We start from the raw sequence: 72089 nt of genomic DNA, 5'->3' as shown, positions 1-72089 counted from the left end.
AATTTGATTGTCTGATTATTAATGAGGTTGATCATTTTTCAAGGAATAAAAACTGCCTATATCATTTGAACATTTTCCAGAAATCTCCTTGTAAATAGAATTATTAGTGACTGAATTCTAGCCAGTGTACAGTGTCAGTTTTTCCTTTAATAGGCAAAGAGATAAAACAATACACTTCCCAAAGAATGTTTGACTCAAGATTAGTGATGATACATCAGATTAAAGAGCTCTAAATTTGAAGTGTTGGATCACTCAAGAGAATGAGATGGGGCAAAGTAAGAACCTGCCTGAACTAGAACCAAACATTGTTAGTGCTTTGACTGGCTCTTGGGTAGCTCACCTCATTAAGCTTTTATTAACTCAATATAATAGAACTGATATCTACCTTTGGCAAAAGGGAGTGACTCCAATATATATCCCTCTGTCCCTTTTTGTTCTGCTTTTCTCTGATGCTACAGAGTATCAACTCTAATTCTCACTTCTGGCTTTACTCTTAGACTTAACATATGCTATCATACTACTCTGCAGGCAAAGTAAATGGGAAAAGAAAAACTGACTGAGAATAATGTATCACATATAAGTTCCTCATCCACTTATAATAAATGATATACAACCTTAATTCCTTTTCTATAACATTGCTGACCAATTTTTTAGATATAAATTTGAAAAAGTTTTCTGATTTATATTTATAGATTTATTAAACACTAACCTTCTGTGAACATTTTCAAGTATTGAAAAATGGATCTATCCTAATTTAGTGATTCAATATTTTCCCCCCTCACTATTTTTGTGAGATTTTAAAATTTAGAAGTGCATGAGTCATGTTTATCAACAGTTCAGTGTGTCTGTTAATTTTTATTTGCTTTTCTGCTATAAATGTTATTATAATATTGTGAGTTCAAGAACAATCTCTTGGCATTCTGTAAATATTAAATGAATGATGCAGCAATTTATATAATTTCTGTCATTTTTGCACTGAATGTCCAAATGTTATTTAGATCCTCTTTAACGCTGGTCAATAAAACCTTACACTGACCCTCATTTCAGTTCTGTATATTTACATGTATTTTAGTAACAAAATATTTCATAGTACCTTAAGGCAAAAAGAATCCTTTGTATAATATTTCTTGATATTTATTGCTATGTATTAAAATGATGATTTTTTGTGGATTAAGCTTGGATACTGCAACTTAGGTCTACCCATTTGTTCTTTCCTTTTAATTTTTTATTTGAGGTCATTAGACTTTTTAGAAGATCACTATTTTGGCCTCTTCATGTCCATTAATAATTATACTGATAATTGTTTTTATCTCACTAAATTAGCTAGAATTTGCAGGAAAGTGTGAATTAAAAGTGGTGAAGTTACGTCAGTTTCCTATCAGTTATTAGTGGCAATGTGTCCAATATTTCTCCTAGGCATACTATAAGTTTTAACTCAAAGAAGTCACTTTTTATTTTGTTGGGAAAAAATACTTCCTACTTATTTTTGGCACTTTTACTATTATTACATATTGGACTATATCATTGGCTTCTGTATTTATTTATGTGCTTATTAGTATGTTTCTGCCAAGATAAAATTACATGCATTTTCTGATGTTAATTAATTAATGTGTTTATTTGCTTTTCTTTTTCTTTCTTTCTTTAATTAATTAATTAATTTCTCTTTTTCTCTGTCTCTGCTTTCATTTCTCTGTCTCTCCTGTTATTGTTTTGTTCCTTTTCTAGAGTCTTTAAATGCAAAGCACTTGCAATTCAATGCACTTGTAATTCAATTTATTGTAAAAAAAATTTGGAACGTAATGATACAAAATTGTATCTAATTTGGTCACTTTTCATTGTTTTAATATGTGGTATTATTGTTATTTTCTTTTTATTTCTCTTTAAATATTTAAAGGATTATTTTTGAAGCCCATGTCATTTCATAATTATAGTTCCCATTATTTTTTCTCATTGTTTCATTTTTACTTAAACATACAATATGTATAATTTTTGTCTTTTAAATTTTATTTGTCATATTTCACTCTACAATATGTTCTATTTTTGAAAACATTCCATATTCACTGGAAATAAATGTTTATTCACAGCTTCTCTCAATTCTGTTTTTATATCTATTAATTCACTTTTATCAAGTAAAAGGCTAAGACATGTTTTCTTATCACTTCTGTTAGAGAATGTTGACATGGCATATATTATAATAATTTTGTCAATTTTATCTTTGCTGCTGTTAATCTTTTATGAATGCAAATTTTGATTTTTTGTCAATATAAAATAAGAAAATTACATATTTGTTTTCTTTTAACATTTTTCTTTTGTGCACAACACAGTATAGTAGAGAGTGTGCAGAATCTAAAGTCAGAGGAGTTGGATTTAAATTTCAGTTCTACTATTGACTACTTTGTATTTGAACAAATTACATAACTTCTCTAGGCCTCAGTTTCCTCATTTTTAAAAGAAGTGAGACTTTTTATTAATTGAAGTTCCTTTTAGAACTTAAAAATGAAACAACCAAAAGCTATTTTGAAAGATTTAAGAAACTCTGAACAATTAAATAATCATCCATGATTATAGATTGATGAAGAATATTGCCCATTTAATGATGAATCAAGAAATACAAATAACTGAGAAAACTGATGTAGATAGAAATTAGATGACTTGTCCAGGAAGGATCTCACTTTTGTTAAATGTTTGAAGTTGGATTTGAATTCAGGTTTTCATAACTTCACATTCAATGTTCTATCTACAGTGCCAGTTAGCTGCCATGAGAAGGAAAAAGCATCATTTTCTACTTGAACCTTCAGTATAATTTAAAGGGAGGCAACATACTGCAATATCAGGAATACCAAAATAGAAATCAAATTTTAATTATGTTTAAAATACATAACATACACATATATGCACACATATATACACATATGTATAAATACATATTTATACATGAATATTTTATTTTTAATTAATGAAATAAAGCATATGTTCCATGAGGTAGGGCAATAAAAAATAATATCAAATGAAAATCAAACATTTAATTTGCTATTCCTTTCAGTTATATAATAGAATCATGACATAATGTTCTTCTCTTTCTTATGCAAAAATTGTTACCAGTAGACACAAATATATATATATATATATACATACATATATATGTATATATATATATATGTATATATATAATATGTAAATTTATTCTATTCATCTATTCATCTGTTCTTTCTCTGGATGCTGGAAATATCTTCATATGTTCTTTATAGTTAATTTAGTTATTACTAATACCTTCTTGAGTGATGCTGTTCAAGTTTTATTTTAATATGAGAGGGTTTGAATAGTTGATTCTGGAGATGCCATACAGCATGAGAGCTATTATCCCATGCTAGTGGTAAGTGTTCTTGATATAAACAAGCCTATTTTTTTGTCTCTTTGTCATTTGATCCACAGATTATATCTATTTATAAACATCCAGATATATAATATATACTTATATATGATGTGTAAATATATTTGGAGGTATACTTTAACAGTCTGGTACATGCATATTTGTATGTGAGCACCATTTATTTAATTAATTAATTTATTTAATATGAAGGTTTTGTGTGTCAGCTCTGTAGAGGGAAAGCTGGATTCAAGGTCAGCAAGATGTGACTTAGAGTGTAGACCCTGATACATCCTGGCTTTGTTATCATTTAAGCAGCTTGTCTCTCAGCTTCCCATGACACCATCTAAGTAGCTTCAACAGCCACAGAGCAGGTGCTCTTCTTCATAGCAAATGGTATCTTATGAACCAATGTAATCCAGGTGTGGTCCAATAAAATATTTTATCCTAGATTTTTCTTCCAGTTGTACACTTAAGTTAGAGAGCAATATATTACTTTTGTTAGCAGTACAGTTACTTTAACACATAAGTAAAAGTAATTGTGACAGCTCCCCCAAGAGCAATAATTGTGTAGTAAAAAGAGTGGTCTAAAAATAAAATCCTGACTCTGCTTTTTTCTAAATGTGTGTCTGTGAGCAAGTCACTTAATTTCAATGATTTTTTATTTCCTCATGTGACAAATGATGCAAGCTAGATGGTCTTTGATATTTATGATAGTTGCAAAGTTAAATATGCCTTTTAAAACATATTACTCTTTTTTGAAAGTATATGACATGAAAATTTTATGTTTGCAATGGGCTCTTAATATTGACAAAGAAGAAAAAACACCATTAACAAAGGTCATTCTTACTTACAGATTTTGTTGTAGTAAAACATAGGTAGAAAATTATTGTTTTGCCATTAGCCCTATTAAAAATAATAATAATAATAAGCACATTTAGAGAGTTTGCAGAAAAAAAGCAGAGTACCAAGAGGCACCATTTTTTCCCATTTTTCTTTTCCTAAGTAATCTGCCTCTGGTAAAGAAAGCCAGCTGAAATGGGACTCCATTTTCTTACTGTTAAAACTATTGCAATACTTGGGCCTAATAGGCCCAAGGGACAATAGAAGTACTTTAGGTGAATTTAAAATGACCCAACAGGGAAAAATTACTCAATAGAAATATAGATTCTGCCGGATTGCCTTTAATACATTTATCCATGCTGTGCAGGAAAAAGAAAATGAATATACACAACATCAACAATATGATATAAACAATAGGTAATAAAACATAAAAATGGGAGGTAGAAAAACAGATTTTATATCCATTTTAATTGCTTCACTATATATGTATGTATCCACATATATATATATCCATATACAGTTTAATGTCGACTCATACATATGCATATATATAGCCATCTATTATATAACACACACACATATATAAATATACACATACATAAATGTATATATATATATATACATGTATAGAAGTGATTAGATGCATGCCTGTGGTTTACAGAAATTCTATTTTCTCCCAGTTTTGCAGTTTTAAGCAGTACTTCTGTTTATTTTTTCCTATTTACCATCTCTAATGCTGATGTTTTTAAATGTATTTATCCTGCTCCAAACTTTTTGCTGACCTCCAATGTCACAAAACCAACTGCCTTTCAGACATTTCAAACTTGATGTGCAATAAACATTTTGTTATTTTTTTCTCCTAAACCCTTCACTATCCAATCCCTTATCCCACGCAATTATCATCTCTGTTATTGTAGAAGGCAACGTAATTCCCTGATTCCCTCAGAAGACAGAATTCATCCTGGACTCCTCACTATTTCTCCTCTCATCCCTGACCATATCCTATCTGTTGCCATGATTTGTTGATTTATCTTTGCAACGTTGCTAGAATATACCCATTTCTCTTCTGTGGCACTCACTAGAATGCTAGTGCAGTTTCTCATCCCCTCACACTTATTCCAATAAGCTATTGTTGGGTCATCTTACCTAAAGATTCTCCCCAATCCAATTCCTCCTTTATGCAGATACTAAATTTATTTTCCTTAAATGCAGATCTGATCAAGCCTAGTCAGCAAACTTCAGTGGCTCCCTATTATTCCCAGAATCAGATACAAAATATTCTATTTGGCATTAAAGACCTTCATAAACTGTTATCTTGTATATACTTTTGTATTCCCAGACCTTAGCACAGTGCCTGTTACATTGTAGGTGGTTGATTATTTGTTGAGTGATTGTGTTTCTTACAAGAAATAGTTTTCATTCTGCCTGAGTCATTTGACACTTTAGAAAGTCCATTGATTTTATACTTTTTATGTGTCTTCTGTTCTCATTTTTCACTTTAATAATTGAATCTCATTTTAATGATCACATTTTCTACATTATAGATTTAATATTTTCCCTTCTTTTTGTGACTTGAAGTACTTTGGTGGTTCTTGAGGTATGTTTAGTATCTTTTCTAATAGTGTAGTTATTGGTTTAGTATTGTACTTTTTCTGACTATTTTCCTTTGTTTTAGTTTATCCCATATTTATTAAGACTATTTTTTTTTTGCTTGTTCCTTCCTTAGTCTTTCTGTTATTTGTTGGGATGGACTATTTTCTCTTATCTATTTCTTATCTATTCCATCCATTCCATCTATCTATCTCTCTATCTATCATTTATCTATCTACTTATTTGTCTGTGTGTTTATCAAATCAATTGTGATGCTTCATACTGATGTAGAAATGAAATTATTCCAGTGAAGTGCATGTTCTGGGCAGCTAATATCAACCAATGATGCAAAAACTTTAAATATTCATTCTCAATAGCCCAACCTGAGAACTAGCCTAACTTAATAGGAAGATGTTGATCAATAGTTCCTGTTTCTCACTAGGTAATGGATTCTTTTGCATTGGTAAAGTATGGAACAGAAATAAAAACTTTGAAAAATCCCTTGGTCCTATGCAGTCACTTTCTGATTATGCAGTGAGTATAGCAGAGTGATAGAAAATTGATCAAAGGGTACAAAGAGTCATACTATTTTAAAACAATCTATAGACATTAAATTGAGTGAACATAATACTTGAGAAAATGAATGTTCTTCATCCTGATATTCCTAATATAAATGAAACCAGAAGATAAATGTTATCTAAATAGAAGAATGAATTATAGGTCTTCTTTAGAGTAGAAAATAAAGGGATTGGCAGTATCAATTTTTATCATATATCTCAAAACAACACTATTAATTATATGGAACATTTGCTTATCCTATGATGGGCATGATATGCATTTAGAAAATGGACCACCAAGAAGATAACTATAATTTAGATGTAAATATCCACTTCAGAACATGAGTAGGTGGCAGGATGAAAATGGCTTAGAATTTGAAAGCAAGGACCTGAATCAAATCCCACTTCAGTCCTTATTATATTTTTGAGCCTTATCAAGTGGTCAATTAACTGTTTTGTGCTTCATTTTTGTCATAAGCAAATGTGAATTTGATAACATCTAATGTTTCTTACAGTTGCAAATCAATGATTTTATCAAAGAGCAATTCAATGAATTTGATAAGACTCTAAATCAGATAACATACACATTGCCATGTGTGTATATTTGAATATTTTGTGACATTTTTAAGAAATGACACATAAAAAATTTTACCAGGGAGATATATAGATATAGATATGGATATTGATATACACTGTCTGTATGTATGTATTCCAATAAATTACAAATTACACAGAAAACATGAGTACAGTTTATCATAAAGACTTTTCTTAAGAAGAGAGTCAAGAGGTGACAGTCATGGTGAAAACCAAGCAAAGTAACAAAAAAAGAGAGGAATTGATTGTATTTTAACAGATATTCTTTTTTTTTTCTTTTTTTTTTTTATTTAATAGCCTTTTATTTACAGGTTATATGTATGGGTAACTTTACAGCATTAACAATTGCCAAGCCTCTTGTTCCAATTTTTCACCTCTTACCCCCCCACCCCCTCCCCCAGATGGCAGGATGACCAGTAGATGTTTAACATATATTCTTAACATATTCTTTATCTATATGTTTAGCTATACTCCAGAATGACAGTCTTCAACTTGCAAGATCACATCAGCCCCGGAATTTATACCTCATTATACTTTCTGTCCCTGGGACTCCTTGCACTCTCTAAATGTATGGCAGAGACCTTTCCTCATTAGACTTTAAAGAACAATCTAAACTATAATGAAATGCAATGTTTTGGGCATGATCCAGAGAAGTAAATTTTTATTTGACAGTTTTGAAACTATTTTGTTGTGATATTAGTCTTAGTCATTACAATTTAATTAGCTTGATGGAATTAGCCATTTATTCCTTTAAGGACACTTTATTTTGTCAAGATTCCATTTTTTGGCCAGCTTACTTATCAAATGACAAAAATAATCTTGTCCTACTAAAGACTGTGTTAAGAGGCCTTGGAGTAAATAAATAAACACATATAGTCCAGTATTTGCAAACACAATTTGCATATGCCTACACATGTATTTGTATGCAAAATATGTCCATATACATATATATCCATATCCACATATATCCCCATGTATCCCATATACATATATCTATTTAAAGTTATACAAGTCATATATAGCATATATATGCATATATACATGTATGTATATATTATACAACACACATGTATATATTATGTACAATCTATATGTATGTATGCACCAGATAGATAGGTAGGTAAGTAGGTAGTTGGTGAGTTTTTTCAGTCTTGTCCAAACATTTGTGACACCATTTGGGGTTTTCTTGGCAAAGTTACTGGAGTGGTTTTCCATTACCTTTTCTGATTCATTTTAATTTCAAGAAAACTGAGATAAATAGGACTTATTGATGCCCAGGATCACACAGCTGAGGTCAAATTTTAACTCAGATATTCCTGACTCCAGACCCAGCACTCTAATCATTATGCCAGCTAGATGCTCCCCTGCCACGTATGTACATGTATGTGTATATATGCTTATAAACATGTATTTTATCTATTACAATAATATCAAAGTTACAAGTTACTTAATAGCCACAATAGTGTAAAAGGAACGAAAATTTGAAAGAACTTAAAACATTGAATTAAATACTAAATGATGATGCCTTTTCTCTTCTGAGCAAAAATACTGTGAAATACATTGGACTTGATATATATGTGTATATATAAATATATATATATATATATATATATATATATATGCATGTATGTAATGTGTTGATTTATTTTGCTTAACTACACTACTTTATGATAAGTAATACCAGAGTTGGAAAGCATGGGCTGCATCATGGGGAAAGAAAATAATTCCCCCCAAAAGAAGCATTATTAATAATGTTTTAACAAAACTAAATTTTATTGGAAGGTATTAGATATTTGGGACCTGCTCACTGAATCTCTTACAATTTTATTTAAATTTTGTATTGAAAAGGACTGTTGAAAAAGAATGATTTTTTATATGTAATTTGTTTCTTCCTGTTTGTTTTCAAAAATTTCTCATTGTTGAAGAAACTAGAGTTCATATCAAATTTCTGGGTGAAATGAATTTGTGGTTCTTCTGCTAACATCTCCTCTGTTTATAAGACACATGGCCAATTATATTATGGGAGTTCCTAAAATAAGCAACCAGTGTAATTTGTTTCTTCACATTTTTCTAGGAGATAATCAAAAGTTTTCTTTTCAAGATCAGCTTCTAGTTTTGATATTGTAATTTGTAGTGCTTTCATTTGTAAAATTGTAATTTTTAAAAAATATATTTTATTTTCTCTAAACTCTACCATTTTTTCCTGTAAAAAATACATTTTTTATAGAATATAGTTATAAGAATCTCTACTGAATATTCCAGGTAATATTCCTGGAGTCAGAAGGACCTAAATTCAAATCTGACCTTAAACCCTTACTTGCTACATGACCCTGAGCAATTATTTGATCCTATTTGCCTTAGTTCCAAATCTGTAAAATGAGCTGAAGAAGGAAATGTCAAACCACTACATTAGTTTTGCTAAGAAAACTCCAAATGGAGTCACAGAGAATCAGACAGGATTTAAATGATTCAGCAACTAAACAACTGAATATTCCAAATAAACCTTGTTTTTTTCTTCATCAATTTTAATGCTATCTTTCTATATACCAATTGTCCATTGACTTATTTTGTTAAATATATTGGCTAAAGTATATTTATAATACAATATTACATGTGTTATATATTGTCTGTATATACATATTACATATTTACACACACATATATTCATGACCACACACCACATATATATAATCTTGCAGAGCATCATTTCAGGAGAGTTAGGGATTATAGGCAAGTTGCAAAGGTTTAAGCAATTAATGAGGGATGAGAAAAAAAAGTATATAACACTTGATTTGAAGGCTTGTCACTGAAGGAAAGGAGAGAAATAGAATAATAGCATAAGAGAATAGGACCAAAGGAATTTATTTATTTATTTTTGCTGTGCTAGCTGATGCTGGAGTATATGCATGTGTGTTTATGTGCACACACACACACATATATATATATATATATGTATTACATATATGTATATATGTATACATATAAACACACATGTGCATACATATGTGCATATATATTATAGATATATATCATTAGTCAATGAATCCAGCAGGAGAGGAAGTATTAAAGATATCTGATATGTTCACATGAGTTGTCTGGAAATATTTTCAAGATAATAAATAGAAATGGTTAATTTGGCCAAATGAAAATTGGACTGGATGTATCTACAGAGTGGGATGAAGGAGAAATAGAATTCAGACATTGAGAAATTAAGGATAGAGGAGGAATGTTGAGGAAATTCATGTTAAAGATGGTTAAAATAATTAAATTAAATACAAAAGGTCAAATACTGAGATTGAGTGAAGAAAGGGATGAAATTGAAAGCAAAAGCAAAACTTTAGAAGAGCTGATATAAGGAATATTGGAAGAACAAGAAATTAATACAAATTTCACCAAATAACAATGAAAGATTAGTTGAAGTCAAATTATAAACTGGTAGATGATAGTGTAATGGATCAGCATGATTTTGCAAATATTCCAGAGTGAGAACAGAGGAGAAAGTGCTAGGAGTTAATGAGTTTTAAGATAAAGGAATTCAACTTAGAGTGAGAGGACTTTGGAGGTGATTTTATCTATACCCATTCATTATTTTATAGATGAAGATACTGAAACCCAAAGGAATTAAATGACTTTCCAAATGTTTCACAAGTATTACATGGTACTATTAGGATTTGAACACAGATCTTGTAACTTGAGCACTGCATAATGCTTTTTTAAATTTTTTTTGACTGCTACACACAATCAACAGAGTAGTAGTCAAATTAAGGAAAGGGTGAAAGAAGGCAATAATAAAGAAGACATGATTTTTAGTTGTTATTCATGTCAGCAGGAGATAGAGACCAAAACAGGATTGACAGGATGACAAAATGTGGATGACTTAAGAAACCGAAGGCTACAATCGTGGCCAAAATAAAGTAGAGAAGAAATGAGGAATTCAGAGAGATGGATAAATGTAATGATGGACAGAGAGAGGAATGTTAAGGGTTCTGGATTTTGGAATTTGGAAAAAAAAAGTGAGATCCAAAACTTGACAACCCTGGTGGAAAGTTATGGGAAAAGATATAGATCATAAAAGAGAAAGCATTCAAGAAATTGAAAGAATAAGATGTTAGACAGATCATCCATTTCATCATTGAGATCTCTGAGAATAATAGTAAGAGAGGGAAGGTGAGGAAAGTGCCAAAGTTATGGAGCTATAGAAGTGATCAGGAAATTATTACAAGGAAGTGACAAATTAAGAACATAATTTTGGCATCTATATGAAATAGGAATTGTAGAGGGGAAAGACTAGTGTCAGGGAGATTAGTTAGATAACTAATAATAAAGTGCAGGTAAGAGATGATGAAAGCTAAACTATGATTTCCATGGGTTATAAAAACAAAGCAATTCTTATGAACTTTCATAAAGATGGAATTATATACACACATATACATACATAGAATTTTTTTGGAAAAGAACTAGAATTTCATTGGAAAGGAGAACTCCCAATGTAGAAACTTTCTAGCTCAATGGACACCAGAAAGTTCTTTATAATTTATAGTCTTAGAAAAGTTTTGGATATATAAAGAAATTAAATGATTTACACAGGATCATCGGGTAATATCAATGATATAATTCAAATCTAGTTCTTCTTGACATGAAACCTAGATCTGTGTCTACTATGTCTTATCTTCCTAATGAAATTGAAAGTATTTTAATTCAGAAAGAGATTGGAAATTTAGATGAAGATAACTTGCAAAGACTTTATGGAATAGTTGAATCCTGGAGGTAGTCAGTTTTCCTCTCCCTTTGCTTAGGCATGCTTGCCAACTCTACTTGCAAGACTGTAGTCCTACTCTATGTTTTTTTTTTCCCCTAAATCAGACATGTGTTAGCATCAGCTGTTACCAATGTGTACTCTAACATCTGTGCTCGATCCTTTGGATGGATTCCAAACCTCAGAAATGTTCTTCTTCCCAGAGGGAAATTTATCTACAGGTGTACAAGGAATTGCTTCCATGGAGTGATTCCCTCATATTCATTCACATGACATCCATGAAACTAAAATATTCTTTAAATATGACAAAATCTCATTTATGAATGTTTATCAAATATTCATTTTGACATACAATTTAGCTTGTTGGTATCCTGTTATTGAAAAACTAACTTTGTCCTTAAAGAAAAAAAAAAATTCAACTAGACTTAACTCCTAATTACAACCATTTTCTAATTTGTTCATCAGTTTCACAGCTGGTGTATCTCCCAAGAGGATCTCTAAGAGGGAGACAACAATAGACAAGGCCCTTACTTTATATAGGAAAATAATAATTGATCTCACTGTCAGATAAACAGAAGTTCCCAACATAACCTCAAAGTATGAAAACAATCAGCATGCAGGACAAATTTCATTTGGCTGTGAGTTGCTTCATAACAATGTCAATGAAAATTAATCACAATTACAGATATTTCACTTATTAGTGTCTTTATCTTAAGCTTGAAACACAGAAATATGTGTCCCATTTTTACTCAAGGAAATCAGATTGTACTTGGCACATACGAAGATGAATTACATAAAAGCAAAGGCTTGTGTACAAGTGCCACTTCAAGGCACATCTGCCCACTTTTGTGGGCAAGTTGGCTCTTGTGTGCTTTAATAGACACCAGTTTTGTATCATGGATACAAAAGGCTCAGGTGCAGCACTGATTGTTAAACTCATGCCTGCGGCAGTTTCAGAAGCATAGAAAGACCACAGCTCAGGGTGAAGAAAGCCATTTTTTGAATTGGTTTTGTTTTCAACATAATGGTATTTTATAACATTATATTATTTCAAATCCAACATAACATATAAATATGGTCAGTTGCATGGTTAAATGACTGCAGAATCAAGCATAGTTAATTTTTAAGAAAAGAAAATCATCATCTAGCTTGAAAAATAAATCAATATACTTATATCCAAAGAGGCTTTTCTTGAAAGGTCATACTACAATGACTATGACAGCTGTATGGCAGTTCATCTTTTTCATATCCTTTTACATAAATTATCTCATTCCACCTTCACAAGTAGCAGGAATGTAAAAATATCCTCATTTAAAAGATAAAGAAATTGAGGGCCAGAGGGGTTAATGATATCATAGTTTAACAAGGTATCAACTGATACAGTTAAAAAGAAATTCAGATTCTAGTCCTTGCTCTAACATTTGTTATCTTTGGATTTTAGTGTTATCATTCCCTGGAGCTCTTTGCACCATTTATAAAATGGGAATAATATATTTCATATTGGTCTTATAAAATTCAAATGAATGGATGTCTATTAAAAAAGAATGTAAAGGTTTGTTATCTTAGCACTAGGAAAAAAAACCCTGTATCTCCTGAATCTCAGTTTAAATGATTTACATTATAGAAAGTTTCTTCACTTAATGAAATTGTGAAATTACCCAAAAAATCCAAATCCAAGACGCAATCTAAAAGTGTTTTCTTCTGTAAGGAATTATATTTAGTATTAGAGAAGGTGTTTCATAATCAATCAAGAGCTGACTTAAGACTTAAAATTTGAATTCAAATCAAATATCTCATAGTAATTTAATATTTCTAATGAAGTTGCTTGATAAACCAGACAATTAGTTAACTTTTGAGTTGCATAATTGCAGATTTTGTATTGGTGGTTTCCGCATGCTGAGTTCCCCATATTAAAAAAAAATGCAAGTTTAATTCACTTATGGAATAAATAATGCATATTTTACATACATATGGGTACATATACATTATATATACGTAGATTTATGTGAATACATAACATACATGCATTTTGTATATACTGTTTATATATCTATACACAAATTATCTATTCAATAAGCGTTCTGGAATATAGTAGATACAATAAATGTTAACTGATTGATATGTAATCCATATATATTGAAGCTATATAGGAATCTATATGAACTAGTCAAATTGGATGGTATATATTTAGTTATTAGCTGATAATTTTGACCTATGTTCATAATCAACCATGTAGGCAAAGACAATTTTGAGTGAAATTAACCAAACACTAGTTAAAGTTCTTTTATATATTGTACTGTATCTATATAAATGTTATAAAAATCAGTAAAACTACAAAACTGATTAATTTTACTGACCATAGGTCATTTTGAAAGCACTATGGCCTGAAAACTAAATGTTAGGGCATTGACAATTTTACTACTATTTTGAAAGGTCACTGTGTCCCTTCCTTCTCTCCCTCCCCCTCCCTCCCCCCCCCCCGTAATATCACATTCTGTTTCAGCTGCAAAAGTACTTTTACAGTCATAAAAAGAGTAGAGGGATTTAAAAAAAATATATTAAGAGAAAATACTGGTAGAGAGGGAAATGATAGTGCAGTTAGAGGTAAGTGCCAAGTGCCAAGAGTTTAGAAATAGAAGACCTCAATTTGAATCTTGGTCTTCTGATTTATTACTTGAATGATAAGGAAAAGTCCATGAAGTGCAAGCCTCAGGTTGCTTTTCTAGAAAAAGGGATCATTGTATTATATGTTCATTAAGATCTCTTAGTCTAAATACTAAGATTAAAAAAAATAGAAGCTATCACCATGATATGATCCTGATGTTAATTTTCTTTAAAGGAATTAAAAGATAAAAAGAAAAGCTCTTTATAAAAAGTATTCATAGTATCACTTTTTATGGAATCAAACAAATTGAAACCAAATAACTACCCGTAAATTATGGAATTGCTAAAAATTTTGGTGAATGAATATAATGAAATGTCTTTATAGTTTAAGAACTGGTATATATATATATATATATATATATATATATATATATATATGTGAAATATTCAGAGATACATGAGATAACTTGTATGAACTGATGTGAACAAAATAAGCAGAACCTGAGGAATAATGTGTACAATGACTAGAGCAATTTAAACAAAAAGAATGCCAAAATGAAGGCATAGGGGAAATGATGAGCAGGATGCTTTCGGAAAGAAAAGAAAAACAAAACAAAACTGGAAAATCATCCATGAACTCAAGCAAAGTGAAATGTACTGCGTATTACACAGTAATAGCAATGTTCTGGGATGACCAGCAGTAAATGACTTTGCTATTTTGCTATTTCCAGTAGTACAATCATCCATGACTACTCGAAGGATTTATGATGAAAAATCCTATCCATACTCAGAGAAGGAATTGTTGTAGCTGAATACAGACTGAAGCATTCTCTTTCTCTTTCTCTCTCTCTCTCTCTCTCTCTCTCTCTCTCTCTCTCTCTCTCTCTCTCTCTCTCTCTCTCTCTCTCTATCTCTCTCTCTCTCTCTCCCTTCCTCCCTCTCCCCCCTCCCTCCCTCCCTCTCTCTCTCTCTTTCTCTCTCTCTCTGAATTTAATTTTTTCTTGAGTGTTTTTATTTTCATGAGGGTCAGAGATCTATGTTTTATTTTTGCCACAATTTGACTTTTTTGGAACTGTTTTATGTTATTTCACAAGTGGTAAACATAATTTCTTAATTCTTAATTATGGTTTCTAAATTAAGGGTGAGGATAAGGAGAACTTAGAAATAAAGCATTTGAAAAACAAAGGTAAGAAGTATAGGCTAAATACAGAATTATTGGAATATTTTGAGTTAGTCTCATCTGTTTTAGCTTCTGCTATTGCTATTACTGAGACAAAAACCTTGGAACTATAAACAAACCCTAAATAAAATAAACTAGATGCAAGGAAGAACAGGTATCCTTTACCATTTCCTAGAAATCTGTTCATTCTGAAAGCTAGCTCTGGCCCTAAAATGCACATATTTCAAGTACTCTCCATCCCATTGTTCTTTTCCACTAATAGATAGCTTCTCAAAACCTCCTTTTAACTAAGTTGGTCAGGCCAGGTAAATCCTTTTTCCTCTTCATAATGTATACTTTCTCTACCATATACCTATATGAAGTTCTTTTTTCTTCTCTAGTTGTCCTGAAAACTTTTATATGTTATATTCCTCCATTAGAAGACAAATTCTGTTTTTCTGCTTATATTTGCATTCCTAGAATTTAGCATCGTGTTTAACAAGGTAAAGTCTTAATAAACTGTGAGTATTTGTTGACTATTTACAGATTCTTATTGATGGAAATGTCCTCCCCCATATAACAAATAAAGAATTACAGTAAGTCTCATTTCAATGGAAAGGTGGTAAGTATAGATATAGGATGTTACATATTCTGTCAAAAGGAGTCCTAGTATCAGTTTATTTTATTTTGTAATGAGATAGTAATGAAGAATTTTACTTTGTAATGAGGAATGAGATAATTAGGTGGAGTTATAGACGTATTTGTGAAAATTCTGGGTCAAACACTGACTTATTATTCTAACCTTATAGTTTTCTATGTGGTGCTATAGCTAGATTATTAGCTATATGGAAAATATCTAAAAATGATTTCTAATAACTTAAAAATGGCTGTGTTTTCATTTAACAATTTCCAAAAATAGCCAGAAAAATTCCTTCACCATAGGAAAATCTCTAAAAAGTAAGACTTCTGAAGCTATCAAAAAACAATAGAAACAATGGAATAGCATAAGATAACAAAGATACTTTTGGATAACATAACATTTTTTAAAGTTTTAGTACTATCTATTTCCTCTGATTCTCCTTCTTATTTACTTGCTACAACAATGCCAGATCATTAGCAGATAATTCCATGAATAAGTTAATAAGAATAATTGTTTTTAAATAACAGAGGGAAGTACTACTTTGTGCTGATGTCAAATGAACCATCGAAAGAAGAAAAGAGAATTTTTTGAAAATTCTACTTGCCTGACTTGAATGTGTGATGATTGTATTGACTGAAGTTATTAATTCCAAATATCCTCCACATTCTTTTTACATTTCTATGCACAAATGAGAAGCATTCCTTTATATATTCCTCTATATTTCCCATACTGGAAATCTCAAAAATATTCATGGGTGCATATCATATGTAAAGTCCTGAAAATTTCCATCATATATTTATATTTGGGAGAGATTAAAACAAAATTATGAAGTCAAATCAAAAGTAAAATCTGTTTATGGAATCTCTTCATTCCATTTGAGTATTACCAGCAGCTGAATAGGTCATCCACTGAGATCCACCACATTCACATCAAATCTTGCCAGGCAAAAAATTAAGAACTTTTGCTTGTGTGCTCGTACACACACACACACACTTAATCCCTATAAAATCTGACATTTAGAGATGACAAATGGCTAATTTTCTAAGTTTATCTCTGCTAATATAGTTAGGAGTATTGATGTGTAAATGAAAAGTTAAATAAATTCCTTCAAGTGAAGTGTGGGGTCTGGAGGTCTCAGAATCAGCCAGAATCAGGATAAGCAAAAGTCCTTGGTCTTTAGGGGAAGAAGTAAAGGGGATGGACAAAACTGCCACATGCTTTCCACCAACCTCCCTTATCCTCATCCTCCTCCAAAGTGACTCTGGCTTGTGTCTCTCCACCCCCTAATCCCTCCTACAATTCTTCTGACCCCAAGCATTGAGCTAGCATTAACTGAGAAGAAAAATCCAAACATACTAATAGAGTTATTGTCCAATAGGTAATGAGCCTTAAATTCTGGGTTGTCTGATTCAAGTGCACCTATTCAGAGTTTCAGCCCTCGTATACCTTCCTTAATTTATAATTAGCATGAGTATTTATAAAGAGCCTTATTTATACAATACCTTCTGTCTTTGTTTTTTGTCTAACTCACTAGCATAGTTTGCAGCACATTTGACTTATAACCTAAAGGAGCAAATTTTTGGACAACTAGTATGATATTGGATCATAATATTTAGATGTGGAAGAAACCTCAAAGACTATAAAGACCAGTTTTCTCGTTTTACCTTGTGAAGAAGAGTTAGTTTTAGCAATAGGAAGGTAAGATAGCAAGTAGAGGTAAAGCAGAGGAGTCAGAAGAGATAGGAAATAAGAGATATACACAAACATAATAACAATCAGAAGTAGAACATATTAGGTTAAAAAGAAAGCATGATCTCAGACAACGTTAAAGATAAAATAGATTTTATCCAAAAAGTAGGGAAACATACATATATGTGTTTGTTCATATATATCTTTGACATATTTTTAGGTTCTAAAATAACTAGAAATTATTAAATTGAAATATTGCTATGTTATAGGCAATAATGTAGTGGTGGATTTAGAAAAATATGGAAATACTTGGACTTCTGAAATCCTCCACTTTCAGAGAAACAGGACAAACAAGCACTGTATGACCCTACAAAGATGTATGAATATCTATGTATATATTTCTGTATGATAATAAACATTTTCATATATGTATATACATGCAGATACATGAGCACATGTATATATGCACATATATTGTATATCTATATCTCTATACATTTCCTTCTTGGAGGAGGAAGAGATGAACGGGAAAAAAGAATAAAGTAAAAAGTGCACAGCAGAGAACAAAAATACCTTCAAGGAAACAAAGAAAAGATGGATAGTTCTGGACCTAATATGTAGTATTAATACATATTATAATTATTACATTATACAATATTATAATATGTAATTATTATTATTACATATTATATGTAATGTAATATGTAGACGATTTTTATATCATCTTTCTTGAAATGGAAATGCATCGTTTCATATTTTGAATCCTTTCCTATGCCCTGCTATGCACATGGCAATGTTTTGTTTTCTTTTTCTATTTTACATTTATTATAAATTAACTAATTAATTTAAAAAAATTAAATGGCCAAGTGTTTTGCAATGTCCTAATTGCTAAACTCTGGTATTATGGCAAACTTACTTACTTGTCAGGTAGAGTAGGAGGTTGCAATGAGATGAATTCTCAGGGATCCTGGAATATCTTGATTCTTCCCATCCTCATCCTGGTTTAACAAATACCTTAAGAAAGACATATTATTATTTAACTTGTATTGGTAATCCTGCCATGTAGGGGTGGAGGTGGGGGAAAGGGGAAGTTGGAACAAAAGTTTTGGTAATTGTCAGTGCTGTAAAATTACCCATGCATATAACTTGTAAATAAAAAGCTATTAAAATTTAAAAAAAGAAAGACATATTATGTCTAATTTTGGATATCTCCACTTTGTGGTTGAGAGGTTCTGGCCTATGCTTGTCTATGGAAACAGCTGAGAGTAAAATTAAGAAAAAATACTGGTAGAGAGGGAAATGATAGTGCAGTTAGAGGTAAACTATAAATATCAGTAAGTTTACAAACTTTTATTTTAATGATATTTCTGTATCAGCTTAAAAGTAGATTGTTATTAATAAAAGTTGTTTCTGAATTCTGTTTTAATTTTGTCAAATACACCTTTTACATTTTTATATTAGTATTTTTTTTGCATGAATTACCCTTCCATATGCATTTACATTATAGAGTATGTTTTTTTTTTTTTACTTCATCTCTTTTTAGGGATGCCTTAGATATTAGCCACAATTACAATAATTTCCTGGTGTGTTGGGACAGGAACTATAATTTATTAAAGAAAATGACCCCTAGAAGCAAAATGCATATGTTAGAGGTAAGTGGCCTCCCATATCCCCAGTATAAAACAGTAATTGGCAAATGTCCATATGTAATTTAATTTGATTGTCACAACATCTTTGTGTTATTGGCATCAGTCATTCAATCAATGACAATTTGTTAATCATCTTCTCCGTGCCAGGCATGGTATTGAACACATACAGAGAAAAGCATGTACAGAGAAAGGTAAAAGATGATCCATGACCTTAAGAAGCTTACAATCTAATAGAAAGTGGATGACAACATACAAAACAAAAAAAAATAATGTAGAAATAAAATATATACAGGATAAATTGGACATAATAAAAGAAAGACATTAGCAATATTGAAATCATGAAAGTCTTCTTTTAGAAAATTGAGATTTTTGCTGAGACTTAAGGCAATAATTTAAAGGAAGTCAAAATGAAGAGGGAGAATATTTTAAACAAAGAAAAGAATTAACTTCATAGCCTAAAGATACAGTATTTCATTCAGAAAAGAGGAAGGAGACCAATGTCATTGAATCTCAGAATATGTGCATGTGTAGAGCTGGGTGAAGGTGAGATAACTTAGAGAAATACTGGATTGGATAAAATGATTGAAGAAGAAAGTTACAAATGTTGGAGGGAATGTGGAAAAAAATGGGATCCTAATTCATTGTTGATGGGATTGTGAACTGTCTAAATCATTTTAGAGAACAATCTGGAATTATGTCCAAAGAGTTTGACCAGTCTATTTCCAAAAAATGATTGGATGAACCCACAAGTTCTAACATATTTATGGAAGCTCTTTCTGTAGTGGCAAGTAAGTAGAAATTACAGGAGTGTCTATCAATTGGGGAATCACTGAACAAATTGTGCTATATGATTGTGCTGGAATACTACTGTGCTATAAGAAATGATGAGCTTGATGATCTTAGAAAAACATGGCTAGTCTTGCACAAAATACTAAAGAGAGGAATTATACTTTAGCAACAATACACTTTTAAGAACAACTTTGAGTAACTAAGTAATTCTATTATAAATCTTGAAATTAACTACAAAGGACCTATGGAGGAAGACACCTTCTGCATACAGAAAAAGAAGCAATTCACATCATTCTTTAGTCTCTTTCTTTGTTCTTTTCCTTCAAAAAAATATTCTACAAACATATGTAGATACACATGGATGTCACATTATACTTAGTATAATTCTCTCTCTCTTCTTTTATTCCTTCCCTGACTACACCTACATTATTACAGAGTGGATATTAAGAGTCATGCCTATTTATTTCTATTGTTCTTATTGTTATTTATTTATTTTTTTTACTGGTGGTGCTGCTGCTCTTGTGCAATCAGTTCTGTAATTACTTACACCATTTTTTTTCTATAGAAAAAAAAAAAAACTTTACAACTCTGCTCTGGCTCTCACATTCCTCTCCCTCTCCACTTTAGCTAATACTCTCCTTATATTATTTTACTTCTAATCCTGTTGTCATATTTCCTCTATATATGCATAATAAGAGGGGCCTGAAGTTCATGAGATATCCATGTCATTTGAATGAACTTTGTCTGTGGCATGCTAATTTTATTTTATTTTATTTTTTAAAGCTTTTTTATTTTCAAAACATATGCATGGGGACAGCTAGTTGGTGTGGTGGGTAGAGCACCAGCCCTGAAGTAAGGAGGAACTGAGTAGAAATCTAGCCATAGACATTTAATACTTCCTCCATGAGAGACCCTGGGCAAGTCACTTAACCCCAATTGCCTTAACAAAAACAAACAATCAAACAAACAAACAAATATGCAGACATAATTTTGCAATATTGACCCTTGGGTTACCTTGTTTCAGATTTTCCCTTTCTTCCCTCCCTCCCTTAGATAGCAAGCAATCCAATATATGTTAAACATGTTAAAATATATGTTAAATCTAACATATGTAAACGTAATTATTCAATTACCTTGCTGCACAAGAAAAATCCGATCAAAAAGGAAAGAAAATGAGTAAGAAAACAAAATGCAAGAGAACAGCAACAAAAGGAGCAAGAATGTGGTGTTGTGATCCACATTCAGTTAGTTCCCACAGTCCTCTCTCTATCACAGGATCATCAAAGCTGGCATTATCCATCTCATTGTTGTAAAGTGTCACATTCATCATTCATTACTCGACTTAGGTTTCCAACTTCCTTCCTAGGTTGTTTTTTTTTAATTTTGATTTTATCATCAATTTCTAATTTTATTCTTTATTACAACAATATTTTATTATGAATTCCAAACCATCTTGAGAAAATAAGGAAAGACAACAAAATTTTGGAAATTTATTAGGAATGTTATAGTAAACTTTTTGTACTCAATAATAATGGTGTTTCTTCATATGAAATATAAAATGATGGTTAATAACAAGCAGCATGAGGAAAGTGTAATTGTCCTGTATTAAAATGATCAGCTAGACTAACCCAAATTTACATAATAAAATTATTTTATTCAGACAATATAGCTTTAAGGTCTTAAAGGCATCATTTATCAAGATGTCTAAAAGAGGGACAGATACCAAATGTTCATGAAAATCATTGATTTTACTATATAGAAAAAAGAATTTGAGAAAAAAACAGTAAGCTTATATATACACACACACACACACACACACACACACACACACATATGCATAAGCACATATATAAATATATAAATCTATCCATCTATTTATCTATCTATCCCATCCATACAAAATCCTTATGAGAATCACCTATATCTGTGTACAAAATGCCTTCTTGATAAAGAAGTGAAAGGAAAATTCAGGCTTCCAGAATCTTTATTCTATGAAAGTGGAAAACTAATAGTCAAGTAAAAAATATTGGCTTACAATATAAACTGATTTGAAAAATTTTATGGAAAAATATAGATTGAGATTAAAGGTATATCATCTTATAAAATAGTCATAAACAATTGAGGGGAAGTGAATTACCAGAAATATTGATGATATTTCCAGTTATGTCAGATCCTTCCAAAACATTTAAGAATGAAAGTACCAGAAAGACTACAACAACAAAATTGCAATAAGCACTCAATTGTAAGATGGGGAAAAAAAGAGAAATAGTTTCACTGTTTCAATTATTTGTTGGCAATGAAAACTCATTTGATTCAATAAAAATAGAAGCTCTTTTTCAAATCACTTCTCCATATATCTGTTAAAATCATGTAAGATTTATTAAACATATGAGATCAAAGATAATGTTGCACAGAATAAGAAATCATAAATTGGGTTTTAATCTGTTCCATTGTTGGGAATATTCATTTCCATTATAGCCTCAATTCATCAAAGTATCAAAATACTGAATGACCCTGAAACAAATTTTCATCATTCACAAGTAATGAATTTGGCATTTTCTCTTTTTGGCTCTAAATTTCAACTTAGATTTTAAACTAAATTTCTTTTTATTGCTTCTGAAAGAGAAATGAAAGCCAAGAGGGTAGAAATATGTCTTTAGTTGAGGCCTGACCTGGCAGGTTTGGCTCCTCAGATTTGATATTGGGAAGAAATGAAACACTCCTAAAAAATCTCATAATGAACAAAAGTAAACTTACTTAGCCATAGTAGGAGAATGATATTCAATAGGGATTCCCCATGGATTTAGTAGATTGTAATTTCTTAACTTCTGAGTTGGTCAAGGCTTAGAACCAAAAGAAATTCCTCCTGACTATTTTTAGTTATTCAAGTGACAAGGAAGTCTGAATTTTAATTCCTTTTTTTTTTTTTTTTTTTTTTTTTTTTATACTGAGGCATTTGGGGTTAAGAGGCTTGCCCAGGATTATACAACTAGGAAGTGTTAAGTGTCTGAGACCACATTCGAATTCAGGTCCTCCTGACTTCAGGGCTGGTGCTCTATCCACTGTGCACCTAGCTGTCCCAGACCCTCTTTGTAAGAATGGACAATTTAATACTTAAAAAAAAAAAAAAAAGGTTTTTATTTACAAAACATATGCATATGTAATTTTTCAACATTGACTCTTGCAAAACTTTCTGTTCCATTTTGCCCCCTCCACCATATACCCTCCTCTAGATGACAGGTAGTCCAATAAATGTTAAATATGTTAAAATACATGTTAAATCCAATATATGTATACATATTTATACAGTTATCTTGCTGCACACAAAAAATCGGATCTAGAAAAAAAAGAAAAAAAAAAACCCCGAAAAGGAAAACAAAATGTAAGCAAACATCCATCAACAGAAACCATGAAAATGCTATGTTGTGGTCCACACTCAGTTCCCACAGGCCTCTCTGGGAGTATTTGGCTTTCTTCATCACTGAACAATTGGAACTGGTTTGAATTATCTCATTGTTGAAGAGAGCCATGTTTTAATACCTTTTTAATGGAAAACATAACCAAACTAACAATTAGCCTAAACTGTAGGCTGCAAAATTTGTGTATATTGCACCCATTAAAAGAGATATGTGTGAAAATCTATATGAAATATTTGAATGAAATGAGTGAAAATATTTAAAATAATTCCATCCAAAGATTATAATTTCAATTAAACAGTAACTAAGTACCTACATGATATAAGGTTATTTGTTAGATGCTATAGGTACAAACACAGACTTTACAGAGATAGTACTCTCAAGAAATTTTTAATCTAGTAAGTGCTGGGAGCCAGAATAGGAAAAGTTGTATTAGAATATGGTACAATTGAGAGTGTGACAATGTTGTAGCATTAGGATCTGAAATGGAAGGGACCTTATAGATGACTCAGATCTTTGACTCCCTTTTTTCACAAACAAGCAAAGTGTATAATGTCCATGCTAGCTCTCTGGAGGGACTCAGGATCTGTCAGAATCAGGATCAGTCAAAGTCCTTGGTCTTTAGGAGGAGAAGTGAAGGAGGCAGGCAAGCCCTGCTGAACAAGCTGAGGCAGAGTGACTCTGACTCTCTCCCTTAGCTTTCCAGTTCTTCCTGATTACCTTACCACAACACATTCAGCAAGTGCCAATTGTGAGGAGAGCTATCACATCACCATATCATCTAAGTAAATGTTTTTAGGACCATTATCTCACATTGAGTAGGTAATTAGCCTTAAGTGCTCTGTTGTCTTAGATTCTAGTACACCTTTTCAGAGTCCCAGCCCTCGGAAATAGTTCCAGTTCTTTACAAAAGTGAAAATCAATTAGACTAAGTAATACTAACAAAGAATTAAGCATGAACACACAGTTTACTGGATCTGGGACCTTCAGACTAAGAATGCAAATTCCACTAAAGATAAAGGATAGAAACTTGAACCCAACAGTGACAATATATACAACCAAATATCCTTTGCATATACTGCTTCCTAATCTATTTTAGGGGAAAAAAAACATGAATAAAAACAATTGGACAGATATGTGTTATGTATTTCTCATTAGTTTGACTAATTAAAATATAATTTTTTTTATTTCCAAAATATTTTTTTTTTGGTTTATTTCTGTTTTGCTTAGCCTACATACACAGCTAAACTCTATCAGTAAAAGAATTGGATTGTGAACTAGAAAAAATTGAAAGTTTTATTATTCTTGCCAATAAAGAATTATATAATTCTATTTAAATTGCTTAATCTTTCTAGAACTATTTCCTCATTTATAAAGAAAATGAATTGCCTTTTACAATATCAATCATCTCTTCCAGCTTTAAAATACTTTGATTAAAAAAACTTAACTGCATTATTGAAAAACTTCTAATCCACCTTATTTTGTTTAGCTACAGATACCTTTTAGTGAAAATGGCTATCTATATCTCTATTATACCTCTCTTTAACAATAATTGAAGGATGTTGACTATTAGCAAATGAAACCTTTCATTTCAAATATATATTATACTTTTGCATACAGATTTCAATGTATTTACATTTGTCAGAAATTCAATAAAACTATTTAAAAAGAAATTTTAATAAATTGATATTTTTAGTTTTTAAAAAGCTTCATCAGAAAACAGGGCAAGAAATTTTAGCTATATAGATATATCAAGTATATCTATATTTATCTCCATACAAAATTATAATTTATTCCTAACTAATAACTAAGGAAAATGACACTATTCATTTCTAAAACTCAAAATATTATTTCAAACATGTCTCATTTTAAATATACTTTAGGAGAAACCCATCATGAAATAAGGATTTGGGCAATATCTCTTCAAAACATTCCTCTGTATTAGTATTAATGATATTTCATCAGTTAAATGCATTCATACATTTTCTGTTGCTACCCTTTTGAAAGTTTCCTTTATTCCTTAAGGATTTTTTTTTTTTTTTTTTTTTTTTGCCAAACTTATTATCACAAACTCATTCAGGACTCTGAAGTACATTTACAAGAAGAGAGAAAGTAGTCCTATGGGGTTGTGTTTGTGTTGGTGGTGGAATAGTCAGAGGATGTTTGTAAGTAGCAATGATTAACCTGGTAAAGTAGAAAATATGTTGGATCTGGATCTGGAGGACTTGAATGTGACACTCACCTCTGCTTCTGGGATTTGTGTCCTTTAATGATGGCACTGAAAACAGGTGAAAATATTTCAGGGACATTTTATTTTCTCCATCATAGATTAGTTGGACTGCCTCTTACTGCTCAGAGAAACAATAGCCAAGTGGCTATTTAGGGTTAGGGTGAATTTTTATATATACATATGCGTATGTATAAAGACATATACTGATATACATATATATGCACATTTTATATAAAGACATGTACATGTTGGGAGTTGTGGGAAGGGGTGATGGTTAAGGAAAGATAACATATAAGAACGGGGGACAATTATAATCCCTATAAAATTGTTTTTAAAGGAAAATTAGAGGCAATATAAAAGAATTGCTCAGAATGAAACCCTGCATTATTTCCCAAGGGAAAAATAAACAAACAAAAAACTTCAACAAAAACAGCAACACATGTCTCTACCTAAAAAGACCATTTTAATATTCCTTACATTGTTATGGTTGTTCTTCATGAAAATGGTCATTGAAATACTACAATGAAATAAATTCTAGATTCCACATAGTATGAAATAAACCAGAAACTAAAGTCACCCATCAAATTGAACAATCTGCTTTAATGATTATAGTGAAACCATACATCCTACTTCTTATACCTGTTGGCACGGATTTCCTAATTCATATATGTTAAGAGACTTTGAAATCCCCTTTCTACTTAAAACTCCAAAGATTGGAACAGTAAATGAAGGCAATTAAAATGCAGTCAGGTATAGGGCAAGCTTTCTCCTGCTCTATTCTTGCTCTGTACAGCTGTCCCATCACACACTGTTATTCATATATGGTATGATTGTCATGAGCAAATGGGAAATTGGATGAAGGGTTTGGGGAGCATCAAGAATTTAGATTTAACATTGTTCTGAATTGGAATTGAGGTTAGCTGAAACACTTTCCTCTCCTATATCAATCAAACAATAATAATTATATGTCTGATATGCAGCATGGCATAGTAGAAAGCCATCCTTGATGACAAAAAGTCCTGGGTTCAAGTGTTGTATCTGACTTATACTAACTGTTACTTTGGATAATTAAAAATGGACATTTTCTAATATACCTTTAGCCCTATACTGATTTTCATTTCTTATCTAATATTTGATAAGCATTCTATTTATATAAATCACTATACGAGGCACTTCAGTAGAGACAAAATTGCGGGACTTTTCAACAACTTATCCAACATTTATTAGTCTAAAATTCTTATGAAGGAAACAAGATTTGTGCTTATGACATTAAAGAACAAATCCTTCATTTATAGTTATTTAATTTTTTATGGTTACCAAAATAATATTTTTGTAAAAGGTAAAAAAATTTCTATTTATATATTGCTATACCTAGGATCATGAATTGAAAGCTGAAAGAGATCTTAGAGATTATTTAGTCTAACATCCTCAATTTGTGGTTGAGGGAACTTTGATACCGAACATTAAGTGACTTGCCTAGTGTCTCAAAGTTAGAATTTGAGTCCTGGTTCTCTGATATTAGTAATAACATTATTTCCACAGTATTTAACAAAATTAATATTATTTAGTTCAAAGATGCTGAATCCCTTTAAAATGTCCTATTTTTAACCTAAATTTTTTATGGTGAACTCATATAACCCCAGTTAGTGAGCATCAGAATCCTAGACCTCCATTAACCTTTTAAAAATAAGAATTTCTTGTCTTAAATTCTTAGTATTAGTAGTAGAGACTATTTATATTTTCCCCTCAACTATGAAACCTGTTGTAGGAACATCTTATCAACATTATTTGTGTAATCACTATTGCCCTACATTGAATTTAATATCCTCCCCAATTCTATTTTTTTTTAATGTCCAACCTGCTGCTATCTAAGAAAAGGGATCTGGGGAAAAGGATATAAAAAAGAGGAGAAGAACCTTTTAGTTGCTTTTATACTCTTGTGAAGAAATTGAAGAGACAGATGAATTGGACAATTCCCCAGAGTCCCATGTGTTGGAACAGCAAAGAAAACAGTCTCTTTAGGTAATTTATATTTCCTCCAGAATAATCTGATATCATTTCCTCATCTGGAAAACAAATGATAATTCACATAAATATTTTGTATCTTTGAACAATACACTGCATAATGTAATTCCCTCTGTTTTTTTTCTATATTGCTATCTTACAAAATAAGAAGTTGTATTAAAAATATTAACTGAAAACACTTGATAAAAACCATACATTTATAAAGTGTTGTGTATTGGCTTTTATTCCAAATTCAAAAAAGCCTGGATTATGGAAAATCATGGCAGCTAGTTTTACATAAACATATAAAAGCAATGGGAAATTGTAAAATGGGCATACATCATTTTTATAGGGGGCTGACAGGTAGTTAACTGTGCCATACCTGGTTAATTCACACCAATGAAATATCCTAAAATGTTATTATTAAATCCAATTTTAAAGGTTTATTTATAAAGTTATAATTCTCACCCTGATAAGAAATCCTTTTCTCTGTTAGTTCCAATTCAGTGTATCACTTCTTTGTATAACTAGTGTATCTTCTTCATCTATGAATTAACAAGAATCTTAAAAAGAGTAAGGAATGGTTTGAGCTGGAGTTTCTTGGACTTTCATTTATTATATTAGGAAGAAAAATAGTTATTCTACAAGGATACAAATTATTTTCACCATCAGAAAGATTCATATTCCTAATTTAGGTGTCAGTTCAGTTGTGCATGATGATTATGATCTGTGGAAAAGAAGAAGATAATTGAAGTTTCAGGTCTCTTTTGGTTTGTTGTTTTTAGAATACAAAGATAAGTTTTAGCTACTACATTTCTTTGTTGCAGGGAGCTCCTTTCAGTGCTTCATATCACTGTGCTAGTGTCTTTGAGTTTTTCTACCTCCTTCCCCTCTTGTTGTTTCTCTGCTTTTAAAAACAGTCTTTTAATTGAATGTAGTTTGAGGCATGGATAATGAGAACAAAATTTGAAGAATTCTTTTTTGAAGGATCTGGAAAAAGCAAATAAAATACAGTTTTAATAGGCAGAATTTCACAGTAGAGAATGAGAAGAGTAGAAGTTATGGATAGGAATGGATCCAGTAATGTATGGTACATGATAAAAAGCATGTTTTGCTCTACTTTTGCAGTCTGTTAAAAGTGAGACTGTAATTGCTCAGTTTTTCACAACTAAGAAAGCAAAATTCTTGTATATTGCATAATCACACTTTTTGGTGATACGCAATTCAATTCTTTGTATTTGTTTTGTCTCTTGCCATGGGAACACCCAGGATTTTGTCTCCTTCTTGAAATCTAAAGGGTATTTCTGTAGTCTCAGTGCTTCGCTTTAATTCATTAGAGAGGATATTCACAGATTAGAAACAGTTTCTTACAGACATATATTCTTATAGACATAATCAGTGATTCACAACCATTTACAATTGGCCCCAAGTGAATGAGTTATTTTTATAATAAATATATCATATTGGTACATTATATCTCAAGCAAATAAATTTCTGAAATATTAGTTAGAAATAAAAAATGTAAAATATGGGAATACCACATAGAATCTCTTTAAATAGAATAGAAATTTTTTCACTATGTGACAAGAGTTCTGGGTTCACAATTGTTTTGTGAATTTGAAGCTAACTAGCATATGATGCTTTCCTTATTTAATCACCTTTATTTTTTCTCTGTTTAATTATAATAGTTTTTTAATACATGCAAATATAGTTTTTCAACATTCCCCCTTGAAAAATGTTGTGTTTCAAATTTTTCTCCCTCTCTCCTTGTCCAGACCTGCTTATTAGAGGATTTCAGTACCTGCCCACATCCTGATCATAGGTGAGGAGTGAAGGTGTGGAACTCCCAAAGATAGTCAAACAGGAGTCTGTTTATTCAAAATTTTCTCAGCCTCATATACCCTAATACGCTTATATAGCTATAGCACACTGCACATGCATTAAATATAGAATACTACCCATGCAGGACCAGATAAACAGCTTGCTATTGTGTACAGATATTTCCTTGCCACTTTAGTATAACTCTGCTTTAATTACAACTCAAGTTGTCATGCCCTTGATTTCTCAGGAAGGCCAAGATGCCCCTAGTGTGGGTAGGGAGCCAAACCAAAAATGTCAGCAAGGTTTCTTTTACTGGACCCTATACCTCACCCGCAGTTCCCTACTATCTGTGGCCTACTACACCTCCTCACCTCCTACCTTTCCTGTACAGCAAGTAATCCAATATAGGTTAAATGTATGCAATTCTTCTAAATATATTTCTACATTTATCATGCTGCACAAGAAATATCAGATCAAAGGGGGAAAATAAGGAAAAAACAAACAAACAACAACAGCAATAAAAAAGATGAACATATTATACTCAGTCCCCATGTTCTTCTTTCTGGGTACAGATGGCTCTCTCCATCACAAGTCAATTGGAAGTGGCCTGAATCACCTTATGTTGAAAAGAGTCCATCACAGTTGATCATCACATATTCTTGTTGTTACTATCTATTATGTTCTCTTGGTTCTATTCACTTTACTCAGCATCAGTTGATGTAAATCTCTCTAGGCCTTTCTGAAATCATCCTGCTGATAGTTTCTTATAGAACAATAATATTTCATTATATTCATATACTGTAACTTACTTAGCCATTTCCAAAATGATGGGCATCCACTCAGTTTCCAGTTGTTTGCCTCTACAAAAAGGGTTGCTACGAACATTTTGTGCCTATGGGTTTTCTCCCCTTTTTAATGATCTCTTTGTAATACTGACCCAGTGGAGACACTGCTGGATCAAAGGGCATGCACAATTTGATAGCTTTTTGGGCATAGTTCCAAATTGCTCTCCACAAATGTTGGGTCAGTTCACAACTCCTTCAACAATATATTAGTATTTCATTTTCCCCACACTCCCTCCAATATTTATCATTATCTTTTCCTCTCATTTTAGCCATCTCAGAGATGTAAAATGGTACCTCAGAGTTATCTTAATTTGCATTTTCTGATCAATAGTGATTTAGAGCATTTTTTTCATATCACTAGAAATGGTTTTAATTTTCTTGGTCTAAAAATTGTCTGTTCATATCCTTTGATCATTTATCAATTGGAGAATGGCTTGTATTCTTATAAATTTGACTTAATTCTCTCTATATTTTAGAAATGACATCTTCATTAGAACTCTTGAGTGTATCTCAGTTTTCTGTTTCCTTTCGAATCTTGACTGCATTAATTTTGTATGTAGAAAACTTTTTAAATTTAACATAATCCAATTTATTCATATTGTATATCATAATGTTTTCTAGTTCTTCTTTGGCCACAAATTCCTTTCCTCTCCATAGATCTGAGAAGCAGACTGTCCCTTGTTCTCCTAATTTGCTTATATAGCATCACTCTTTATGTCTAAGTCATGTACCCATTTTAACCTTAGTTAACACTTGGTATAGAGTGTTAGGTGTTGTAATGACCTTTCTTTGTGTGCCTCAAGGACTTATTTTTCTAAATTTGTAGTAAGAGTATTAATTATTCAACAAATGATTTTTATTAGTTGAGTGCAATATCTGAATTGCTCACTAGTTGACCATCTATATGAACCACAAGCCAAGGCCTTGTCAGATACTCTCTGGTATATGCAAGTAAGATTCAAAGGAACTGCTATAATTCTTTTGACCATTAGAAAGTAAAAGCTTACCAAGAGCAAGAAGTCCCCTAGCCCAACCCCACTTTCTATTACTATAAGTCAATTGCATAGAAAACAACACTGAAATATCTCTGATGAACTTTCTTTACATTAATTTAATGTAGGTGTTGAAATGTACTTCCTTTGGTCTGGAACTGTGATTTAATGAATTTCTGCTAGGGAGCTTCCTTTAGTGGAGGATGATTATGAAGATTAAAATGAGCAGATGTTCAGGCTTTCATTGATCTGAATACTGCTGCATTACTAACACATTTTTTAAATACTTAACTACAATTGGGGTCATTTTTATCACAAAAGAGAAAATTAATAGAATTTTTAGCATTTTTTGAAACTAATAATGATCAATATAATAATAAACATGATTAAATGAGTCTCACTGTGCCTAGATCATTATGTTAGGTACTGTGGGTGTTAATTATTCTTATCCATATTCCCCAAAACTTGGTTGCAAATAAATTTTTGCAGTCTGTTACATAAAGACTTACTGTTATGGGCCAGAACTTGAAACAAGGTGCTAAGTCAGTGGAATTGATAGAGATAATAGTTATCTAATTTAGCATGGTGCTTAACAGTTTTCTAGTTCAGTACATGTATTTAGTACTTACTATAATTCTACAAGATTCACACCTTTGATAAGAGAGCATATATAAGTTAGGAGACTCAGCTAGGATTCAGTAATGGAGATTCGGAAGCCAGAGAAGGCAGGCCAGAGCTGAAGCTCTTGGAACCAAGGCCAGACTGAAAGGCTCTCCAGAAAGCTGTCCAATCCAGGAAGGAGATGATAATAAAGGATCTGGACTATAAGAAAGCTAACTGGGCCCCAGGAAAGGAGACAAGGCTTGGAAAGAGACAATAAAGGATTTGGACTTTAACACCTGGCTGTAGTCTTGTGATTACTTGTTGGAATCCTAGTGTTAACTCAACTTGAAACAAGGGGATAACTCAAGAGAGATGTTAGAATCCTAGTGTTAACTCAATGGAATTGATACAATGCTTGTATTCACACCTTTAGAGAGCTCATATAATCAAGAAATATTTAAGTACTCATTGGAGTTCACAAGTACGGGAGATTCACAAAGTTAATTTTGTAATATTGTGAATTCACACCTCCCTTAATCCCTGCCTCCAGAAGGAGGAGTCAACTTTTGGGAGATCATATATATAGAAGCTTTTAGAGCTTCAAGTTACTTAGTTCGGACATTGCCAAGAGTTGGAGAGGAGCACTCTGGAAGGAAGCCCACAAGCCCACTCTCAGAAGTGGAGTCAGATCCATTCCAACTTTCACCTTGGTGCTGGCTGGAGGCTGAAGAAAGCAGAGGCAAAGAACAACTGCAAGAGCTCTTGGAACCAAGCAGAAAGATAGGCCTCTAAGAAAAACTAACCAGGCTATTTTGGAAGGAGAAAATAAACATTTGCATTTTAATCAGCTGGCTGCATTTGGAGTGATTATTACTTTTAACTGAAACTAAGGCTGCCTCCAGAAAACCTCCCCAAGAAAACTGCTCCCAGAGAACCATTATTTTAAAGAAAAGAACACTCAATTTGAAACAATTACTGAACTTAAAAGAAAGGCTGCTTCCAGAGACCCCAAGAAAACCTCAACAGAGAATATTATATTTTAGAGAGAATATTACAACTTGCTACAGAAATCACAGCCTATTTGTCAAGGAAGAGTCTAAAATTTCTTCTTCTATGGAAGAGAGGACCAGACCAGTAGTAACTTTTTTTTTGTTTTGTTTTTTTGTTTTGTTTTATTTTTATTGTATGAGAGGGAGAAAATGGTGAGCTTAGTTATTGGACATTTTTCTCTTAGCAAAGCAGCTTTAAAAACAAAGCTTTTCAGAAACAAAACAGTATAGAAATGCTTTATAAACCTGTGGAGTTCTTCACAATTTTTATCAGTAATACTGTTTTTTCTGTATTTTACAAGGTGCTGTGTCCAGAATATGTGTAATATCCTGATGGGCATGCAGACAAGGGCATCAATTCAGTGTTTCTATCTGATAATATATTTGAATTCAGTTCTTCTTGACTCCAGGCCCACTGAGCAACTAGCTGCCTCATAGTTCATTTATCAGTGGTTATATTACTGTTCTAGAATGGATAACTAGTAACTCCTCATCTCATTCAGATTCACATAAGGATCCTTGGCAACAAAAGCCATAGATAAAAATCAATGTATTATTATTATTATTACTGAGTAAATTGAAGTTAAGTGACTTGCCCAGGGTCACACAGTCAGGAAGTGTTAAATGTCTGAGATCAAATTTGAACTCAGGTCCTCCTGATTTCAAGGCTGGTGTTCTATCCACTGCACCACCTAGCTGCCCCAATATATTATGTTTCGATAGAGTAATAGTAAGCCAAGGACATTATTTGTATTTCCTCTTATAATGGAAAAACAAAAACAATCTTTCCCACCCCAATGTTATAATTATCATTGAGGTTATGATAGCATAGAACCAAGAAATACTGGCCACGAATGGCCTTCCCCCTGCCAATAAACAGCTATTGAGATACAGCATAGCATTCCATTATGTATTACCCAATGATTGGAGTTGATTATAGAAACAATATTTTTATTTCCTCATCATTTCTAAATATCTTGCCAACTGTTCAAAATATGCTTACTGTTTTAAAATGTATATAGTAAGTGAGAATTGATTCAGTCCATCTGGTAAGTCAGGTTTAAGTCTGAAATGAAATGAGACATTTGTAGAACATCTGATAGTTAACAAAAATGAGTGTATTTAACCATAATAACTGAAGGATATTTAGAGCAGGAAGAGTATATTCAGTGAGGATACAGCATTAATTCAGTTGAGTATAGCTTCTTTGTGTTCCATGATGCTCTTATATTAAGAATCCTGATACAGCAACTTAAAACTGCTCATTTCCTGATGAATTTTTTGATGTTTTGCTTTTGTACCTATACTACTAGGGAGCTACATCTATAGTCTGAGTCTTTTTCCCCTTAGTCAACTGAATCTAAAGGACAGCTTCAAAACATTTAAAAAAAAAAAAACAAAGAACAAAAAAGAAACAAATAAGTCCTAGTCTAGCCTGTGTTGGATCAGATTTAGGATAATACTGCCATCATATGCCATATAGTGCACTGAGATAGCCAAATAGTATCAATGGAAATATATTCAGGATCCTGTAACTATAAGTGGATCAATTCGTGTGGACTATATGGCATATGATAGCAGTATTATCCTATCATCCCTTACTAATACATCTTGAGCTCATGTCCCTACTCTGTAAAGCAGAACTCTACCTTATCTCACTAATCTCACTTAATACCAAATCTGTAATGGAATGGAATATTTGGTATTTATAAATAAATATATTCATGTAGGTCAGTATGAACTCATTTATTTATAAATCTCTAATAAATTTCATCCAGCATCCACTTAAAACCTCCTGGTAAAGAAAAACTCATTATTCCTCAAAGAAGACTATTCCATATACCCATAATTTTTACTGGTAACAATGATTTGAAATCTCTTTCTCTGCATTTTTCATCTATTGCTTTGAGTTCTGCCCTCCAGAGTCAAGCAGAATAAGCCTAGTCCTTCATCTACAGTGTAGAACTTTATGTAGTTAAGGAAAACTATTATTTCCCCTTGCTTTCAAATAGTTCATTCTATTACAGATGATCAAAATGAAAAGCCAGATTAAGTGATTTTCATAAGAAAACAGACATTACAGTCATGGTTAAAAAAAAAAGAGTAGAATTCAGGATTCTGGTCCTAGATCCAGTTTTTTCACTATGTCATGCTTCTTCTTACAGAGCAATAATCCTTTTGGTAACAATACAATTAATGACAATACCATAATTTCTAATCTGCATTGTCAAGAATATGAACAATATCTGGATGACTCCTACTTCTTTAGGAATTACAGATTATGCTTGGTCACAGCTAATTTGTATATTATTCTATCTCATATGTCCATTCTTTTTTTTTTTTTTTTTCATGTGTTGAACAAGACTTACTTTATATCTCCATTCAATTTCTATCTCAATTAACCACTATTAGATTTCTTGGTATTTTACACTGTTTTTTCCCCCCAAGAAATAGAAATTATGGTAATTATGTAGTTCTATTTGTGTTTGTAAAATAAGCATTTTTTTATTTTTTTTATTTAATAGCCTTTTATTTACACATTATATGTATTGGTAACTTTATAGCATTGACAATTGCCAAACCTCTTGTTCCAATTTTTCCCCTCTTACCCCCCCCCCAGATGGCAGGATGATCAGTAGGTGTTAAATATATTAAAATATAAATTAGATACACAATAAGTATACATGACCAAACCATTAAAATAAGCATTTTTAAAGGAAAGAAACTTTTTAAAAGTTCCTCTTATTCCTCCAAAATTCATATACAAACATACACAGAACTGAAATATGTGTGTGTATAAAGGCAGCAGGTTTTAATAATTAAATGTCACCTGCTTTGTATATCTAGAGTAAAAATATTCTGAAGAATCCATCTATGCATGGAAGAAAATAGAATTGTGCCTACATTTGCTTCAAATAAGCCTATATTGTATGCAAACGTGGCTTTATTAGACCACTGATTTTATCTGATCATACAATAGTGATCACAATCAATTATCTAGGATTTTTCAACTACTTTCACTTCAAAATTGAATGCTATTTTCTGTATTTGTTCCCTGACAGTGATCTTTACCAATAATGGGTTTGCTTCTATGGAAACCCAGGGAGTAAAAGATCATTATGGATTTGAAGTATTTTCTATGAACTGTTGAAGGGTGCCAGCTATAGGAATCCACCTTATGTGGTATTGTATAAAAACACTGGATTTGCAGTCAGCCCTAGATTTGAATTCTGGCTACTCTATTTATTATCAGAGAGACTTTTCTAATGAATTGAGAAAAACAAAAGGATTTTTAAAAGCCTGCTTTATGGCAACTACCATAAGAGTTTCAGGGATACAAAGGCAAAGACAGAACAGATTCTGTCCTCAAGGAAATTACTTTTTATTCAGTGAAACATGTACACATATACATAATAAAAACCAAGTAAAGAAAAGGTAAATTTGAAGATATTGTTGGAGGTTGGCGAGAACTCTACATTAGCAGTTAATATTATAATTGAGATATGAGAAAAAACCTCATGTAGGAAATTCCCCTTGAGCAAAACTTTGAATAAAGTGAAGAATTCTCATGAAGAAAATGAGTAGGTATGGTGGGAAAGATGAGTAAAGTCATGAAGATGGAAGATAGAAAGCTAGAAAGCCAGTTTAGATGAAACATTGAATGTGTGAAGGGAAGTAATATGCAATAAGATTTGAAAAGTAGATTGGAGTCGCATTGTAAGGGGCTACAAATAAGAGAAATTTTTTTGAGTATAGGAATGACATTATCAGATCATCTTTTAGTGATATCAGCATTGCTATTATAGATTGTTATATATTATTATAGATTAGAACAGGGAATGATGAGAAACTGAGAGACCAATTAGGATACTACTAATAAGAGCTTGAACTGATAGTTTTTGTGAGAGGGGAAAAGGTGAAATGGGAAAGATGTTATAAAGGTAAAATTGACAAGATTTTGTAACTGATTGGTTTTTGGAGAAATAAATGGAGAAGAATTGATTGTATTTCTGAGGTTGTAAACCTGGAGATTAGAAGGATGATGATAGCTCACCAAATAAGGAAGTATAGAAAATGGGCAAGATTAATGAGAAAGTTCTATTTTGAACAAATTGATTCTGTGATTCTTATAGTCATGAAGTTAAAGGTTTTAAGAGGCAGATCGAGATGCAAAACTAGACCAACAATATGGCTGGATAATTTTGGCCATATTCTATACCGACAGAAAAATGATGTCATACATAAAATCATAAGATCATATATTAAAAACTATATGAGATATCAGAGTTGTTTAGGATCATAGAAACAAATACCTACACTTGAAAAGCATGTCAGATGTTAATGAGTTCAATCACCTTCCCTCCACCCATTTTACAAAAAAGAAAAATGAAGTCCTGTATGGATGAGTGATTTATTCAAGGTTGCATAAGTAGTAAGTATTAGGAGCTGGATTTAAACCCAGACTTCTCAATCCAAACATTATAGAAAACTTCTCTATTTAATCCAAGCTTCTCTTTTGGGATCCCAAGAAGTTATAAAATTGCCTTTCACATAGGTTCACATGTGTGAATATTAGCTAATAATACACTTGTGAATACTATGTGTCCCACTGATATTCACATAGGTAATAATGGTCAAGGTCAAAATTTTGGCTGAGGCATCCTGACTGCAAATTGAGTATCATGGAGTTAAAAAAAAATGTGTTACTGCACAGTACAATATGAATCTGAGTTAGTTTGATTCCCAACTACATTTACCACTTAATATAGGTCACAAAGAGTAAGTTCAGAGAAGTTCCACCCCAGCTTTGACATCTTCTTGTTACACTTTTATGTTCAAATCTTCATGACCCATTTTTGGGTTTTCTTGGCAACAATACTGAAGTGATTTGAGATTTCCTTATCTAGCTCATTTTATACACAGGGAAACTGAAGCAAACAGGTTTAAGTGACTTTCCCATCACACTGGTAGCAAGTGTGTGAGGCTGGATAGGAATTCATGATTGGGAGTCTCCTGATTTCAAGCCTAGTGTTCTATCTACCAAAGCACCTAGCTGCCTGCAGCTTTGCCTATGAGCAGAAAATCTTTTGTTTTGTTATTAAGTTCAAATTAGGTATTAGGTCTAGGCATTAGGTTTCCTATGATATAACACAATTGTGGTTTATTTTCTGGAACAGACTTTATAGAAGGAAGCTTGGGGATAGAAAGATGGTCTAGATGGCCCTTTGTACTCGTAGCTACCTTCCCATAGTCTCCAAATCTAATTGATCCCAAATACTTAAAAGTGGAAACTCCAAACCATAGCTACTGGCATAGATACAGTAAGATCTATGCCAGGAGTATGTTTAGAATCCAACAGACATCAAAGGTACAAAGTGAAATGCAGCATGCACACTATTTCCATGAGGTGGTAGTGTGTTGGGTATATGTCACTGTTGCTGCTAATTGACTCACTTTCCTTCACTTTCCACCCCTCTAATGATATCAGTGGGACACATAGTATTCACAAGTGCATTATTAGCTAAACCAGGTCATTGATTGCAGTGGGAATTGGTTAAGCTCCTATCCAGAAGTAAATGCCCTAGTATTCACTCCATATTAATAATTATAATTATTACTGAGCACATTAGGGGGAAGGTTGATGTCTTTCTTACTTTGTTCTATGTAACTAGACAGGTACATAGACCAATATGTTTTATTATTAATTTTCATTCAGCAAGCATTTATTAAGTAACTAAAATGTGTCAGGCACTGTGCTAAGTACTACTATTTAAAAACCAATCATTAAAGAGTACCTTCCTTCCTGAAGCTTATATTCTACTAAAGGAGAGAATGAGATAAGTTTGTGTACACAACTATTTACATTTCATAGTATAATATAATATATCTATATCACATATATAACAAAATAATTTCACTGTGAAATATTGCACCTTATAGTAATCAGGAAGAATATCTTATAGATCTTACCTGAATCAAGACTTGGAGAACCTTAAGTATAAGAGAAGGAGGAGGAGGAGGAAGACATAATAAGGGGATGCATTCAGGCAAGGGAAGGTCAGTATGTGTAAAGATACAGGATATGGGATATCAAGGAAATCAGTTAGACTGAAATAGGCAGTAAGTGAGTGAGTGAGTGAAAGTATGTTTAATTATGCTTGACAGATATTGAAATAATGAATTGCTTTATTTGCTAAAAACAAGAATTTGGAGTCACTGAAGTTTATTAAGCAACTAAGTAACTGACTGTCACTTTTTCAGTATTACTTCTGTAACTATAGGCAGGATAACACCCCCAAATAGAGATCAGTTATAAAACAAACAAACAAGAGGATTTATGAAATGTGAAAATTACATTTAATCACACGATATTGATGGTGAATAGTTTCATTTTTCTATCCATTAATGAAGGCCATCTCAAGGTGATGCGCTCCAGCTACCACTAGCTATGATAACAACAAAGTTCTTTCAGACTCAAAGATCTGACTGCCTCTTTTTTGTAAAAGAACTCCTTGCCTTTCTAGGTGACATGAATAACTGTGATAGCTTAATGGTTTAGTTGCATATATCCAATCAAACTTTTAACTCATGGTACCCCTGTGAGGAGAAAGAGGATCTCCACTCCTCATCCTGAGTCATATTGATGGGTATTTTTTAAACTAAAAACATACTGCATACATATTTGTTTCCATTACAAAAGAAATGTATAAAGTTTAAAGTCAAATGCAGTAGAACAACCAGAATAGGCATTTCTTTGTAAACTACAAATCATCTCCAGAATTCAATAAGCCACTTAAGATCTTATGATAAGGACGAATTTTGTCTGAATCTTATCCTTCTGCACTTTCCTCATTTACTTTTTGAAGGCATGGTTACTAACTTCATTCTTGGCCAGATATGCTTATTGTATCTGAAAATAAAACAAAACCAAATGGATACAATCAACTAAACAACTACCATCACCACCACCATCATCATCATTATCAACAACAACAACAACAGATTTCTCACTCCATGTACTATTTGAAACAGGTTTGCTGATATCTTCATATCTGAGCATGAAGGCCATAAACCCATTTTTCTCCTGGGTATATGATATACCTTTCTTTAGATGGTTTTCCAGGGTATCTCTAAGGGGAAGTGACAAGGCAGGAGCTTGGGGAAAGTACTGTGTGCCAGGTTTATTTCAGAAGAGAGATTGAGAGTCTATAGGAGGCTAGTTCCAAAGAAATACAAAACCTGACCATTTTGTCAAGCTATACAATAAGCCACATAGAAGATAAACAGAATTATGTAGGATTTGGGCCTTTTGAGTTGTTAATAAAGCTTCTGTGCTCTGCAGCAACTTCAACTAATTTATTCACATAATTTTAATAAGAATTATGTTAAAGGCTTGGATTCATTCAATTGACATCAGGATTAGATCAACTACCTAGTACCAGAGAACCAATCCTTGCATGCTATAGGAACAGCATGGTTTTATTTCCTTCTGTCTCCCATCTCCTTTTCTTTCCCTGGAATTACATGCCAATGCATGTAATAGCTTTCTTTTTAAAAGTTAAGGAGAAAATCTATGAAAACCGTCTGTAGATGATTGCTGCAGTTCAATCCACCCATAATAGGCCCTGCTTGCACTTCTTCCTTTAATGTCATTTTCTCTCAAGGACTTGGCTTTTTATTTTATTGGAGATTTATGAAACCTCTTGCATGTAGTCATTAAAGCTGTGGCCACCTTGCACAGCAGTCTTATCATTTAGCTTTCCTGGATTATTAACTGGGCAAGACTCTGTATATGGTAATTATATTCTCAATAATGGGACCCACTCAGCACACGTTTAGGTTCCATTTATAGCCCTCCCTCCCTTTACATTTCAACGTAAAAGAGTTTGCAAATAGGCGTTCACTGTGATTTGAACCTGGAAAATGAAGCTTTTATTGTGCTACCAGATGTTCAAAATATCTGAAAAAAACATTGTGCAGTTAAGTAATACAATCTTTCATAAGCCTCTCCCTGTGGTACACGTGTCTTTGTTCTTCAGCATTCTAAGCAGGAGCAACTTCTAGACAGGAGATATTTTATTCTCTGACCCAACTCCCTGATGATTTGGGTATTTCACATTGTAGAATTCCCTCTTTAACCCTCTTTCTTTTATTGAATTGTTTATTTTGTCTGCCAAATACTGGACTAGATTATAGCAGAGGGTATTCCTGGGCTTTCTTGGGCCTCCACAAATAAGCAGGCAAGGATTGCTCTTTTAATTTTCCTTCCTAAAGCTTGACCCTAAAAAGGGAAAGTCTCTTTGTTTTCCAAATCACTGTTGGAATTTGAAACTCAAGAGACCACATCACTCATTATTTGAACTCCTGTGTTTGACTCTGACAATAATTCTCATTGTGAGAATTTATAAAAACATAATCTGGTAACCCATAATGCTTCTAAATTATTTTCTGAGCATTTCTCTATGAGGCTAAGAACCTTTTATTATTATTTATAGTCATCAGAATTTGAGAAGCAGTAACTAGTTTCCTGATACTGGACTTTATATTCAGTCTCAGATATGAGATGTGTCACTTTGGCCAAGTCATTTAGCCTGTGTCAGAACTTAGTTTCCTCTATTTTAAAATTTGGCTATAAAATAGTACATACTTTCCAGGATTGTTGTGAGAATAAAATGAAATAAAGCATAGCACAATCCTAGAAAATAATAAGGGCTATGTAAAGACTAACTATGATAATGATAAAAAGAAGAGGAAGAAGAAAAAGAGGAAGCAAAGATTGGTGTAGTGTTTGCTGTTGGACATAATTACAGTGATAGAGCAAAGGAAAAATTATGATTGGTTGTGTATTAAAATAATAGATAAAAATAAATCATCCTTATTTGTATAACATACAGCTAATAATTGTTTGAGATACTAGTTTGCATTCAGATTTCCTAGACACTAGAAAGTGAAAAAGGCTTCCATAATATTCAGAGAGTGCTCTGTGACCAAGATTTGGAAAACTATGGCCGAGAATTGGACAGGATGGTAAAGTATGTAATGAAGTTTTTATCTTTTCTGGATATTTCAGCATCTTCAAAACAGAGTATTGAGTATTGAACCAATCCAACTAGACATAATTTTCAATCTTCTCCTGTGTTTTTATATAATAGGCTCTTAGAATAAAAAACATTTCAGTTAGAGAAAGCAAAAAGTATTTCCAATGGATGAATTCTAGGGCTAAAATGAGCTTCCAGGATATACTTCTAGAGCATGGTAAAGTACAACTTCAAGAGGAAATCATTCTTTTTATATTATGTGTTGTTTCATAATATTAATCATTACTACATATGTGTAAATATGTCTTGCTTCCCCAAGCAAGTAGCAGCACTTTGAGAGCAGGGTGAGTATTCTGTTATTCTTTTTTGTATCCTCTATATCTATTAGCACAATGATTTATACAGGCGCTCCTCAATATGTTTGTGGATTGGTTTGCTAATTTAAGAGTTTCCTAGAAAGGGGAAAAGTATGCTGATAAATGTTTAACAACTATCCATGTCAAAAAAAATAGAATATACTGTTAATTTTAGTCTGCATATCAATATTTTCTTCATCATTTTCTTAATACAACAATAAATCAAGTCCTGATTTGTTTTTATTTATTTATACTTATTTCCAAAGTATAGCTGCTCAGACTGAAAATTTAACATTCAATTCTCAAAACTGCAAATTGACTTAACATACCCCTGGAAGGAATAGTGTGAATGATGACACAGAAATGGAATGAGCAAGTCTTGTTTGTGGTTTCACATATACATTATTTTGATTATAACTGAAGGAGGATGTTATAGAGTAATGGTTATCCTGGATCAGGGAACTAATGGTCCTGGGTCAGGGAACTTGTGGTCATGCCATGAAGGACTGGTTAAAATATCAAATATTCAATGACAAGGAAGAATAGACTCAAGTCAAAAGCAAAGTGCTATAGTTCTGGATAAATAGCAAGGGATGGAGAAAGGCAAAGTCAGGCAGTCTAAGGCCAACACAGTCAAACATGTAAGATAACCTGAGGAAGATCTCTCCTTGTGATTTGGTATGATGGAGGGAGGTATATATCTGTGTGTATATGAATATGTGTGTAAACACATGTGTATATATGAATATATTCTGTGTACACATATATAGCTGCACATATATTTTATATATTCATATTAAAAAGAAAAAGAGAAACAGAGACAGAGATGGAAGGAGGTAGGGAAAGAAAGAGATGGAATAGCATGTCTGAATATATTTTATACGAAAAATTTATGAAAGATAGAAATAAGAATAAGATGGTATAGAGGGAGTATTGACACTAATTAAATTTGGAATTTGGAATTTATAGAAGTATGAGTATGTGGACCATTGTATCATCTTCCTCTTTCCAGACATAGACAGCCTCACTGTCAAAGTGTTTTGTAAATTTAAAGTTAGAACCTTAGATTCCTTAGAATCCAACTCCCTAATTTTACAGATGAGAAAATTTAAGACTTTAAAGTCTCATCTAAGTTCCTAACTTTCTAGATGAGAAGATTCAGACCAGAGAGAGTGTTATTTCCCTGAGATCATTCAACTGGAAGTTTTGCGATTAAATGGTAAACATGACTTCTAGTTTGTTTGTAATTTCCAATATTCTGTGCTTCTTCTTATACAATCAGTTAGAAGTCTTTTTTTTTTTTTTTAACATGAGTACAATTCCTATTACTTTTACAAATTATCTGAATATGAAGTACTCACAGAATTCCTCAGGGTATGATAACAGTTTTCCCTGTTTTGTAACAGGAGCATAAGAAAGTGATAGCTTAATTGACTTTCCTGAAGTCACATAAGTCTGTCACATATTTGGAAATTGAATTTAAAATGTCACATGTTCCTTTTTAGTTTTGACAATTGTGTTACATTAGACTTTGATCAAATTCTAACATACCTTTATATTAAACTAATACCAAGCACATTTTTTAGCTTTTACGTGTTAGGATAAATAATAGCTGACATTTATAGTGTTTTAAGTTTTGCAAAGTGCTTTTCATGTTCTATTTTATTTTATCCTCATAACAACCTTATTGGTAAGTAATGTAGTTATGATTTTCCTCACTTTCAGGTAAGAACTTAAGCATTAGAAATTAAATGACTAGCCATGGTGACAATTATTAAGTTTCAAAAATAGGATTTGAACTTAGAGCTTTTCTGACTCTCAAATCCAGCTCCTTTCCCATTGTACTCCCTCCTGATCCTCAGCATATTTCAATCCAATAATTAGATGCCCTCACCATCACTCAGCAAAACTCCCTGCTTTCAAGCTATACTCTCATGAAACTGTCAAAATAATCTTCCTGAAGTCTAACCATGTCATCGCCTCTCCTTTCTTAGGTATCTTCAGTGGCTTGTTACTTATTGAATAATAAAATGCTTAGCATTTAAAACGCTTCATAGTCCAGCTCTTTTCACTTTTTCCTACTTTATTTCACATTATTTCCTTTTAATGTTTCTAGAAAACTGAAATAAAATAGGTATAACCCAAATTAGACATTCCATCTTCTTTCTCTATATTTTCCTACAGAAATATCTGAAATGCTTTTCATTCTTACCTCTTGTTAGAATCCATGATGATTTTAAGGCTCAAATTGGAGGAACTTGTTGTGTGAACTATTTCCTGATCCTCCTAATTGTTACCTTTCTCTCCTTCATCATTTTTTTGGGATATTTGCCTATGGAAGTATATGTATGTCTACTTAATGTCAGACTACAATAATATATATCAAACATCCTGACAGACTTCATCTTGACCATTATGAATTTTGTAGGTATCAATTCAGCATCTAGTTTGGCAATCATCCATTCTTTTATCATGTGATATTATGTATCATTATGGACTTTAGACAGCTTGCTAGATAATCTCACAAATATTAGCGTGTATTTTCAGAGTTCTCATCTCTCCATCTTGTCTACAAGTCGATTACAAGGGACCTATTCAATGGTTTGCTATGGGCATTATACTATGTTACATTATATCTTTTCCATTCTCTGTCTTGTATTTATTGCTTTCTCCTGATTTATAAGCTCACGTAAACCTTTCAATAAAAGAAGCAACTTTTATATGAAATTTATTCTTTTTTAGGGAACTTTTACTGGCTCCTTGTGAAGATCAAGTATTTTAAAATCATCAGGAGTCCGGAGTTCAGGTTAGGGGAAAATCGTCAGTCTTTATTCTCAGTGAAGAAGGATCAGAGGTGGAAGAGAATCGGCGATAGCAATGTGTGCAGCTGAGTCAAGAAGCTAGCTAGACCCGCAGCCACACAACCAGCAGCTAGGAGAATGAACCCAGGCCCCATCTCTCCCAACTTCTCTTCCTGTTCTTCTCTCTGCCTCCACCCACCAAAATCGTCATTTCCTGTACAACACATCAGGACTTGCACAGAGAGTGGGCAGGGACCATTCTTTATCCAATCATGTATAGAGTATAGTCCAATTACTATTTAGCCTCATGTACTTGGGACCTCAGTGCATCAACTCAAACTTCAGCCCATTACAACTCCTCATGATTATACTTTTGCCCTCAAAATATCATCAAACAATCAATGTCACAATTCATTCTAAAACTTTGCTGTTGGATATCACTGAGTTCACTTGTCTATAATTTCCAAAATTCAACACATTTCCCTTTCTGAAAGAAAATAAAAATCAAAAAGAACTTAACTTTGATACTTGGTTTAAGAGAATGGAACAATCTGCCAGGAAATATCGCTCTGTTGAAAATTGGTTTAAGGAATTCTCTTTTCAGAGATTAAACAAACAAACAAACAAACAAACCCAGAAAAACAGAAAAAAATGAGTCCAATGTTTTTCTTATATTTTCCTTTTCCCTGGTGTTTTCTCTCTTCAAGATTCTGCTGCTTTTGGATTATTTAATAAAAGTGCATTTATATTTGAAGAGCTCTCCCAAAGGTTCATTAATGTCCTAGAGGATTTGAGATGCCTAACAATCTTTGCATCTGTCCTCCTTTATTCAAAAGTAGGCAACCTGAATAGAATTCATGAATCACATTTTCACTTGGTTATGAGCTGTTAATTTATAGCTAAGGAGAGAAAACAGAAAACAATTTCAGTCAATAATCAAAACATGTAACATTATTACATTAGCATCAAGATAGATTGATGGGAATAGAATAGGATAGTGAAGTTGAAATTTTTTTCTTTGTATTATGACTCAATAAATTTATTACTACTGGCCTAAAATCATAAAGTATGCAAACTACTGTGTTGAAAATACCTCAGCTATTGTATTAGGCAAGTAGACAAATCCAAAGAGTAAACCCCCCTTTTCTGATATTTCTAACAATTAATATTTATCATATTTATTCCTTGCTGTGATCTCTCAAGCCTTTTTAAATTCTATCAGTGATCATATTACTTAGAAATCCTTGTTTTATCATTCATGAATTTACAAATATATCATCTTTGAAAATACTGAAGTCATTGACTATTGGAAGAAGACAGGAAAAAGAGAGTCCCACAGCAAGTTTAGACTTCCTCCCTCTAGATTGACATTGATCAGCAATTTCTACAATCTCCCTTAGAATACCCCAGTGATTGAGAACTCACTGCTTGTTAAAAAAAAAAAAAAAATCCTATTGTTATAAAGTACCTCCCTTAGTCCATTGTAAATTCTATCTATCCTTCTAATTTCTCTGGTTCTATGTTCTATGTATATGTATATATATAAAATACCCATATATCTGTATATCAACATATATGCAATAGGGCATAATAAGAATGTCATAACAATTCAGGTTTTGCAAAGTGTTTTAAATATGTTAATCCATTGTATACATGTATAGAAAATTCAAAACGCATTACAATGCATATACACATATACAAACATATGTATATATGTATATATATATATATATATATAATTTTCTTGAATACACACACACACACATACACACACACACACTCTTAACTTTGCCCCCACCCTTCAGCTGCCTTTTCCCCTCTGCTTCTATTGTTTTTTCTTCTCCCTTTAGTTAATTCTCTCAAAACCATAATTCTTAGGGAAGGATTCAAACTTGCTATTCTTCATTCATTAAATTCTTAGCTCCTTCTCTTGTTTTGATGAATTGTATCCCTCCATTAGCAATCTCTGCTTCTTCTCCTCTCCTAACCCATGTGCAATATGACTTCATACCTCATCATTTCATTATTATAACTGTCTTTAAAATGGCTAATGGTCTTTTAATTGTCAAATAGTAGTCTTTTTCTCAGTCCTTACCCTTTTTGACTTCTCTGAAGCATTTGACACTTTTGATCATTTTCTTCTCCTAGATAATTTTGGTTTCTATGGCACTACTTTTTACTGGTTTTCCTTTCTGATTATTTCTTTTGTCTCCTTTACTGGTTGTTAATCTATGCTCCACTCACTAATCAGAAGTTTCTCCCAGATCTCAGTTTAGGCTTATTTTTTTATATCTTTGTTTCTTTTCTTTTTATACTCTTTATTGGTGTTCTTACTAACTTTCCTAAATTCAGTGATCATATCTGTGCAGATTATTGTCAGATTATTTTGCATTCAACCTTTATCTCTCTCCTTACCTATATTCCCACATCTCCATCTGCCTCTTCCAAATATTACACAGGATGTCTCATGAGCATTTCAAACTTAGTACATTCAAAATAGAACTTAGTATATTTTCTTTCCTCTCTCCTCTCCCCAATTTTTATACTCCCCTGTTATTTTTGAGGTCATTATTATCTTTCCAGTTAACCAGTTTCATAATTTAAGGGCCATCCTTGACTCCTTGAGTTCTTACTCTATGTATCCAATCCATTGCCAAATTGTTGTTGTCTCTACCTCTATAGCCCTGATTGTGCAGATCCCCTTCTCTTCAATCACAAAGACCCCCTTCTCATCTGGATTATTTCAATAGACTCCTTATGGGTTTCTATGAATCAAATCTCTCCGCATTCCAATCTGTCCTCTACTATACTTCCAAGGTGATCTCCCAGAAGCATGGGTGTGATCATTTAACCCCATCCATAAACTCCAGTGGCTCATCATTACCTCCAAGTTCATATATAATATCTCTTGCTTGATATTTCATAATCTTAATAAATTGATTCTTTTTTATCTTCCTACTTTTCTTGTGCTTTACTCTTAGCTTATTCTATAACCCAGTAATACTTACCTATTCCATACAAGGAATATGTATGTCCCACTATGTCATCTGTTTCTGTAATTGTTTAATGATGGTCTGCCATTTCTGAAATGCTCTCCATTCTAACTTCCACCTCTTATTTTCTTTGGATTTTTGAAGTCTCAACTAGAATCTGACTTTCTCTAATATGTCTTTCCTGGCCACCTTAGTGGCTATTTCCTTTCCCTCTTCAATAATTTTCAATCTACTATGTCTAATTTTATATGTATTTTACATACTGATTCTCTTGTTATAATGTAAGCTTCTTGAGGGAATGATGTTTCCTTTTTCTTTTGCCTTTCTTTGTATCCACACATTGTTTTAGTCATAGTAAATAATTGATAAGTATTTGTTTTTAATTTTTGAAAGATCATCCTATAAATTATATCTATTTTCCCCTTCCATAAGCAGGTTTCTAAGAGAATGTGAATATTCTTAAGATTTTAAAAGCACTTGAATGGTCTCTGCTTTACTGAATTCTACAAAATCAGGCTTTTTATGCCTATTTTTTTACTCTGTATGTAATATAGCAAAAAGTTATCTCATGGTGAAATGTTACTAAAAATAAATTTGGAAAAAAGATATGACAGTATGTTTTGCATTAAATCTTTTACCTATCACATCTAAAAAAAAGGAATGTCAGAAAATGCTTTTCTATATTAATTTAGTTATTTTTCTCAGCAACATTTAAAGAATAATTTAAGTGCTAAAAGGATAGACCATCTATAATTATTTTTATTGTCTTTATAGTATCCTTTATAACATCAAATACCTCCAGTGGTTATATTCTCTTGTATTTCTACACTGTGTTTCCTTTTGATGAGCTCAGCCCTTTGCACATATTATCTCATTAGCCCTCACAAAATTCCAAAGGTAGGTGACACATGCTATGTTATTATCTATAATTTACTTTTAATGGAAATTAAACGGTTCAGTGACTTGCCCAAGGTCACAGAATAACTCATTATTACAGCTAGGACTAAAAAGGAAGGTTTCCTCATTTCTGTGTGCAGGGTATCTATTGTAATTCTGCATCTCATGCAACTTAAGAGAAAGGAAGAAAGTCAAAGTTGGTAACTGGATAACAAGATTAAATGAAATAAATATCTATGTTATATGGGGAATACCCTATGTTATGGGGAAATTTCAAGAATTGCAAGGGAATTAATGGGGAAAAAAAGCCAATGAAGGTGATCTAGCTGTGGAAGACCTAAAACTATATTATAAAAGAGGGCTCATCAAAACAATTTGGTACTGATTAAAAAATAGAGTAGTTGTTTAGTGTAATAGTTTAGATTTACAGGACAAGATAGTCAATAACTATAGCAATCTACTGTTTGATAAAACCAAAGATCCCAGCTCAGTATTTTATAAGAACTCAGTATTTGACAAAAAACTGCCAGGAAAATTGGAACACAGGGTTTTGCAAGGGCTAATGTTGAAGAATTGCCCATGCATATGTTTTGAAAAATTAAAAAAAAGCTTTAATTAAAAAAAAAGAAATAAATGAAATTTACCTATGTCATAGAATGCCCATCTTTTTCCCTGAAAGATAATGCTAAATTTTTCTGGGTAGTTGATTCTTGCTGCAATCCACATTTATTTTCCTTTCAGAATATCAGATATTGAGAATACAAAATATCAGAATTTTAATCCTTTAAGGTGGAAACTGCTAGGTCCTGGGTAATCCTGATCATGGCTCCTAAATATTTGAATTGTTTCCTTCTAGCTGCTCACAGTATTTTCTCCTTAATTTCATAATTCTGAAATTAATTCTGAAAATACAATATTCCTTGAGTTTTCATTTTGGGATCTCTTCAGAAGGTGATTGGTGAATTCTTGCAATGGCTATTTTATGTTCTGATTCTAGGACATCAGGGCAATTTTCCTTACTGTTTTCCTGACAGAAGATATCTAGGCTCTTTTTTTCATCACTGTTTACAGAAAGTCCAATAATTCTTATATTGTCTTGCACAGATCTATTTTCCAGGTCAATTGTTTTTCCAATGAGATATTTTACATTTTCTTCTATTTTTTCATTACTTTTTGGGTTTGTTTGACTGATTCTTGAAATCTCAGAGTCTTTCACTTCCATTTGTTTAATTCCAATTTTTAGTGACTTATTTTCTTGTTACCTTTTTTTTTATCTCCTTTTGCATTGCAATTGAACAAATTGAACTGTTAAATGAAGTTTTGTTCATTCCATTTTTTCCATTTCACAAATTCTGTTTTTCAATGAATTGATTTATTCTTCATATCTATTTTGTAAGGAATTATGTTTTTTTCCATTTCATCAAATCTATTTTAAGCAGTTTTTTCCAGATAATTTCTATTTTTTCCCTTTTCCAAACTCTCTTGCAAAGTTCTCATTTCCTTTCCCCATTTATCTTCTAACTCTTTTTTAAGATCCTTTTTGAATTCTTCCAAGAAAGCCTGTGAAATAGCCACCAACTCATATCACTCTTTGGCATTTCATTTGGAGATGATTTGTTTCTAGGATCCTTAGGGTTTGAGGTCTGTTCTTCTCTTTCCCCATAAAAACTGTCTATGGTTGAAGTTCTTTTTGCTTTTTTTTTTTTTTTTTTTTTTTTTTACTATTTTCTTAAAGGTTGATATCTGCTTTTAAGGTAAAGGGGTGACAATTCCTTTAGGTTGCTCTGAGGCAGGTGGTGCTGATAGACTTTTGGTTCTGGTTAGGTATGGCCAAGTTCTGTGGTTTTCTGGGGTTCAGAGACTCACTATTTGCTTTTTGTATTTACTTTGGATATCTCACAGCTAATCTGCTGAACCACTGGCTTCTAACCAGGATAGAGATTCCAACACTACAGTATTTTGGATAAGCATCTCCTGGTAGATTCTCTGGCATGAGGATGCCACACCACCCTGGTTCCCTACACTGTGCCTGTACTTGGCAGCCTTCCTCTTGCCCAATTGAGACAGTTCTTTCCTCTTTCCTGAAGTCCTTCCAAAATATCTTCTGGAAATTTTGTTATGCTTATTACACTCAAAATTCATCACACTCAAAATATTTATAGGTTCTGTCACTCCAAAACCAGTTCAGAGGCTTGATCTGGTATTGATCTGAAGGATGCTAAGAGGAGCTCAGAAAAAAAAAAAATGTGTCTACTCTTCATCACCTTGCCTCAACCCTGATTTAGGTATTTTTCTCAGTAACATTTAAAGAAGTATTTAGGTACTAAAGGGACCATATATATATATATATATATATATATATATATACACACACACACAAATATATTTGATATAATTTCTGATCTCCTTTAGTTTAGTTGGAGTGTATTACATTTAGTTGTATGTATTACATACATGTGTATGTAATAAGAAAAATAACAATATAAAGCCTTTTCTTAGTTGAAAATGAATAGTTCATAGAATGATATACAAATGCAGAAGAAGGCAATATCCCTCCAATATTGTCTAAGTGAAAGATTTCATGAAGATGGTGGCATATAGAATGACTATGGAGAAAAGATATAAACTATAAAAATGGAGAGAAGGGGAGTCCATTAAAGGTAGTGAAAATCAAAGTAGGTGAATATCTGTGTTAAAGGGAGATAAGTTATAACTTGGTATGCAGGGCCTAGAATTTAAAAAAAAAAGAATAGCAGAAGATAAATTTGGAAAATTATGCCAGAGCCAAAGTATAGACAGTTTTGATAGCCAGCCTAAGGATTTAAGACATTAGTCTATCAAAAACCAGGAGCCATTGAGAGTTTTTGAAGAATGAGGTAAATAAAGAGTAAAATAAATGAACTAGTATTTAGAAAACTGTATTTTTAAAAGTGTTTAGAATGCTTCCATGGTAGTTTGAGGAGACCAGAAGCCAAGAAAAAATAGGAAATTATGACCCCTTGGTGGGGAGAACAAAAGAAGACCTGGGTTGAAGTGATTTCAGGGATGATAAAAAGAACTAGATAGATTAAAAATATAAAATGACATTTAAGAGACTTTATGACTAACTGAATGTGAGAGAGAAAAGGGAGAAGGAAAAAACAAGATGAACAAAGTGTTGGCTGAGTCAATTAAATCTGCCATATGTTAAGTTAAAGTAAGAAATTAAATTCCTTTATGTTTATGCTGAGGACTGATCGTGAACAGAAGATTCTCACCTCTGCCTTTTGAAAAACAAAATCCTGATTTAATGGTATGTTAGATAGCAAGAACTCAATTTTTTCATGACATCTTGTGCAAAGGATGTAGGCATTGATTGGGAGAGAATGAAGTAGAAAAAAATAAAATAAATAACTTGGCAGGTCATTAAGTCAGTCAAAGAAATAGGAATGGTAAGAATAATGAAGCTAGAGTGGTTAGTATCCAAAGCTTTAGCTAACTACTAAGAGTAGAGAAATGAAAAGAGAAAAGTTATACTGGTTTCTGAAAGCTACAGAGATCACCACTCACTTTGAGTGATGATACAGGGCTGACCATGTAGAAATTTCCATCCCCTCATTCTGACTACAGAAATACTTAGTCAACTCTTTGTTTATTGAAGTTATGTGTCTATAAAAGAAGTGAAACTTTTCCTCAGAAATGTGGGCTAAAATTATTGGTTGTTATCGTATGACACTATTCTTTTTGATTATGGATAAATAATCTGTTTTAAGTTTGTTATTCTAAGTTTGAATTGCTAGTAAACATGAAACTCAGTATGCTAGACTGCATAAACTTAGTTTTTAATTCATCATATTTTTTTTCATTACCAAAAATGATTTTTCCTCCTTCCTATTTCTCCTCTGGTTAAACAAGAAAAGAAAGAAAAGGAAAAAGAAAGCCCATGTAATAAACATACATATTTTATTACAACAAATTTGGTCATTGACCATGTTCAAAAATTATCTCTTTTTGTGCATTGAATTCATTACTTCTCTGTCAAGTAATAGGTGATATGCTTTATTTTCAGTTATCTGGAATCATTATTTAGAGAGTAGCTAATTTTCTAAGTTCCCAATTTGTTTAGATAAGGGAAAAGTAAACCACAGAGATGATTAATTACTGAAAATCTGACCCAGTATACAACTAACCCATCATATTAGAAGAAGAGAGTGACAAATTAAATAATAATTAGGAGATAGCTTGGCACAGTGGAAAGTTAACTTAAGAATAAAGACCAGAGTTTGAGTCTTACCTCAGATAATTATGTGTCAAGCTTAACAAGTTAATTTACTCTTCTCAGTTTCTCCATTAGTTTTATTGCAAGGATCAAATGAGGTATTATTATATGTTAAGTGATTCTAAAACTTTAATATTCTCTATAAATGTTTTCATTATGATATTTATATTAAGCTTTTATCTTATTGTTGACATTATTTGTGTGGATAACAACCATCATATCCCATTGCCATTTAAAGTAAAACCTAAATCATTTCAGCTTTTCCCAAGAATCCCTGGGGAAAAATATTCCAAGTTTTATTCTTTGCTTCCAGAACTGTTTAAGAAAACTTGTCATTCTCTGATCATAAGTCTGAGGAAGTAGGGGAATGTACCTGGAAAAAAAATACCAGAGCTATTCTGGGGACATGTTTATGAGTTGAATCTTGCAGATGATTCCAAAGACTTCATGTCTTAAATTAGAACTCGAGTTTTAAATGTTATACAGTTCTTTGAATGGCCATTATAGGTGCTGGTGATTTTTTGGATTGCACATAATAATTCAAGTGATGGGCAGGTGAAGGTGAAAACTTATATTCATTAAATCCTGTGATTATCTCAGTAAACACTTGCAGGAACACTTCTGCTAGAAAGACTTTTTTTCTAACAAGCAGCTGAAAACTAGCTTGAGTTCTCTTAGCAGCCAGCCACCAAAGAGCTACACTCCTATCATAATTGATTTGACCAATATAAATTACCTGCCATTTATTAAATTTCATATTAAGCAAGCTACTAGGTAGATATTTGATTGTAGAAGCTGTTCTAATAATGATACTTCAGTAGGATTTTTTGTGTGTGATGGTAGTAGCACAGATTTATTTTTGAAATTTCAGATATAATTTAAATGTTGTTAAAATTATCCAGAGCCTCCCCATAAACTAGTATTGCCTGTTTGAAACAATGAAGCTCTGTTCTTTTAATGAAAGTTTTTTAAGACAAACTTTATGTTAGAAAAAGATGCACTTTTTAAAAAAATCATCTATTTTGGTATAACAAGAAGCTATTTAAATTTCATTTATACCCAGAGGCTAAATGTGTCACCTTATCTGGATTCCTGGAAAAACACACACAATGAAGTTCCCCAATTCTTGAAGTATGTACTATTTGAGTTAATCTCCAAAGGCTTCAGGGCTCAAATTACTACTCTTCTCTCCACTAAAAATATAGAATCACCCTTATCTTAATTGAGCAAAACGTTATTAGTACAGGAGACTGAAAAAAAAGGGCTTTCTCTATTTTTAAGCATGATCATAACATGATTTATAATTGTGGTCATTCTTTTTATCTTAAGAGTCCAAAATAAATTTGTGGAATCCCATAATTTCCTATAGTCATTCTTTAACGTGAATACAAAGTAGTGCCCACTACTTGCTGAACAACTTGAGACAAAAGAGAATTGACAAAAAGTAGATATCCTAAATCCCTTTCTTCTCATTTTGTTCCTGGGGAGTAAATCCTAAGTGTCTGTGATCTTAATCTGTAACATAGGGAGTAGGCTGAACTTTTTCTATAGACCATATTTTCTCTCAGCAATCCTTACAGCAAATAAGTTCTGTTCCTTAGAGAACTCTCTCAATATACTAAAGGTGTGTTTATTTTCTAGAAGATATTAAAGAAAATATTGCTAAGCTGAAAAGAGTAATCAGTAAATGAGTTCACTCAAACAATAAATTGCTTATTTGCAATCAGAGCAAATTCATGGTTTAAGTAACTACTTTGGAATATAAACTAAATGGAACTCATATAATTGTCTGTTTCCTATAAAATAGAGCACTATAATGTTATCTGAGCTTAAAGAATAAACTAGATAGGAAACTTAGTTCCAAGTGTATTATGTATGCATCTATTCATGGACCTCAAGGTTGTACATAAATTTAGCAAAAGCTAGGGAAAGTAGTTCCAGCATTCTATTTCTCTGAGAAACTGGGAAAAGTTAAAAACATTCCGGAAGAAATTGAAAGTTGGAGAGAATGAGGTAATTATAGAAACAAGAAACAGTAAATCAAAATACAGGAGTAGAAACTGAGGGATGAGGAAATAGAGTGTGAATGAATAATTAGTTTGCAAATTGAATTACCTTAAATTTTTTCCCAATACACTTTATTTTTTAATTTTTAAAAATTTATTTACTCATTTAATATTTTCCCCAGCTACATTCAAAACATTTTTAAATATTTCTTTATGGCTCTATCTCTTATTCCTATCCACAATTAAGAAACCACATGTGAAGTTATGCAAGTCATTTCCATAGAAGTCAAGTTGTGAAAGAAAACATAGCTCTCCTACTCCAATGAAAATAATAATCCTCAAGAAAAAAATAAATTAAAAATAAAGAGAGGGAGACAGAGAGTGTAATAAAGAATACCTCCATTTATATTAAGATTCATTCAGTTCCTTCTCTAGGGATAGATAGGAGTTTTCATCATAAGTCCTTGAGTAGATGTGGATAATTATACCACTAAGAATACCAAAGCCATTTACATCTAGTGATCCCAAAATATTGCTATTACTTTATATACAGTATATTTTACTTTGTTCAAGGAGTATTTTCCAGGTTTTTTTTTTTCCTTCTAAGAGCATCCTGCTCATCATTTTTCAAGAACAATAATATTCATCATAAACACATACTATAGTTTATTGAGCCAGTCTTCAATTGATGAACATACCTTTAATTTCTTTTTTTTTTGTCTTGAGAAGAAAGGTGCTATGAATATTTTTGTATATATAGTTCATTTCCCTTTTTTCTGTTTTTTTTTTTTTTTCCTGAATCTCTTTTGTTATTCATACCTAGTAGTGGTATGGCTAAGTCAAAGGATATGCATGAATTTGAAGCTCTTTGGGCACACATTAGATATTTTGATAATTCATCAGTTGGGGCATGGTTATTATTTTATATAAATTTAACCCAGTACCCTCTATGTTTGAGAAATGTTTGAGATTTTATCACAGAAAGTTGGTTTGAAAATGTTTTGTCCTTTTTTTGCAATTACTATTGCCAATTGTATTTCCTCCCATTTATTCTCTCTCTCCTTTCACCCTTCTTAAAAGTTGCTACTGATCATTCCTTCCCCCAAAATGCCATCTTTTTATCATGCTCTCACCTTCCTATATTCTATTCCCCTCCAATTTTCCTGAGGGTAATATAGATTTCTAGATCCATATTGAGTATGTATGTTATTTCCAATTTGAGCCAATCCTGATGAGAGTAAGGTTCACTCTCTTACTTCTCCTTGCCTTCTTCCCCTCCACTATAAAAGCTTTTTTCTTGCCTCTTTTTATGACAGATAATTTGCAAAATTCCACTTCTCCCCTTATCTTTCTCCCAGGACCTTCCTCTCTCACTCCTCAATTTCATGATTAAAAGAAGATATTATACCTTCATATTTGATTCACACCCACATCCTTTGTCTATATATGCTCTTTATAACTGTCCTAATAATGAGAATGCTCTAGGGAGTTACAAGTATCATTCTCAAATGTAGGGATATAAACAGATATTGTGCCCTATGATATTACTTTTCTAATGACCTCCTTATATTTCCCCAAAATCCTGTATTTAAAATGCAAATTTTCAATTCAGTTCTGGTCTTGTCATCATAAATGTTGAAAAATTCTTTGTTTCTTTGAATGATCACCTTTTCCTCTGAAGGATCATACTCAGTTTTGCTGAGTAGATGATTGTTGGTTGCAGTGCTAGCTCTATTGCTTTATGAAATATTATATTCTGAGGCTTCCATTTCTTTAATGTAAAAACTGCTAGATCTTGTATAAGATTTGTGACTCCACTATACTTGAATTGTTTCCTTCTGGATAATTGTAATATTTTCTTCTTGATCTGTGAGTTCAGGAATTTGATATTCCTGATATTCCTATAATATTCCTGGGAATTTTTATTTTTTGATCTCTTTCAGAAGGTGATAAGTGGATTCTTTCATTTTCTATTTTACCATCTGATTCTAGAATATCAGGACAGATTTCCTTGATAATGTCTTGAAAGATGATGTCCAAGCTTTTTATTTTTAATTATGACTTTCAGGTAGAACATAATTCTTAAATTATCTCTCCTGGATCTATTTTCCAGATCAGTTGTTATTGAAATGAGATATTTCACATTTTCCTATTTTTTCATTTTTTTTGGTTTTGCTTTATTGTATCTTGATTTCTCATAGAAGCTTTAGCTTCCATTTTTTCAATTCTATTTTTTAACAATTTATTTTTCTCAGTTTTGTACCTCCTTTTCCAATTGGCTTATTCATCCATCAGCATATATGATGCTGCTATAAATAATCCTACTTTTTAGGACTTAAATTTGGACTCACTTTTTCAGGGATCAAGGTTGTATAAGATATTAAGCTCCTGATTTAGAAAGTGATTAAATTTTGCTTTGTGTTATGTTTTCTTCATAAATATCTCTTTGTTGAAATTATTTGGTTTTAATTAGTTAATTGCTATTGATAGGAAACAAACTTGTTAAAATGATGTTAAGAAAATATAACCTGTAAATTTTTATTGGGAGAGAGCATACTTGATGGACACGTGAACAATATTACTGGAAAGAAAACCTCAGGAATGTCAGAAGTTCCATTATAAGATCCGTATTCCAAAGACATCAAAGAAAAAATAAAATCATATATATATATATATATATATATATATATATATATATATATATACATGTACATATACATGGATATGTGTATATGCATATCTGTATGTCTTATAAACACATGCATATTATGTGTATGTCTGTTTAATTTCTTTGACTATTTTTACCACATAGTTTATATAGTATTGAAATCAATCATTCTTCATATTTGGTAGAATTCTCTTGTGAAGCCACCTTGTCCTGTAAGTTTCTTTTTTCTTAGGGACTTAATATTTGTCATATTCAATTTATTTTTGTAAGATTGAGTTATTTAAGTATTATTTTCCTTATTTGATTAATCTGGGAAATATATATATATATATATATATATATATATATATATATATATATATATATATATATAAATATTCACTTATTTCACTTTGTTAGATTTGTTGGCATATAATTGGACAAAATAGGTCCTATTAATTAAAATAATTTCTTTTTTATAGGTGGTGACTTTACCTTTTTCATTCTGATACTAGTAATTTGGCTTACTAACTTTGTAAAAAATCAAAATAATTAATAATTTATCCAATTTCTTTTTTACCCCTCTTACAACTAGCACCAAGTTTTATGATTGATTCAATGTTTTCTTGCATTCAGTTTTATTAATCTGTCATTTGGTTTTCAGGATTTCTAATTTTAGGTTTAATTGGGAATTTTTAATTTGTTCTTTTTTCTAATATATATATATATATATATATATATATATATATATATATATATAGCTGTATGCCCAATCAATTCATTGTTCTGCTCTTTTCTTTTCCTATTTTATTGCCCTAAACATTTAGAGATATAAAATTTCTCCTAAGTACTGTTTTGGCTTCATGCCATAAACTTTGGTATGCTGTCTCTTGGTTGTCATACTCCTTATTGCAATTATTGATTGCTTCTATGATATGTTCTTTGACTCACATGTGATTTAGAGTCAGATTATTTATTTTCCAATTAATTTTTAATTTATATCCCTATGGAACTTTATTGAAAGTAATTTTATTGCATTATGATCTATAATGGATGCATTTAATATTAATACTGTATACTCTGATACATGGTCAATTTTTATGAAGGTGCCCTATGTAACTGAAATAAAGACATATTTCTTTCTATTCCCATTCAGTTTTCTCCAGATGTCTATCCATATAACTTTCTAAAATTCTATCAAACTCCTTAACTTCTTTTGTTTTTAGTTTTGGGTTAGATTTGTCTGGTTGTTAAAGCAAAAACTTGATGATTCCCACTGTATAGTTTTATTTATTCTTCTTATAATTCATTAAGCTTTTCCTTTTAGAATTTGGAATTTATATAATTTGCTACATTCGTGTTTGTTATTAATATACCTCCATTGTATATGATATCTCTTAGCCAAATTAGTTTTTTTTTTTGCTTATTTTTTTAAATCAGGCATATATTAGTTTTCGCTTTGTCTTAGATTATGATTACTATGTTGTGTTTTATTTTTTCTTTCACCGCAGTAAAATAGATTCTGCTCTAAGACTTAATTTTTACCTTCTGTGTGCCATTCTGTTTCAGATATAATTCTTATAAATAACATATTGCCTAATTCTGACTTTTTATCAATTTGGCTATCTGTTTCCATTTTGTGAGGGAGTTCAATCGATTCATATTTGTAGTTATTCTCCTATCTTTCATCCTATTCCCCCCTTCACATTTATTCTTTTTTTTTCCCTTCTGTCTTTTTAACCTGTTTCTTTTGCTTCTACCATTGCTTCCTTTAAACCTTCTACCTTGACATTTTTTGGTTCTGTTGTTCTAGATTTTTGCCTTACAGCATTATTTTAAAATTGTTTGGAGAAGCATTTGGAAACTCAATTGATTTCCTGCCTTTATTTTGCTATTTTAACTCCTCTCCAAAAGTAACATTTCTTTATACAAAAAAGTAATTTTTTGTAGAACTCAATGTCATGACTTGCTTTTTGGTAATGCATTTCCCTTTCATAAATGCATACATATTAATATAAAATAAGTCCATGCTCTCAGATGATCATTAGAACATTAAGTGATTTAGTAGTATCAAAGAAAGTATGAAAGTTATATCTCCTGAATCTCCTGAATCCCAGATATTTTCTTCAATTAAAGCAAATAAAGTGACCATTTAAGCACTATCTTTTTTAAAAAAAGAATTTACATTTTATATTGCTTCAACTTAGCTGATATTGTGTATTTATTTCTACAAAAAATAAACATCTTTGCAAAGAGAATTTTGAGGGAACAAATATTTCCATAGGAAGTGTTTAAAATGACAAACATTCACATGCAAATCACTACAATTTCACAATGGAATGGGAAGATTATAATGTATTAACAGAATTATTGGTCAAGGAAATGATCCTGAGTGCTGATAAATTCTTTTTTTTTTTCTTCTTTCTTCTTTCTCCTTTTAAAGCAAGTTGTGGTCAGAAGATTTATGCTCAATTCTTGAATGTTGAATCAATTGGCTTTTTATAATCAAAGTCATTTCTCTTCCTTTAAGGTTTTATAATTTCTTTTTTTTTTTTTTCTTTTCCTCTGTTTTTTATAAACTTGACATTCTGGGTGTACTTAGAAGACAGAATGTGTGAATGAGAACCCTAATCCTGCATGAACTCAGCTATTTTTTTTTCAAAATGGAGTGCTACACACATTGACAATGATACAATGCCATCTCCCAAAACTTTGCATTGCTCAGGGAAAGTTGATCTTTTTTGCAGACATTTTATTTTATCAGAAGTTTCAGCATGTTCTATTTATTTTTTTATACTACCTTCACTAAAACCATTCTGTCCCAGTTATTTACTGTGTTGGAGTTGCACAAGTTATTTGATAACATCTTCTTTGGAGACGTCAGCTAAATCTGAATAATTATGTCCAATAAAAGTAGTCCTTGAAATTGACACTTTACCATCAGTCATTGCAATAAAGATTAATGTCAGGAATTCATTTAATCTCATGGCAACCCTGTCATTTCATTTAATTGACTTCTGTTCCCAGTATTTGATGATTTAGTGAAGATGTAGCCATGCATTTGCATTTACTTCTTCTAATATATTTGAAAATCATTGATATCTTTGAGTTATTTATGCTTACTGTTGTCTCCTTGCTGAATCAATTCCCATTTCAAAATATAATTTTCACTCCCCAATTGGGGAAAATATTCAAGATAATATTTTTACTTTGGAAATATGATTTTTTTTTGTTTGTTTCTCAAGAAATTGAGATAAAGCTGATAAATGATTTACCCAAGCTTACCTTGGCAGTAGGTGGTAAAGGGTTCAAACTTCAGTCCCTTGTTTCCACATTATTATTTTCAATTATTATTCTCAAAATTCCGTAGTAACCAAGGAGGGAAAGTCCTTGTTGTAGTAGGTGTTTGTAATTAAGTGATCCAAGTCCCATCCAAATCTAAATAGAGTAGTACATGGTACATAGTTTTGGCATTGTTCTTTAACGCTGTGGACTTCTTTAACCCTGATACCATTGTACATTTCCCACTAAATTCCTGGGCCCCACAAATGACCTTATGTTTGTGGAAATAGCCTATATGGCTGTAGGTATTGTGAAGGCAAAAATCCTCAAGAAGAAAGCAGATCCAACATGCATTATGACTCTTCAATGACCTCAAGGTAGCTCAAGGAATCTATCATCATTATGGGGAAACAACTCCTGTTTAGATATATACACTTGTCTAGAAATTGAAATGTATTATTTTTGTTTTCTCTTTCAAAGATATTCTTGAACTGACAGTCAAATATGAGCAACAGGCACGGATCATAATTCATGGAAGCCAAAAAAAATTAATCTAAATTATCTATTTAATGAATTTGACTGGCATGATGCAGACTATGCTATGCTGGTTTTGTCTGCTCAGCAAGGGGAGTCAGACATAGGCAGAGATTGAATCAAACGTAATAAGTAACTAAAGTAAGGTAGAAGTGACAATTGGGAAGCCTTACATTAATATAGTGTTGGTGAAGCTTTAAACTGGTCCCATGATCCTAGAAAACATTTTTGACTTAGGCAAGAAAAAAATGACTAAATAGATCAAGCCCATCAATACACAACTAAGCATATTTCCCAAATACAGAAATTAAAGTCAACCATATCCTAAACTATTCATAGGGGATCTTCAATGAAAGGTAAAGACTGGAAAAGAAAATAGATTTGGAGAGTGACTCAACAATTTGTGGTATATCCTTTTAATGGGATCCAATCATATTTTGAGGTATTAGGGATATGGGGAATTCAAGGAAACACTGAAATACAGGTTATGAGCCGATACAAAGCATAGAAAGCAAAAACAAGAGCAGCATTATTACATAGTTACTATGTCAAAACACAAAAAGGCCGCTGAGATCAGGATAAAGACAATGCATAATGTCCAGAGGCAGTTAGTGGCTTACTGTACCAAGTGCTAGGACTGGAGTCAAGAAGACCTGAGTTCACTTCTAGCCTTAGACACCTACCAGTTGTATGACTGTGGGCAAGTCACTTCAGCTCTATTTGCCTTAATCCACTGGAGAAGAAAATGGCAAACCACTCTAGTATCTTTTCCAAGAAAACTCTATGGACAGAATTAACCAAAAGGGTTACAACGAGTCTAAGAATACTGAGTCCCCCCAAAATGGGCTAACCACTTCAGTAATAATACCTTTTTTTTGGCAGACAGGTGGTAAAGTGGACAGAGTTCTGGGCCTACAGTAAGGAAGACTTGTCTTCAAAAATGGACTCAGACACTTCCTAGGTTTGTGATTGTGGGCAAGACATTCAAACCTGTTTGCCTCTGGTACATCTGTATAATAAGTTGGAAAAGGAAATGGCAGACCACTCCAATATCTTTGGTAAGAAAACTCCAAATGAGGTCATAAAGATTAAGACTTGACTGAACTACCGGGAATAGGTGAAAACATATTTTCAAACTTTTGTTAGAAAAGTAGAGGAGTGTGAATACTTAATATTGCACAAAATGTAAAATTCTTTTTTTTTTTTTTATTTAATAGCCTTTTATTTACAGGATATATAAATGGATAACTTTACAGCATTAACAATTGCCAAACCTCTTGTTCCAATTTTTCACCTCTTACCCCCCCCACCCCCTCCCCTAGATGGCAGGATGACCAGTAGATGTTAAATATATTAAAATATAAATTAGATACACAATAAGTATACCTGACCAAAACGTTATTTTGCTGTAGAAAAAGAATCAGACTCTGAAATATTGTACAATTAGCTTGTGAAGGAAATCAAAAATGCAGGTGTGCATAAATATAGGGATTGGGAATTCAATGTAATGGTTTTAGTCATCTCCCAGAGTTCTTTTTCTGGGCAAAGCTTGTTCAGTTCATTACTGCTCCATTAGAAATGATTTGGTTGATCTCGTTGCTGAGGATGGCCTGGTCCATCAGAACTGGTCATCATATAGTATTGTTGTTGAAGTATATAATGATCTCCTGGTCCTGCTCATTTCACTCAGCATCAGTTCGTGTAAGTCTCTCCAGGCCTTTCTGAAATCATCCTGTTGGTCATTTCGTACAGAACAGTAATATTCCATAATATTCATATACCACAATTTATTCAACCATTCTCCAACTGATGGACATCCATTGTTTCCAGTTTTTAGCCACTACAAAAAGGGCTGCCACAAACATTCGTGCACATACAGGTCCCTTTCCCTTCTTTATAATCTCTTTGGGATATAATCCCAGTAGTAACACTGCTGGATCAAAGGGTATGCACAGTTTGATAACTTTTTGAGCATAGTTCCAAACTACTCTCCAAAATGGATGGATTAGTTCACAATTCCACCAACAATGCATTATTGTCCCAGTTTTCCCGCATCCCCTCCAACAATCATCATTATTTTTTCCTGTCATCTTAGCCAATCTGACAGGTGTGTAGTGGTATCTTAGAGTTGTCTTAATTTGCATTTCTCTGATTAATAATGACTTGGAGCATCTTTTCATATGACTAGAAATAGTTTCAATTTCTTCATCTGAGAATTGTCTGTTCATATTCTTTGACCATTTTTCAATTGGAGAATGGCTTGATTTTTTATAAATTAGAGTTAATTCTCTATATATTTTGGAAATGAGGCCTTTATCAGAACCTTTGACTGTAAAACTATTTTCCCAGTTTATTGCTTCCCTTCTAATCTTGTCTGCATTAGTTTTGTTTGTACAAAAACTTTTCAGTTTGGTATAGTCGAAATTTTCTATTTTGTGATCAGTAATGATCTCTAGTTCTGCTTTGGTCATAAAGACCTTCCCCTTCCACAGGTCTGAGAGGTAAACTATCCTATGTTCCTCTAATTTATTAATAATTTCATTCTTTATGCCTAGGTCATGAACCCATTTTGACCTTATCTTGGTGTACGGCATTAAGTATGGATCAATGCCTAGTTTCTGCCATATTAGTTTCCAATTTTCCCAGCAATTTTTATCAAACAGTAAGTTCTTATCCCAAAAGCTGGGATCTTTGGGTTTGTCAAAGACTAGGTTGCTATATTTGTTGACTGTTTTATCCCTTGAACCTAATCTATTCCACTGATCAACTAATCTATTCCTTAGCCAATACCAAATAGTTTTGGTAACTGCTGCTCTATAATATAATTTTAGATCTGGTACAGCTAAGCCACCATCATTTGATTTTTTTTCATTAATTCCTTGAAATTCTTGACCTTTTGTTTTCCATATGAACTTTGTTGTTATTTTTCTAGGTCATTAAAATAGTTTTTGGGAGTCTGATTGGTATAGCGCTAAATAAATAGATTAGTTTAGGTAATATTGTCATCTTTATTATATTTGCTCGCCCTATCCAAGAGCATTTAATATTTTTCCAATTGGTTAGATCAGACTTAATTTGTGTGAAAAGTGGTCTGTAAATTTGCTCATAAAGTTTCTGATTTTCCCTTAGCAGATAGATTCCTAAATATTTTATATTATCAGTAGTTACTTTAAATGGAATTTCTCTTTGTAACTCTGACTGTTGGATTTTGTTAGTGATATATAAGAATGCTGATGACTTATGTGGGTTTATTTTATAACCAGCAACTTTGCTAAAGTTGTGGATTATTTCTAATAACTTTTTAGCAGAATCTCTGGGGTTCCCTAAGTATACCATCATGTCATTGGCAAAGAGTGATAATTTGGCTTCCTCATTGCCTATTCTTATTCCTTTAATCTCTTTCTCAGCTCTTATTGCTATAGCTAGCGTTTCTAATACAATATTCAATAGTAACGGTGATAGTGGGCAACCTTGTTTCACTCCAGATCTTATTAGGAATGGTTGCAGTTTGTCTCCATTACATATGATGCTTACTGATAGTTTTAAATAGATGCTGCTGATTATTTTAAGGAAAAGTCCATTTATTCCTATACTCTCAAGTGTTTTTAATAGGAATGGATGTTGGATTTTATCAAATGCTTTTTCTGCATCTATTGAGATGATCATATTGTTTTTGTTAATTTGGTTATTAACATGGCCAATCATATTGATAGTTTTCCTAATATTGAACCAGCCCTGCATTCCTGGTATAAATCCTACTTGATCATAGTGTATTATCTTGGAGATGATTTTCTGTAGTCTTTTTGCTAATATCTTATTTAAGATTTTAGCATCAAATTCATTAGGGAGATTGGTCTATAATTTTCTTTCTCTGTTTTCAGCCTACCTGGTTTAGGTATCAGTACCATGTCTGTGTCATAGAAGGAATTTGGTAGGACTCCTTCATTCCCTATTTTATCAAATATTTTATATAGCATTGGGGCCAATTGTTCTTTTAAATGTTTGGTAAAATTCACATGTAAATCCATCTGGTCCTGGGGATTTTTCTTAGGGAGTTGCTTAATTGCCTGTTCTATTTTTTTTCTGAAATGGGACTATTCAAGCAATTTACTTCCTCCTCTGTTAGTCTGGGAAGTCTATATTTTTGGAGGTAGTCATCCATTTCACTTAGGTTATCAAATTTATTGGCATAAAGTTGAGCAAAATAAGTCCTTATTATTTCTCTAATTTCCTCTTCATTAGTGGAAAGTTCTCCCTTTTCATTTTTAAGACTACTAATTTCATTTTCCTCCCTCCTTTTTCTAATCAGATTTACCAAAGGCTTATCTATTTTATTGGCTTTTTCATAGAACCAACTCTTAGTTTTATTAATTAGTTCAATAGTTTTTTTACTTTCAATATTTTTAATTTCTCCTTTTAATTTTAGAATTTCAATTTAGTATTTGATTGGGGTTTTAATTTGGTCTTTTTTTAGTTTTTTTAGTTGCAAGCCCAATTCATTAATCTTCTCTTTCTCTGTTTTATTCAAGTAAGCCTCTAAGGATATAAAATTCCCTCTTATTACCGCTTTGGCTGCATCCCAGGAATTTTGGTATGATGTCTCATCATTGTCATTATCTTGAGTGAAATTATTAATTGTATCTATAATTTGCTGCTTCACCCAATCATTCTTTAAGATGAGATTGTTTAGTTTCCAATTACTTTTTGGTCTATTTCCCCCTAACTTTTTGTTGAATGTAGTTTTTATTGCATCATGATCTGAAAGAAAGCATTTACTATTTCTGCTTTCTTGCATTTAATTTTGAGGTCTTTATGTCCTAATATATGGTCAATTTTTGAATAGGTTCCATGAACTGCTGAAAAGAAAGTATATTCCCTTCTATCTCCATTCAATTTTCTCCAAAGATCCAACATACCTAATTTTTCTAATATTCTATTTACTTCTGTAATTTCTTTCTTATTTGTTTTGTGGTTTGATTTGTCTAATTCTGAGAGTGCAAGGTTGAGATCTCCTACTATTACAGTTTTGTTGTCTATTTCTTCTTGCAACTCTCTTAACTTCTCCTTTAGGAAGTTGAGTGCCATACCACTTGGTGCATATATGTTTAATATTGATATTGCTTCGTTGTTTATGCTACCCTTTAGCAGGATGTAGTTTCCTTCCTTATCTCTTTTAATTAGATCAGTTTTTACTTTTGCTTGATCTGACATAAGGATGGCTACCCCTGCTTTTTTGACTTCACTTGAAGCATAATAGATTTTGCTCCAGCCTTTTACCTTTACTCTGTATGTATCCCCCTGCTTTAAATGTGTTTCTTGTAAACAACATATTGTAGGGTTCTGACTTTTGATCCAGTCTGCTATCTGCCTCCTCTTTATGGGGGAGTTCATCCCATTCACATTTATGGTTAGAATTACTAAATCTGTATTTCCTGCCATCCTAATAACCCCAGATTGTGCTTTACTTATTCTTGCCTCCCCCAACCCTCTTTCCCCTTTTAAACTTATGTACCCCTCTTGTATCATGATACTTATCCTCTTTATAATCCCTCCCTCCCCCCTTTGAGTCTTCCCCTTCCTTCCCTTATTACTCTTTCTTTTCCTTTTCCTCTCCCCGTTTTTAATGAGGCGAGAGAATTTTCTCTAAAACAAATGTCAATTATTTTTTCTTTGAGCCAACTCTGATGAGAGTAAGATTCACACAATGTTCCTCCCCCTCTCTAAATTCCCTCAGATATGATAAGTTTCCTTAGCCTCTTTGTGGGATGTGGTTTCCCTCTTTTTATCCCTCCTTCCCACCTTATTCTGCCATCATCCCTTTTCCATATCTACTTCCCTTTTTTATGTTATATCAGTACAATCAAATTATACATGTATTCTTTTTGTATATCCACAACAGAAATACAATTCTCAAGAGTTATTTTTACCTTTTCTGCATCTCTTGAGTTCTATGCTTGGAGATCAAATTTTTTGTTTAGTTCTGGTTTTTTCTTCAGAAACAAATGGAATTCATTTGTTTCATTAAATGTCCATCTTCTTCCCTGGAAGAAAATGCTCAGCTTAGCTGGGTAGTTTATTCTTGGCTGCATCCCAAGTTCTTGTGCCTTTCGGAATATCATATTCCAGGCCCTTCTTTCCTTTAATGTAGAGGCAGCCAGATCTTGGGTGATCCTTATTGTGGCACCTCGGTATTTAAATGGTTTTTTTTTGGCTGCTTGTAAAATTTTTTCCTTAATCTGATAGTTCTGAAATTTTGCCACAATATTCCTTGGGGTTTTTATTTTAGGGTTTCTTTCAGAAGGTGTTCGATGAATTCTTTCAATGCCTATTTTACCTTCTGATTCTATTACATCTGGGCAGTTCTCTTTGATGATTTCTTGTAAAATAGTATCTAGGCTCTTTTTTTCATCATAGTTTTCAGAAAGTCCAATAATCCTCAGATTATCTCTCCTAGATCTATTTTCCAAGTCTGTCGTTTTTGCAAGTAGATAATTCATGGTTTTTTCCAGTTTGTCATTTTTTTGTTTTTGCTTGACTGATTCTTGCTGTCTCAATGAATCATTAGTTTCTATTTGTTCAGTTCTAATTTTTAAAGAATTATTTTCTTCATTAGCTTTTTTTACTTCTTTCTGTATATGTCCAATTGAGTTTTTGAATGTATTGTTTTGGTCTGTGGAATTTTTTTCCATTTCACTAATTTTTTTTTTTAGTGAATTATTTTCTTTTTCCAATTCACAGATCCTACTTTCTTGCGTGTTCTTTGTCTTTTCCAATTCACGGATCCTACTTTCTTGCGAGTTCTTTGTCTTTTCCAATTCACAAATCCTACTTTCTAGTGAATTCTTTATTTTTTCCAATTCACAATTCTTACTTTCCTGAGATTTTTTTATTTTTTCCAATTCACCAATTTTGTTTCCCTGCACTTCCTGGGAATTTTTTAACTTTTCCAATTCGTATTTCAGGAAGTTGTTGCTCTCTTGTAAGGCTTCTCTTTCCTTTCCCCATTTATCTTCTAACTCTCTTTTGAGACTTTTAATGGTCTCTTCTATGAGAGCATCATGTAAAGGAGGACAGTCTGATGCATTTTTGCTGTTTGAGGTCTCTTCAGGTTTGCTGACCTGCTCTTTTTCTGCATAGAAGCTGTCGATCGTTCTTTTCATCTTTTTATTCATGTTTTAAAGCCTTTAGGGTAGGTCTCCTAGGCAAGGGGGTTACCAGCTTCCTCTGCAGAGCAGGGAGAGATGTAAACCGATTTCCGGCTCCGAGGTATGGGAGTGCTCTGAGTGAGAGTTTTCCCTTCCCCCAACAGGAAGTGGATTCAGCACTGGCCGAGCTATCAAACTGCTTAGTAGGGCTGAGTGGGTTAGCGATTGCCCTCGGCTAGAGACTAAGGGGTGAAAGTGTCACTGCCCCAGGCCGGAGCCTCTTGTGGGACTGTGAGTATTAGCAGCTGACCGCAGACCGCAGACTGCAGACCGCAGACCGCAGACCGCCCGGAACTCTGCCCCAGTGTCTCTGCCCAATGCAAATCGGCCCTGGAAAAGCTCTATGGCCCCAAGCCGAGCTCCCCACTGCACAGATTGGAGGCTAACCCGGGCTGCGTCCTCCTGCCGTGCAGGATCACAACTGCCCCAAGGAAAAGCCCCGTACTGCGGGTTGGGGCTGTGCGCTTGTGCTGAGATCTGTGCCTTCACCCTTGGTTTGAGACTCTCCTCGGAACCTAATTTCTCTCCCCGTCTGCGCCGATCTCCCCCCTGGCCCCGGAACCAACCTTTTTTGGCGAGACTGCAGATTTTCTTTGGCTGGTGAGTTGTTCTACTTCTTATCTTTACGAATTGTAGCAGTCAAGACTATTTTTGAGGCTCGATATAATATTGATAAAGAGGGTAAGAGAAGAGCTTAGAAAGTCGCGTGTGTCTTCTCCGCCATCTTGGCTCCGCCCCCAAAATGTAAAATTCTAATGATGTTACTGCTTTTATTTGTAACAAGAGAAGCTTAGTGTTATATTGGAACCATATATTGGGAAATGCCTTGTATAAAAATTTAAAAACAACAATAATTTTTAAAATAAATATTACATAATGGAGCACCATTCCCAAGGTTCCAAAAGAAAGCCTGACTCTGCAGCAACTCAACAATAATTCACATTTATATAAAATTTTAAGATTTATAAAAACAAGCAGGATGAATACAGAAAGGATTGGCGAGACTTACATGAACTGATGCTGAGTGAAATGAGCAGAACCAGAAGATCATTATATACTTCAACAATGATACTGTATGAGGATGTATTCTGATGGAAGTGGATTTCTTCAACAAAGAGAAGATCTAACTCAGTTTCAATTGATCAAGGATAGACAGAAGCAGTTACACCCAAAGAAAGAACACTAGGAAATGAATGTAAACTGCTTGCATTTTTGTTCTTCTTCCCGGGTTATTTATACCTTCTAAATCCAATTCTCCCTGAGCAACAAGAGAACTATCCAGTTCTGCACACATATATTGTATCCAGGATCTACTGTAACCTATTTAACATGTATAGGACTGCTTGCCATCTGGGGGAGAGGGTGGAGGGAGGGAGGGGAAAAATCGGAACAGAAGTGAGTGCAAGGGATAATGTTGTAAAAAATTACCCTGGCATTGGTTCTGTCAATAAAAAAGTTATTAAAAAAGATTTATAAAAATATTCACCTAAAAGAAACCTTTGTGACACAAAGGTGACATAATTTATCTGCATTTTACAGATGAGGAAACTGAGGTTCAGAGAGCCACCAAACTAATAAACATTTGAGTCAGAATTTAATTAGCGCTAGGCTTTCTGACTTGATATACAATTTTATACTAAAGATTTTTTTTTTAGCTAAAGAAGTTGAAGAATTATGAAGTCAAGATATTAGAACAGTTTTCAGAGTAATATATATAGATTTTCACAATTAGTCTCTCCAAAACCCCTATTCTCCAAGGAACTCTAGGTCCTGGGGGGAATCTACTAATAACAGATTCCCTAAAATTTCCAAAGGTAATGGACTCATCTTATTTTTTTTTCTGGTTGTAGAGTTATATTAACATTTTAATGCACATTTCTTTATGACTCATATTGGGAGAGAAACATCAAACAAAAGGGCAAAACTGTAAGAGAGAAAAAAAGGGAAGTGAACATACCATATGTTGATTTACATTGAATTTCCATAGTACTCTTTCTGAATGCAGATGAAGTTACCTATTTAAAGTTTATTGGGATTACATTGGATCATTGACCCACTGAAAAGAATGACCACCATAAATTCTTGCTGTTACTAGATACAATATATTTCTAGTTCTGCTTGTTTTGCTCAGCATCAGTGCATATAAATCTTTCCAGGCCTTTCTAAAATAGGCTAGTTCAACACATTTTGTAAAACAATAATATTCCATTATCTTCATATACCACAACTTGTTCAGCCATGCCTCAATTGATGGGGCTGTACTTATTTTCCAATTCTTTGCTGCCACAAAAGAGCTGCTACTATTTTTGCACATATACATGGGTTCTTTTCCTTCCTTTATGATTTTCTTGGGTACAGACCTAGTAGCACCATTGATGAGTCAAAGGGTATGCACAGTTTTATAACTCTGAACATAGTTCCAAGGTGCTCTTTAGAATGGTTGGATAAGTTCACAGCTCCTTCAACAATGCATTAATGACTGGCTCATTTTCTAATGCTTCTTCAGGGCCTACTGGAAAAAAAAAGAGTGTTTTTGGGAAAAGTATAAAGTTTTAATAGGTGTTAGAAAGAGGTAAATGGATTACAATTGCTAGTTAATTAAACCAGCACAATTTATCTAGTTTACTATACTTGCCATGAATTAGGACTCATTAATGGACTTAGCTAGCTCTATTTAAATATATAAATTAAAATTCTTTCAAAGGTGACTTCTAAAGTTTTTTAGTTACTCTGAAAACTTCTTATCGATGACTTTGGAATGTCAATAGTACTGATTCTGGCATCTCTTATAACTTCACTATAGATGATTGCTTATGGATACCCATTGTTTTGGTACCCATATTCAAATTGGAGCATCAGAGAATCTGCTGGATAC

This window comes from Sarcophilus harrisii, chromosome 6 (assembly GCF_902635505.1).
Source record: "Sarcophilus harrisii chromosome 6, mSarHar1.11, whole genome shotgun sequence".
Classification (NCBI taxonomy): domain Eukaryota; kingdom Metazoa; phylum Chordata; class Mammalia; order Dasyuromorphia; family Dasyuridae; genus Sarcophilus; species Sarcophilus harrisii.
This window is presented reverse-complemented; position numbering follows the sequence as displayed.